At 46.8% G+C, this 63,018-nt stretch overlaps 1 protein-coding gene across 1 annotated transcript; it reads left to right on the top strand.

Moving 5' to 3' along the window:
- The first annotated feature begins 20,810 nt into the window (after window positions 1–20,810).
- LOC122369580 (serine/threonine-protein kinase/endoribonuclease IRE1-like) lies at window positions 20,811–40,764 on the top strand. Its single transcript, XM_043344424.1, has 6 exons — window positions 20,811–20,869; window positions 34,890–34,978; window positions 35,202–35,293; window positions 37,770–37,901; window positions 40,253–40,446; window positions 40,760–40,764. The coding sequence occupies exons 2-6, from the start codon at window positions 34,922–34,924 to the stop codon at window positions 40,762–40,764; spliced, it is 480 nt and encodes a 159-aa protein (XP_043200359.1). The 5' UTR covers window positions 20,811–20,869; window positions 34,890–34,921.
- Window positions 40,765–63,018: the final 22,254 nt, after the last annotated feature.

Genomic DNA, 63,018 nt, shown 5'->3' with positions numbered 1-63,018 from the left:
TCACCATACTTGACCCGTTTTCGAGATGTATTCCGCTAGCCGCTTGTGGTCAGTAGTGGGAAACGTCCTCCCCCCCCCCAAACACACACATGCAATTATAACACCGACAGTACAGGGTGGATTAAGACTCGTAATACGTCACAAATCCATACACCCCTTAAGACCCTTAATTACACTTAAATAGCTGAATAGCTGAATCAAGACCAGAGTGAAACATTAGGACATGATGTGAATATCACATTTCAGGAAGTGTTATATGTTATGTAATGCTAAAGATCAATCAAATATACAGACTAAACAACGCAACATATAAATCATTAATAAAGTTTTTTTCCTGAAATGCGCTTAAATCGTCATTTTTTCCTTCATGCGCTTAAACACGCAATTTATTTGTCATTTTTTCGGCGCACTGCGCCGACAAGGGACAAATTTCTGGGACTTAAAAGCGCACATAGGCAAAAGTGCGCCAGAACTGAACCAGCCCAAAATATAAAACTTATTTTTTAGGAAAAGTATGACGAAGTTCTTATTTATTGAAGTGTTTTATGATGTTTTAAGATGAGACGAGTAATATCCAAACACTCGTTCTTCAATTTAACCGTTTTTTTGTTAAAACACTTTTCACAAATTCAGCTTAAAAATCGAGTGGGGCTGCATGAGTTTAACATTGTTCATACAGCCAGATGGGGTGCAATTTTCCTGAAGTGCGAATAGCTGCTAGCCGAGACCAAAATCTTGATCCGCGCATAAAACACTGCTAAATATGATGAAAAGCATCATATTGTGTACAGTAACGGGTAATTTATCAGCTATATATTAAGGAAATTCATATTTTAAAAATGTCCACAAGTATTGAGGGAAATTGCTGATTTTCCACTCACGGCGCATTTTGGTCAGTATAAGCGCACTTAAAAACATGAGCGAATTTCGACGCTGTGTTTGCTCAAATTTAATGCATTTAAGTCATATTATTACTTTGCCATGTTCCTGAGCATAATACATGCATATTTCATTCAGTGGCATCGAGCGTTTGAAGATTATGCGGCATTTTACTTTCTTTCCAGTCCAGGCGCATTTTCCTGTGCAAAAACGCAGGAAAAGCGCAGTCCAATCTAAGCGCACCGTGTACATCGGCGGCGCACTCGTTTCCTCGTAAAGCGCAATCCGATTCCCGGCCCTCTATCAGCTGATTTTGTTTTTGAGTCACGTGACGAACCGGTGCCTCGCTAAACCCGATCTGGATATACAGTACCTAGTGTGATTGGCTACGTTTTCATGGCACAAGTTAAGCCGATTTTGAAAAAATGGATTTGCTTCATCATAGCATTTAGGCATAATGTAAACATGTAAATATAGGATAAGGTGCTAGCTAAAACCATAAATACGCTCATTTTTGGCATAAGGTAAATAGTTTCCGTGAAAAATGCACGTGAAATTTCGCTAAATCGATTTAGACGTGTCATGGAAACGTAGTGATTATCAACATCGGCATTCGGCAAGAAGAAAAACAGCACCGAAGATGCTTCAAACACGTGAGGAAACACCTCACGCACCACCGTGCAGCGGCCTTGACTGGGGATGATCCTTCCATCTTCATCTCGTTGAAACATGATTTCGAACTGAAGAGCCGGGAATAGGGCATATAGAAGCGACACCGCCCACACGAGCGGTGTCGCTTCAGTTCGGAATCCCCAGAGATTCGAACTCAAGACCTATGGAACATGATGCGGGGACCCTAACCAGTGACCAGTACACTACGCTACCACCCTAGTCCTGAGAAGGTATGTTGAAGAAGGGGATGACAGATGGCGAGGTATCTCTCCACGGTGAAGGAGACGATGGTCAGAAATAGAAGGAGGCGTTGGTGGAGGTCTCAGCACACAGACGCAGAAGGCCTCTCCGAAGACATGTTGACCGTGAGGCCTCCAGAAGGAGTACAGCTCGAACGGCAGTCCCGTGACGAGCAGCAGGAGGTCGGAGATGGCCAGGTTGAAGAGGTAGTAGTTGGTCGTCGTCTGTATGGACCCGTTGTGTAAGATCGTGATCCAGGTGATGGTGTTGCCCAAGACGCTGACGAAGAAGATGACGCCGTGGAGCACCGTCATGCAGATGACGGTGTGAAGAGCGGCACGTTCAGGAGCGAGTAGTGTGATGTTGGAGGGGGTGAGGTTGGGAAAGGTGGAGAAGGTGGCGATGTCGTAGTCGTCGTACGCGGGGAGGGAGGTGGCGTCTGGGGACCGGAGGACATTGGTGGTTCGTGAGGTCGGATGGCCGGCTGTTGGTGCGTTTGTCTAGTGAATTTGGGTTTAGTCACTCCGGTCACACGGAGGTCGTAATCCGTCGGGGCGATGCGTTGTTCAGCAGCCAGCGTCTTTAGGCCAACATCTTCGGCAAATCACTCCCACCATCGCATGACAACGTCACGTGGTAAACTTCTCCAAACACCACTCTGAGAATATTCCTAAAACTGTCACACGTTGTTCAGTCACTAGGATCATTGATCACACTCCGTCCTAATGGAGAATCTTCAGCACAGCAAAAGAGCAGCCACGCCACTTTTAATCAGCTGGGCGCTGCACTTCCAAAATTGTCGATCCAGCAAAACTCCGGCACGAGACTGACTTGGTTTGAGCTTGGTTTCAGCGAGTTTCAATGCCAAGCGCGTGATAAGATCTGTTCCCGTCATTTGGATGCATGAGCGCGGGAGCCGGGGGGGGGGGGCAGTGGGGGCAGCTTGCCCCCCCCCCAACTCTGGGGCCGTGGGGGCGGTTCCCCCACAACTTCGAGACGGAATACCGCACTTTTTTGCAAATGAATTCTTTTTTTTTTAAAGCAAAGGGATCAGAAATAAGTGGCCTGGAACCGGTGAGAAAACCAGATTTGGGGGTACCCTAGGTTGATCTCTATTATCCCGCGAGTTGCTGGGGGGGGGGCGTTAAACGCCCCCACTTTTTTCGCCGGGCCATAGCATAAAAACGGCGCGCCGCAGGCGCGCCAAATTTTGGGTACCTGTAGGGAATTGATTGAAGTTTATTGTGACAAAGTTTCAAAAAAATCGGTCGGACAATTTTTGAGATATCGAGGTTTTAGTGACGTCATGATTTCTGAGTTTTCGACCAAAAACGGCATATGTTCAAAAAATCATATAAAACCACAGAATAGACATACAGACATGCCGTAAACGCCATTAGACCGCCAATACCATGATCAATCAAATGGCTATCTTCGATTATTGATTATCGCTCCGCATTTTCCATAATCTTGAACTGAATCTTGGCAATTTTTCGTGACTACTTCACGACCATGATACATGCATTTCTTAAATTGAACTTTTTGAGCCAAACACGTACACATATGATAAAATGAATGTCACCATCGTGCTCTACGCCCCAAATTACCTATAAAACATGTGTCACAGGCTGCGAATATCAGTTTTGATTTTCGGGGATATGTGCCTACCCGGTTGACCTGACCTTGAACCTGACCTATGCTTGACTGACCCCTACATGGAGCTGACACTCTTGTAGGCCTTATATGATGGATTGTGCACCGTTTGGACAGAGTTTATGACGAGAGGCGCCCATTGCGAAGTCCTGAAATCCATGCTACTGAAAGCCCGATTTCAGGTGTTTGACCTGACCTTACCCGACCTGTGACCTCAAAATTCAACTTTAAAGTACTCATCTGAAGCGTCTCGTCGCGCTCTTTCGTTTGCCGCCTCGTGCGTTTCGCTGCGCCTATTGGTTCTCGAGTTATCGGCTGGGGGCGTTTAACGCCCCCCCCCCCCAGCAAACGGTGGGTGGCGAAATACCCCAGCAACTGCCGGGTTATGGTGTGCCCTCCTAGTCTGAAAATAGTTCCCGCGCCCCTGTTTGGATGCAGTAGGAGCAAGATGAGATGGTTTCTGAGTAACTATATTGATAGTTCGATGGTGAAAGTGCGTTGTTGAGATTGATTCTAGTCTGATTTGTGTCTTGATGTACAACCTTGAATGCTTTGGATACAATCTCGTTCGATGAAAGACTGAGAGGTATACTTTGAAGGCTCTGTTGTGGCACGCTGTTTATCTGTAACAGGACAAGGACAGTAATTAACCCGCGCCGGGCGGGGGGGGTGTTTGAGCAACCCCCTGCGGTTTTTCGCAGATATCTAAAAAAAAAAACGTCGGCGCGGAGCGCCGCCGTTTTCGTCGCACCTGTTTGTGCATTTTTTCCACACATGTTGTAAAAATTTCAGGCCCAGGTCGCCTTAGGTCAGGTCACGAGGTCACGCCAAGTGACCTCACCTCAGAAAAATAAGAATGCTCGTCATAGCTACACCGATTGATCGATTACCTTGAAACTTTCAGCGATTGATAAGAGCAACATTATCTATGAAATGTTTATCTCGGAATTTTGATATCGCTGACCTAACGTCAGGTCAATTTTGCGGCCTCTCCATTTTAGGTAGGTAGGGGAGAGCGGGGCCAGTTGAACCACTTTTTGTATATTAACATGCACAGCGAGATCTAGTTGTCGTGAGTTGTCATATCGAAAAATGCACAATGCCATGAAAAAATATGCTCTTTTGGCTTTATTTTTAGATATGTAAAATTATCCCTCGCCCCGTTGGGGGGGCCATGTTGGCCCCCCCTGTGGTTTTTCTTGAATAGCAAGAAAACGGCGGCGCACAGCGCCGCCAAATTTTCAGTACCTTCCCGGGTATCAATTTGACACCTTCACACCAAATTTCAAGTCTTAGGTCACCTTAGGTCAGGAGTTATTGAGGTCGAACTGAGGTCATGTTCGAGCAAAAATGAGCAAAAAACATGCAATCTTGAAACGTTCACCAAATCTACAGTTATCAAGCAATTTCAAAGTTCATTATATGGTCTAGTAGACAAAAAGCGGCGCTACATAACTGCTATCTCGGATTTTCAAAATTTTGGGTTTTTGACCCAAAGAATTTCAAAAAATTGATTTCTTTAGAAAAACTAAAAAACAATCCAAAATTTTTCCGAATTTCGAAAAAACCGGATTATATGTGATATTCCCTGCGCTCTTCTATATACATACCAAATTTCAGATCGATATCTCGATTTTTGGCCAAGTTATAGCGAAAAAAACTGTTCAAAAACGATGACGCCAAATTTTTGAACTCAATTTTTAGCGATTTTAGACCTCGTACGGCAAAACAAAGACCACCATTGTACTCCCCGTGACGAGCTGCATCGATTCAATACCCATTTTATGCAAAAATATCAACTTTTAAATTTGACCTAATTTGACCTGACCTTGACCTGACCTTGACCTGACCTTGACCAAAACGTGACCTAAGCTGGCCCCAAAGGCTGCCTGACCCACATAATCGCATTTGTCATGTAAAATGGACCATAAAACATGTATCACACGACACTTTCATATTGTGACCCCCCAGTGACGTGACCTCTGTGACCTGACCTGGTATCAGTGACCTCAAATAGCAAAATATGTGTTTGAAGAGCATTTCCCCATCGATAATTTTCAATGAAATGCATTTTACTCGATTTTACAACGCATTTCTTGAAATGCCTGTAAACGGTGAAAATTGGACCTTTGACCTGACCTGTGACGTCATCGATTTGACCTAGGTCAATAAAATTGGGTCACAAGGTAGTTCCCTGATAGGGCTATCCAACACCGTTTGCCGCTTGTCGCTAGGTTGCGTGGTTCTCGAGATCTTAGGGGGGGCCAAAATGCCCCCCCCCCCAACGGGGCGTGTTGCTCGGCAGAGCCCAACGGGGCGCGGGTTATGTTTCAAACATATTTTGCTGCCAAACGCATGCTTATAAAACAGCTCTACGCCCGTTTCAAATGACCCCGATGCGAGGGTCAATTGAACCAGCCCATGGGGTCTGCACCTATCCTTAACAATGGGATGTTTTCCTCTTTAAGGCCACTTTCTTAACCCGCGCCCGGCTGGGGGTCCTGGATTTCCACGCCCTGCTGGGGGGGTGTTTGAACACCCCCCCCCCCCCCTTCTAACTCGGCTCCTGGGCCACGTAGCGATACGCGGAAGGCGGCGTTCGAAAGAGCGTCAAAAATAATGAGGAAATCACTTCGGTCAATTTTTTGGTCAGGTCAAAGGTCAGGTCACCAGAGGTCATTGAAGGCAAAATTTCGCCGATTTCCAGGTCGAATGTCGAAAATTTCCAAGAAGCCAACGCATAACTCGGGAACCAATAGAGCTACAGCGCCGCGGAAAAGCGCATTCGATAGCCCTATTAACGCCCTTTCTGAGTAATTTTCTCAGATTTGACCTAACGTCAACGGTTTTGCCTGCAGGGGGCAAAAACTGCAAAAATAGCCGATTTTTTTCGGAAACAGTTTTTCTGCAATAACTTTTGACCCAAGCATTCTACGAGCTTACTTTTACCGGCATCGTGTTCCTCTCGTCAAGACGCATCGAATGAACTATAACTTGACCTTGAAAGGTCAACTTGAAAATTTGACCTCAGGTCAAGGTCATGACCTGACCGGAAAGTGTCATGTTGCATATCAGTCGATCCGTATCGTCGAGCTGAACACATCTAAGGTGTTTTCATCGCTCTAGCATGCCTCTATCAAAAGTTATTTGCGAAAAACTGTTAGATACCATTCGTGACCTAAGATGACCTCAGGGCATAAACAGGGGTCACGGACACCATTTTCATGTTCAGTGTGTCTAAACCACTTGTAATTCAGTGTTTGGGAGTGTTTATAATGTCTTTCGTCCAAAACAGACGCATTTCAATTTTCTCCCATTGACTTATAATGGGGAGGTCGCAAAATTGACCTGACCTTAGGTCATCGATATCAAAATTCTGAGATATACATTTTGTACATGCTATTGCTCTTAGCAATCTCTGAAAGTTTCAAAGCGATCGGTCACTCGGTGTAGCTATGACAGACATTGAAACTTTTTATGAGGTGAGGTCACTTCAAGTGACCTGGTGACCTGACCTTGAATGACCTTGGTTTGAAATTTTCACAACATGTGTAGAATTGATGCATGATAAGGTGTACCAAAAACGGCGGCGCTCCGCGCCGCCGTTTTTGAGATATTCGCGAAAAACCACAAGGGGGGTGTTCAAACACCCCCCCAGCAGGGCGCGGGTTAAGGAGATATTTTGTCCGGTTTACTTTTCCAAATGCTACATTCAATAGGTCGTTGGAAAGCTAAAAGTGCAAAGTTCCTCATAATAGGTGAGATAAAGTACATAGACTATGGTAAAATGGGCGGATGAGAAAAATGAGAAATATCTCAGGCTATAGTGTGCTTTCAAGCAAAAGGCTGGAGAAAAAAGGGGTCAAAAATTGAGCTCTATTAAACTACTATTTCAGTTTAAAAGCTCATTTCAAAGGTGGACTATTCCCTTTAATGTTTACAGCCCCTGAACAATAACCATTGCAAAGGTCGCCGGGGTCCATTGAAACGGCCTGTGGCCCTGTTTCAACTGACCCTCAGAGAAGCGTTTCAATTGACCCCATCCGCTACCGCCATCTCGCACGCGCCGTAAAGCACATGTCAAACGAGCTGGAGGGACGGCATCATGCTGAATGAAGGGCCAAATAAGGTGTTATTCCGGAGCCAGGAGTTCTTCTTTCAGCAAACAAAGGTATATGATATATCACAAAATATTCATAAGAACGATTTCTCCCAAACGCCCCTCAAAAACACAAAAACAAGTGTCAAATCAAAATTACCGTCCGTTTGCCGCCCAAACGCCGTTGACAAAGGAAGTGGTCGAGCGCGGATGCGCAGTGGTGTCGGCAACGCCATATCTTGCATACTGTTGAAAATAAAGCCATGTTTCATCTGACCCCGTGTTTCAACTGGCCCCGCTCTCCCCTACTACGTATGTCAATGGGAGAAAATTGAAAAGCGTCTGTTTTGCACGAACGCTATTCTAGACACTCTCAAACATCGAGATGTAGGTAAAATTGACACACTGAACCGGAAAATGGCAACTGAGATCCCTTGTTATGTCCCCGAGGTCATCTCAGGTCACGAACAGAATCTAACAGTTTTTCGCTAATAACTTCTGGTAGAGGCGTGCTAGAGCGCTGAAAACGCCTTAGATGTGTTTGGCTCGACGTTGCGGATCGACTGATATGCAACATGACCTTTTCCGGTCAGGTCATGACCTTGACCTGAGGTCAAATTTTCAAGTTGACCTTTCAAGGTCAAAGTATAATTCATTTGACGCGTCTCGACGAGAGGAACACGATTCTGGCAAGATTAATGTCATGGCTCCTTTGAGTCAAAAGTTATTGCCGAAAAAAACGCTTTTCGTAAAAACGGCTATTTTTGGAGTTTTTGCCCTCTGGATTTTAAACCGTTGACCTGAGGTCAAATCTGAGAGCATTACTCAGAAAGGTCTGTAAAAGGCCTATCAAATGCGTTTTTCCGCGGCGCTGTAGCTCTATCGGTTCCCGAGATAGCCGTCGGCAGTCGCTAAAATGTTGAAATAGTCAACATTTTACCTTTGGTGACCTCTGGTGACCTAACCTCTGACCTGACCCAAAAAAATGACCGAAGTGTTTTCGTCCTTACTTTGGACGTTCTTTCAATTGCCGCTTACCGCGTGTCGCTATGTGGCCCAGGAGCCGAGTTAGAAGGGGGGTGTTCAGACACCCCCCGGCCCGGCGCGGAATCTGAGAGCACCGGCCCGGCGCGGGTTAAAACAAAAAAATGCCGTTTTTGACGATGGCGAAACGCTATAAGAACCTTATATGCTAGAAACGATCTTTTGTTTACAGTTGTTTTTAGACTTAGTGCCGGCATGTAGGAGATCATTAGTAAAAAGTAGGGGAGAGTGGGGTAATTTGGCCGCTTTTATTAGAAAACGATGTAACTAAAAATCGTCAACACATTTCTGCATTTTCTCAACGCTGCCAGGTGTGGCATACATTTTACTTTCCTGGACAGTAAACTTGAAATGATAGAGTAACTACTTATATTGAAATTGTGACGTATTACAAAGGTCTGCAAAGCGGCCAAATTACCCCACTAGCAGGGTTATTTGGCCGGGGGTGTGGGGCAATTTGGCCGGTGTTAGTTTCAGGCCATGATTTTTGTTATAGGCGAGTCAGCTTCACATCCAGCAATGACGCGTGTCCTACGACGCATTTGAGGCATTTTGGAGGTTGACTCAGCCGTCACAGGGGTCGAAAATAGTCAAAATAGCGGCTCTAGATGCGATGACAGTTTTTTTACGAATAGCTTTTGAAGTAATCAAGCTAGACCAAAACTAAAAACACCATCGTAATTCTCTCGTCATTCCGCATCGAAACATGTATGTGTTGACCTCGAGAGGTCAAGGTCAAAGTTTGACTTCAGGTCACGTTACCTCAGGTCGCTTGACCTCAAGGTTACGTGAGTTCAAGGTCATCATGTATATCATTCGATGCGCCTTGACGAGCTGAACACAATGAGACCATTTGCGCGGCTGCATCTTTTTTCTGTAAGTATTTATTAGCAAAAAAGCGTTAGGTAACCTTTGATGACGTCACATGCCCCTACAGCTGTCCAATAGGAAATATGGCATCAAGGTAGTCAAAGTTGGTCATCAATTATGTTCTTTATGGTATAATTGACCATGACAACTTGGCCGTCCAAGCATAGTGACTCTGAGCGCACCGGCCAAGTTGCCCCGCTAGTCCCGGCCAAATAACCCCACATTGCCATTCTGAAAATTTTTGTCTATAAAGTCGTCATGGCTGTACAGAACTAGATGAAATTGCTCTTGGAACCGCTGAACACCCTCAAGAATTGCGCTATAATGTTGGAATTCGTTTACAGCCCAAATACTACATGTTATACAAATTTTTAAACGGAAGTAAAAGTTACCATTTTCTAACGAAATTCACGTTTTACTAATTTTGAATAAAACTAAGAGGGGGAAAGTTTTGACATTTGTTCTCGAGTTAGTTCTGCCGATGACAAATTAATAGAGACTAAAGTTATTTCATTCACTTTTATCAGCTTTCGTACAGGTGGGGGCGGCCAATTTACACCACCGGCCAAATTACCCCACTCTCCCCTACCAGAGCTGGTCGTTTTATTTTCCTTGGAAATGAATTATTTGTGTTCAACTAACGACTTGGAATCCAGAAGGGGACGTTAGATCAATGAAGGGAACAGTACATCAATGTTGTACTGTACTGTTGTACTGTAGATCAATGTTCGCTGTACCAGTTCTCGTTACAAAATCGTCAGACGGCTGAAATCGCTGAAACAAAATGCCTGGTGTTCCAACTTGCAAGAACACTAAACTATATGCAAAGTTGCGTCATATAATCCGTGCATAGCCCGTACTAAATGAAGCCAAGAACGTTCCTATAGGTGTAGGAACGTTTTCGAAAGTGTGTGTGTGTGGGGGGGGGGGCAGGTTCCCAGAGGCACAAAACCTCATCTACCCCCAAAATCCATTTTCTCCTCGGATTTCGGCCACTTTATTCTCGCAAGCATGCTCAAATTGGTTAAAAAAACGTGACAAAAAAATCGACCAAAATCTCGGGGAGACTCCCGTCCAGAAATTAAATCTCATGGACGCGTCCCCCTGGCCTCCGCAGCCGCGTTGGCACCAGGAGCGGATCCAGGAAAACTCCAAGGGGAGGGTCATGAATCGAAGTACATAGTGCCCCTACCTAAAACCAAAATTAAAACCTCAACTGATTTCGGCCACTTAACTTTGGTGGTGCCCTATTTTCATTTTTTACTCTTTTTTTTTGCCCTGGCAGGCCTGTGGTGCCCCTGGCGAGCCTGTGGTGCCCCTGTTAGGCCGCAGGTGCCCCTGGCAGGTTTGTGGTGCCCCTGGAAGGACTGTGGTGCTCCTTACGAGCCTGAAGTGCCAGCGACAGGCCCATGGTGCCTCTGCGAGGCCGGTGGTACCCCTGCGAGGCCGGTGGTGCCCCTGCGAGGCCGTGGTGCCCCTGCTAGGCCGCTGGTGCCCCTGGGCCCTGACAGGACTGTGGTGCTCCTGACAAGCCTGAAGTGTCCCCGACAGGCACGTGATGCCCCTGACAGTCCCAAGGTGCCCCTGCGAGGTCAGTGGGTGCCCCTGGCAAGCCTGTGGTGCCCCTGGCAGGTCTGTGGCGTCCCTGACAGACCTGTGGTGCCCCTGACAGGCCTGTGGTGCTCCTGAAAGGACTAAGGTGCCCCTGGGCCCTGACAAGCCTGAGGTGCCCCTGACAGGTCCGTGGTGCCCTTGACAGGCCAAATTGCCCCTGCGAGGCCGGTGGTGCGCCTGCGAGGCCGGTGGTGCCCCTGGAAGGGCCTTTGGTGCCCCTGGAAGACCTGTGGTGCCCCTGACAGGTCTGTGGTGCCCCTGGCAGACCAGTGGTGCTCTTGCTAGGCCAATGGTGCTCCTGACAGGCCGATGGTGCCCCTGTCAGGTCTGTGGTGCCGTGCCCCTGATAGGTCGGTGGTGCCCCTGGTAGGCCTGTGGTGCCCCCGGGCCCCAAGGGGGCATGACCCATGTGACCCCACCTTGGATCCGCCACTGGTTGGCACCCATGCGAATTCCAGAAGCCTGAAGCATCCAAAAACATTTTTTATTACGAGCGAGCGTGAAATGTGAGAAGTGAAAAGCCAGCAAAAGGTGTGTGGGGTGGGGGGCAGTTAACATTGCTGACCCCCTTTCGAAAGTGGGGGACCATTGCCCCCTGCCCCTGTTCCTACGCCTATGCCAGTAACCGATCAACTAAACTAATGCAAGGCCGCCTAACATAAATTGTTAGTTTACGCCGTTTACGCATTCTGCTGCGCCAGTATTGTCTCTCTTTGCAGCGCGCGCTGCTCCTAAGCTGCCACTTATTGCTTCTGACAAAGTTACTTTTCATTGGGTGGAGGAAAATTGCACTTAATAACGATGAAGCACAAATGGAAATCTTCATGGAAGGGCGGGCCAGAGAACCGTCAAGTTTGTTCTTCGGGGTGATGCCTACAAATACATTAAAAGGTTCGGCAAAAAGTGGGGGGGGGGGCAGTTAACATTACTGCCCCCCCCACTATGAAAAGTTGGGGGCCACCAGTCTACCCCCCCTGTTCCTACACCTATGGGAATGAAACACCACACCTGCGGCCTGCTTCTGGTTTTGCTAGAAATACTTCCGGTTTAGTGCAGCATGCTTCCAGATTTGAAGAATGTTTCCGGCTTTGTGCGTTCAAGTTCCCAGTTTGAGTCTAGTAGTTTTAACCCGCGCGGGGCTGGGGGGGGGGGGTAAATTTTACCCCCTCGCAAATTTTTGCAATATCTCAAAAACAGCGGCGCGCAGCGCCGCCAAACTTTCAGTACCTTTTCTTACATCAATTTGCCACGTTCCCTGAAAATTTGAGCGAAATCCGTCGGAACATTTTTGAGAAATTGACGTTTTAGTGACGTCATGTTCGCCATTTTCGCCTCAAAAACAGCAAAATTTCAAACGCCACTAACATCTTCATTTTTAAAGGAATCAAGACGTAACAAAAAAGGTTATACGCAATTCTAGTTTGTCTATCAAATGGGTATCTCGATTTTTGAAAATTTTGGATTTTGGCCCAAATTTAAAAAAAAAACTGACTTTTTTGGGAAAATGATTATAAAATCCAAAATTTTGAGTCTTTCGAAAAAACGGAATATATGTCAGAGAAGTGGTCTATGTGCACCTACATACCAATTTTTAGAAGAATCGGTTAAAAAATGTGGGAGTTATTCAAAATTGTATGACGTCACGACACACAAAAATTTTGAAAAATGATTTTTTGGAAGTTCTAGACCTCGTACGGAAACAAAAATAGCACCATTCGATTCGCCGTGAAAAAACTGCATCAGATAGACACGTTTTTAGGCCTTAACAACCAACTTCAAAATTTGACCTCACTTGACCTGACCTTGACCTGACCTCGACCTGAAATTCATCGAGAGTGGTCTATATCACTTATTGAGTGTGTCTATTGAATTCTATGAGTAAAATGACCCATAAAACATGTGTCACACATGCCCTTTTCTATATTTTGTTTTTTGGTGACCTGACCTGCCCTGACCTGACCTTGACCTTGACCTCTGAATGATATTGTATGCAACGAATATTGTCTTGGTAGCCTAAGAACACGTTTTGGGCGATCAGTCTCAGTCCATGACTCCATTCTTCGGCAACTACGGTGCAAGGCCGATACTGTAGAAACTTGCAATTTGTACCCTTGACCTGACCTTGACCTTGACCTCAAACTTTAAATTAAGTACATGTTTTTAGTTGTTCGTGATGAGAGCTTTCGATTGGCGTTTGAATTTTCCAAATCGGACCATTAGTTCGGGAGATAACGGGGGGGGGGGGTAAAATTTACCCCCCCCCCCCAGCCCCGCCCGTTCGGCTGGAGACCCCAGCCCCGCGCGGGTTAATGTTAAGTGAACACCATCCGCTGTTATCAGTCTTAGTGGATGGTGTTAGAAAAGCTGAGGAATCGATGGAATTTTGCTTACTCGGAGTCCGACTCCTACTCCGTCTTAAAAAATTCAACTCCATGTAGAACCCAGACCGGCCTAGCACTAACCCATACTGACCTAACCCATGCTGGTCCCAATGGTCGCCTAACCTACACCATTGAATTCAAGATGTAAAATTAATCATAAAACATACATCACGGGTACCCTAGAATAGTTAGATTCTTATTGTGAACCTTAGTGACCTGACCTCCGTGACCTGATCTGGTATCAGTGATCTAATTCAGCAACATACGCATTAGGCAGCCAACGCCCTATTGATGATTTTCGATGAAATGTCTTTTACTTGATGTAATAACTCATTCGGTAGAAGGCCTGTAAACGGTGAAAAATGAGAAATCTGACCTGACCCGTGATGTCATCAGTTGCACCTAATTGAAGCTCAATGAAATTGAGTCAAATAATAGATTTTGGTGTCGGCACAGTACTTTGCCCGTAAGGCTTTTCCCTGTAACTTAAAACCACAGTAACCAACCTTTACCCTCGCCGGCATAGGGGGGGGGTTGATGCAACACCCCCCCCTAAGGTTTTTCGCGAATAACTCGCGTAAAAAGCGGCCGATCGCAACGAAACTTTCAGTACCCTCGCATTGATCAATTTTACACCTACCCTGAAAATTTCATGACCCTGACCCCAATGACCTTTGACCTGTGACCTCTTTTCTGTGACCATGTTTGGCCGAAATCGCGGTTCGGCGCATGTCGGATCGCATTAGCCGCGCGTTTGCAAGCTTTTCGTGGTTTCAAACGTTCAAACATGTGATTTGATGTTACTCCCATGCATTAGGGTGGGTGTCAAGGTCACCTGAAGGTCAGGTCAGGTCATTGACCTTTGGTGACCTCGGGTGACCTCGGTTCACTTTTTCGAGTTTTACATGTTTCTAGGCTAGTTTTTGGAGCTGAATTCGAATTTAGCAACCATTTGAACATTTACGAAGTAGTTTTTGTGCCTTCGTAACATGTTACGAAGCTGTCCGAGGCGGTTGACACGTATTACGAATACCCGTCACAACCCCTACCGGTTGACCTGACCTGACCTGACCCGACCTGGTCTAAATGCTTAAAGACATCATCTCTGATCAAAACTAACACGATATTCGTGATCAGCACCCCGGAAAACCACATATCAGCCACACTTTACGACTTTCTAACAGGTCCCGATTTTCCCAGTTTTCGGGTCATTGACCTGACCTGGAAGGTCACCCGATGACCTAGGACCTTAAAATTGGGTATCATCGGCTTCGTCTCGTGACGGGCAACACGCTCGTTTTTTCCGCGAAGCTCTAGCTCGATCAGGGGCCAAACGCGAGGGGGGGTCGTACCAACCCCCCCCCCCTTGTGCCGTCGAAGGACTCAAAATGGCCTGTGCCGGCGAGGGTTTATGATCATCGACTCGGCTGTCATACAGTCAGTTGCACTTTACTTCTAGCACATTACTGTTCGATCTTTCTCATAAAAAGAATAAAGTACACTAATCCAAAAGACACAATTGTAATTTTACCAACTCTAAAAAGGTGTCATTACTTCAGCTGTAAATCATACCTACTCACTGTGGATCGGTCCGGCTCTGTTCTAACCACACCGCAATTGTTCCAAAGCCGACACCGTCCCGTTCTGACTCTGACTCTACATAAACTGTCGGTGGGAGAACGTGCCCGAGGCTATCCCCCCCTCTCCCCCACTCACCCACTCCCTGCGCATGCGCGTTGGTGAGTTGACGCCCAGCGATGGCAGGATGGGGGCGCATGAGCGGAGTGAATACACATTCCTACAACATAGCGGGTCAGGATCCAGTGTTGTCAGGACATCGAAGTACTTCACGCTTGTCAATACTTTCAAAAACGAAGTATATATTTATTGGTTGTTTATCGGTAATAGCTATTTTGTTATTAAACTAATACCAGTAATGCTTAACTTGTCAGCCAGTGGGAAAGGGGGGGGGCAATGGGCATAAAGTTGACCCCCTTTACGTTTGATATCTCCGAAACCAAATTACGAAGCTGAAACTTAACCCGCGCGGGGCTGGGGGGGGTAAATTTTACCCCCCTCGCGAATTTTGGCTATATCTCAAAAACGGCGGCGCGCAGCGCCACCAAACTTTCAGTACCTTTTCTTACATCAATTTGACACGTTCCCTGAAAATTTGAGCGAAATCCGTCGGAAAATTTTTGAGAAATTGACGTTTTAGTGACGTCATGTTCGCCATTTTCGCCTCAAAAACGGCAAAACTTCAAACGCCGCTAACATCTTTATTTTTAAAGGAATCAAGACGTAACAAAAAAGGTTATGCGTCTTTCTACTTTGTCTATCAAATGGCTATCTCGGTTTTTTGAAAATTTTGGATTTTGGCCCAAATTTTTTTCAAAAAACCGACTTTTTTGGGAAAATAGTTATAAAATCCAAAATTTTGAGTGTATCGAAAAAAACGGAATATATGTCAGAGAACTGGTCTATGTGCACCTACATACCAATTTTTAGAAGAATTGGTTCAAAAATGTGGGAGTTATTCAAAATTTAATGACGTCACGACACACACAAAAATTGAAAAATGAATTTTTTGGAAGTTCTAGACCTCTTACGGAAACAAAAATAGCACCATTCGATTCGCCGTGAAAAACTGCATCAGATAGACACCTTTTTAGGCCTTAACAACCAACTTCAAAATTTGACCTCACTTGACCTGACCTTGACCTGACCTCGACCTGAAATTCATCCAGAGGTGGTCCATATTACTTATTGAGTGTGCCTATTGAATTCTATGAGTAAAATGACCCATAAAACATGTGTCGCACATGCCCTTTTCTATATTTTGTTTTTGGTGACCTGACCTGACCTGACCTGACCTTGACCTTGACCTCTGAATGATATTGTATGCAACGAATATTGTCTTGGTAGCCTAAGTACACGTTTTGGGCAATCAGTCTCAGTCCATGACTCCATTCTTCGGCAACTACGGTGCAAGGCCGATACTGTAGAAACTTGCAATTTGTACCCTTGACCTGACCTTGACCTTGACCTCAAATTTTAAATAAAGTACATGTTTTTAGTTGTTCGTGATGAGATCTTTCGATTGGCGTTCGAATTTTCCAAATCGGACCATTAGTTCGGGAGATAACAGGGGGGGGGGTAAAATTTACCCCCCCCCCCAGCCCCGCGCGTTCGGCTGGAGACCCCAGCCCCGCGCGGGTTACGTCATAGTTTCAAATATTTTTTTTATTTTTGTAGGGTTAGAATACCTAGACATATTTGAGGAAAGCTCGGTGGTTGTAACACCTATGATGACAACACAGTGACGTCATAAAGTTTTATCCTTTTCCGATATGGAGCGTTTGTGATGTCGCTGAGCATGAAACGCAACGGTAAACACTGAGAAAAATCATGACTCCGCATGACACCCCCAGGGGGAGTTCACCAAAACGACACCCCAAAACTCCCAGGTGGTACTTCTCATTACATATTGGGTGCCGTTGCGTGAGCATTGATAAGAGGGGAAAGTGCACTACGATTTGACGATGAGGGGTTGTGTTGTTGTTGTGTTACTGTTACCATCACATTGTGTGTTATGCAAAAAAAAACTATGTGTTATGTATGCAGGGGCGCGGGAACTACTTTCCGACTGGGGGGGCACACCATAATAGAGGTCAACCTAGGGTACCCCCAAATCTAGTTTTCTCACCGGTTTTAGGCCACTTATTTTTCACCCCTCGGCTTAAAAAAAAACATTTGCAAAAAAAGTGTGGTATTCCGTCTCAAAGCTGTGGGGGCACCGCCCCCACGGCCCCAGAGTTGGGGGGGGGGGCAAGCTGCCCCCACTGCCCCCCGGCTCCCGCGCCTATGCATGTATGCAGGTCTTTGTCTATGATTCCGGGATAACCCGTCGACCGGCCCTAGCGGTGTTGCAGGGCCGGTTGGCCGGCCGGGCCTGCGGCGCGCCGCTCAAACGAGCTGGCGCGTCGCAGGCCGGCCGGTGACAGGGGCGCCGCCCCGTGGCAGGTGTATCACGGGGCGGCGCGGGTGGGGGCGGCGGCCCGTCCGGACCTCTGGGCGGTGTTTCACGGGACGCTGCTACCACGCTGCTATCAAATTGCGCGAACTGACGTCACACTTGTGGTAGTGTTGGAGCAATGGGCCTGTTGATGTTTCCATGGAAACCCAATTTGCCACGTGTAAAAGCAGCGTGCTGCTATCACCGGTGAAACAGGGCCCTGGAGAGGTAATCTATAGCACTCCCCAGACGGGGAGGTAACCAACAGATCTCCCCGGGGCCGGGACGGTCCGAGCCGATGTTACCGGCGCCGTCCTCCGCCCGGCCGGATGGGCCACAGTCACACACGCCAGCCGATGAAGGCCAGGACAAGTAATGTGTCGAATGATAGATGTATGTTCGTATGTGGAATAAATGTCCCTCAATCTGAAACAAACTTAACCCGCGACCTGGTGGGGGGGGGGCTATTTTTTGCCCCCCCCCCCTCCAGACTTTTCGATATATCTCCAGAACCGCTGCGCCGATCGTCACCAAACTTTCAGTACCCTCCCGGACATCAATTTTACACATTGTGACCAAAAATTTTCCCAAAGGCTATGATAGGTTGGCCGGAAATGACGTCAGAGTGACGTCATGTATTGCCGTTTTCGACCCAAAAAAGGGTTTCGCAGGAAGAGCTGTCAGGCCTATAGCTTTGCAAATACAGAAAAATGATAAACACATAAAAGCTGTAGATTGGACAGGGCTACAAAACTGCTATCTCGGATTTTGAAATTTTTGGATTTTGACCCCCAAAAATAAAAAAAATAGATTTTTTGGATATAATAATCGAAAAATCCAAAAAGTTTTTTGAATTTCGCAAAAACCGGAATACATGTGATAGTCCTTACCACCTTCCATCCACATACCAAATTTGAGATTGATACCTCTTTTTTTTGGCGAAGTTATAGCGAAAAAACTGTTCAAAATTGATGACGTCAAATTTTCAAACTCAATTTTTAGCAATTCTAGACCCCGTAGCGCAAAACAAAAACCAACATTAGACTCCCCGTGACAAGCTGCATCGAATCAATACCCATTTTATGCAACACTATCAACTTTAAAATTTGACCTTTTTTGGCCTGACCTTGACCTGACCTTGACCTGAACTTCACCAGAAAGTGACCTAAGCCGTACCTGATAGTCTTATAACCAACACCATTGAGTTGGAAATGAAAAATTGGCCATAAAACATGTATCACACAACCTCAGTAAAGTTGGGCTCATGTGACCTGACCTGTGACCCTTGGTGACCTGACATGTGACCTGACCTGGTATTGCCAGTGACCTCTAATAGCAACATATCTACTAGGCAACTGACGCCCTACCGCTGATTCTCGACAAAAGGCGTTTTCCTCGGTGTTATAGCGCATTTTTTAGAAGACCCGTGAACGGTGAAACATTTCATCTTTGACCTGACCTGTGACGTCATCGGTGACCCCGAGGTCAATGAAATTTGGTTTCGTTCGACAAATTTGACAGGCCTTTCGAACGCCGTTTGAATTTTGATGATCCATCCAGTAGTTTCGGAGATACGAGGGGGGGGGGGGCAAAAAATAGCCCCCCCCACCAGGTCGCGTTATAAACAGACCCCACCAGGGCGCGGGTTAATCGGAATATTGCACCCGTCACCCCTCTGTATGAAACTGAGGTCATCTCTGGTCATGAAAGGTCACCAGCCGTTTTTTGACGAATTTTTGGGAGACGTGCTAGAGCGGTGAAAACACGTCGGATGTGTTAAGCTCGACGATACGGATCGAATGATATGAAACAAGGCCCTTTCCGGTCAGGTCATGACATTGACCTGAGGTCAAATTTTCAAAATGACCTTTTAACCCTATTAGTGGCAGGCTCCTGGCTAACCCATATTAGTGGCAGGGGGGGGGGCTGTTTACGACCCCCCCTTGATATCTCGAGATCTAACCGGCCGATTTTCAAAATTCAAACGGCATTCGATTTGGCTTAACGAGATCTACATTTCTAAAAAAAATAAAATTAAAAAATGTCAATAGGGGGGTAGAGGGGGGTAAAAACGGGCAAATTGCAGATACATTTTAGACTGTTTATCACGGCCAGGTTTCTGAACCAATCTTAACGCAACTTTTGCCGATCGATAGAGAATGAACCAGGAATTCACATGGATCCTAAAAGTATGCATTTTCAAAAATCATAGGCGGATACAGATCATTGAGATTGGGGGTACACAAAAAGTATAGTAAATAAGGTTTTTGTTGGGACTGTTTCTAAAAAGGGTGGCAATGGTCTTGTTATGTTACAATTTTCTTATGAGAGAACGACTAAAATTGTATTGGTCATGCATAGGCGGTGTCAGGGCACCTATGTTGGGAGGTAAAAAATAACCCCCCTTTTTGGACGCCTGGATCCGCCTATTATAGCAAAAACGTGTCAAAAGAGGATGCACAATAACTTTGTATATGCTATCACATGATACCTTTCATTCACTGTTCGTAAAACTGGTGCAGCATCGTGATCTTCGCCCAAATGACTCGCTTCACGAATAGGACCCCCAATTCCCAGTGCTCTGGAGCCGCCCCTGGTAAAGTTATGAACTTGAAATTTTTAGGGAATGTGCCCAATTTAGTTTTGGGAAAAGTCAGAAAAATTCAGCATCGTAGCTTCAGCGGTTTCGGAGATATTCCCGAAAAACCTGAGGGGTGGATAAAAACAACCCCCCCTGCCACTAATAGGGTTAAGGTCAACTTATGGTTTATTTGACGCGTCTCGACGAGAGGAACACGATACTGGTAAGATAAATGACGGATATGTTTTGTGCGCGGCAAACTGCCCCCCCCCCCCGGGGACGCATTTCAAAACTGGGGGGCATGAATAGCCTCCCCTCAGTAGGGGGCGCGGATTAATATCGCAATCAGCATGTGCCGTAAAACGCAAGTGGTCGAAAACGAGCTTAGCATATTTTGAGTAACAGACAATACTATTACTTTATGCTTAGCAGCCTCGACTCCTACTCCGTCTTGTGCCGGAAACGTCGTTCGATCCGACTCTGACTCCGACTCTGACTCCAAATCACTGACCCGTAGTCTACAGTATGTTCTTTACCAAGATATTCGACTTGCCACAGGTTCTCGAGACCACGACACAGGCTCTATCATGATCATGGCACCGGCGTCGGGACCTTGCACGGAGCTGATAGATTGACCATGGTACGATAGTGCTATCAAAGGTGACTGCGATAACAGAGTAGAACATCGGCGGACAGGAAGGGTCTCCCGGGTGGGGCACTTCTCCTCAGACGCTGTGACTGTATCCATCGAGGGAATCTTTCTTACCTACTGGTCTGCTGGAGACTGAATCAACTATCTTCTGCTTCGTGCCGGAGGCTCGGTAAGTAATTCATTATATCATTTTTTATAAGGTAATGATTAGCAATTGAGTTACCATCAACAATATCATCGTGAATCCGTGTTAACTCAGTTAAATATGTGAATTTAGTTAGTTATCATTGGATAAAACTAGATAGATCTCGAGGCAGTTCTACACATTAAAATCAGGATTCTTTTTTTACTTATCTACTTAGCTTTTCTCTACACTTGCAGTAAGTTCTTTGCGGAAAACCTCCAACTAAAATAGTCCCAGTAATTTTCACCAACACACACGGAATAAGATCTGAGCCTTGACCGGGAGCAAGTGTAGTTTTTTTTTATGGAAAAGTACACTTCAAGTATAAGTTTTAACTCGCCCAAACTGTGTTTTTTTAGTATTGATGATAACTGTACGCTAACTTTGGCATCACTCAATAGTGGGCTTATTGACTCCTGTCTTATGCCTCTCAGAACTCTCAGGCTGAATTCAAAGCAGGTCCAATGGCCCTACGTCGGCCTCTAAGAACCCCACGCCAGTCTCTAAGGGCTATACGACGACCTCTGAGGACCCCACACCAGTCTTGAAGGACCCTCAGTCGTCCTTTGAGGGAACACATAAGGCCCAAAAAGCTTAACCCGGCAGGGGCGATGGGCCTCCCGGCCACCTTCCGCGCGGTGGCCGGTGGGGGCATTTTTTGCCCCCTTGTATCTCCGAAACTACTGGACGGATCCGTAAAGTTCGAACAGCGTTCGAAAGCCCTGTCAAATTTGTCGAACGAAACCTAATTTCGTTGATCTCGGGGTCACCGATGGCGTCACAGGTCAGGTCAAAGATAAAATGTTTGACCGTCCGCGGGTATTCTACGGAATGCGCTACAACATTGAGTCATAAAACGCATTTTGTCGAAAATCAGCGATAAGGCGTAAGTTGCCTATTACATATGTTGCTATTGAAGGTCACTGATGATACAAGGTCAGGTCACAGGTCAGGTCACCAAGGGTCAGCACATGAACCTAACTTTACTAGGGTTGTGCGATGCATGTTTTATGGCCAATTTTTCATTTCCAGCTCAATGGTGTTATACGACCATCAAGCACGGTTTAGGTCACTTTCTGGTGGAGGTCAATGTCAGGTAAAAAAGGTCAAATTTCGAAGTTGATAGTTTTGAATAAAAAGGGTATCGATTCGATGCAGCTTGTCACGGCGAGTCTAATTGTGATCTTTGTTTTGCGCTACGTGGTCTAGAATTGCTAAAAATTGAGTTTGAAAATTTGACATGATCAATTTTGAACAGTTTGTTCGTTATAACTTGGTCAAAAAAAGAGGTATCGATCTAAAATTTAGTATGTGAAATGTGAATAGAAGTCACTAGGGGCTATTACATATATTCCGGTTTTTCCGAAAATCGAAAAACTTTTGGTTTTTTTTGGCCATTATATCAACAAAAAAAAAATTGGGCGGGGTCAAATTCCAAAATTTTCAAATTTTCGAGATAGCAGTATCGTAGCGCTGGTAATTCTACACCTTTTATGTTTTTTTACATTTTTTCTGTATAATCAAAGCTGTAGGCCTGACAGCTCTTCCCGCGAAACCTTTTGTTGTTCGAAAATGACAAAAATGACGTCACTCTGTCGTCATTTGCAGCCAACCTATCATAGCTTTGGGAAAATTGTTTGGTCACAATGTGCATTAGCTACTCCCGGGAGGGAACTGAAAGTTTGGTGACGATCGGCGCAGCGGTTCTGGAGATATATCGAAAAAACTAAAGGGGGGAATGCCCCCCACCGCCTGGAAGGTTAACCCGCGACCGCCTGTGGGGTCGAATCCGACCCCCCCCCCGTTTTTCACGAATAACTCACGAACCGCTTACGCCTCACGCTATCAACTTGAAACTTCGTATGCCTTCTCCTTCATCAATTTGACGGCTTTTGTCAAATTTTTATGCAAATTTTTCAAACACTTTTTTGAGATATATCGATTTTATTGATGTAACTACATGGCTTTTTTATCAAAAAATGGTAAATGTTTGAAAAATCGCGAAAAATCAATGATTTAAGCAAATTGCAAATTAAAGACATGAAAAGACGCAGCTCAATGAGTTCTTTAAAAAGGCTATCTTGCTTTTCCCATAAAGTGCGTTTTTGACCCCTAAAAACTACTAAAGACTATTTTTTTTAAGCAGCTAATAAAATCAAAATTTTTAAAAACCTTCAAAAAAACGGAATCTATGTTATAGAGCTCTATTAGAACCTTACATGTTTCAAATTTGGACTTTTTATCTTGATTTTTTACCCCCAAATTGTAAAAAATAGCTCCAACATGTAGGTATAGGGCATGGTGACGTCATGCGCATTTTCGTGAGTTTGAGCCATTTCTGAACATCGCATGTGAAAACAAATGGCAGCATTAGATTCCTGGGACAAACCTCGTCTAGAAAAGTGCATTTTTATGTCAAAATAAAAAAATAAAAATTGATTTTTTTCTTGATGTATAATATAAACGACTTTTTATGCTTGCTGATGACCAGAACAGTGACTTTGGGTTACATATAACCATGACCATCGGATTCGGCGTGAAAAATAAGCCATTGTCGCCGACCTTGTCGTGCCTCTGGCATTACCTCACCACTCTGGTCAAAGCGGTTTTGTAAAGTCCTGAGGGCTTGGTTGTACAGGGCTCCGTCATACAGCATGCCCGCGATCGCCCGCCTCGCCTTTCCCGCCACAGCTGCCTGTAGATGGGCCGTTCGCTCGGCATCACTGAGCGACGGTTGAATGTGGACGAGCGCGTGGAACAGGCCGATCCACCGCGGCCATTCTGAGGAGTCTCCTGTGTACACCGGAAGCTGGAGTTTCGGTATACTTTTCGCAAACGCAGATGCGTGCACCGATGGTCGCATTGCGGGCTGCGCTGGTGTCTGGTGATTTGGGAGTTCATCGATCCATGACTGCCTGCTCCGTTGGGGGCTAGCTGGGACGGGGTCATTGAATGATAGTTGATGTTGTAGGAATCTCGCCACTGTCTGCTGTCTCCCCCGCTCGTCTTCTACGTCTTGTGGTGGATCGGTGTTGATATTCTCTCCCAAAAAGTCATCCCTTCTTTCGGCGTTCAGCTGATCAGCTGCGATCTGACTTCGAAGTTGTGCCTCCAGCTCAGCTTGTTCCGCTTCATGCTTTGGCGATTTGCAGCTCACGTCGTCTTCTTACTTCATCTTCTTGGCGCCTCATCTCCTCTTGCTGCCGCATTAACGTCTCTTGCTGCCGCATCAACTCGTCTTCTTGTTGCTGCTTCAGCTCCGCTTCCTGTCGCTCAATCTCCAGTCGTTTTTCCAACCGTTTCACATGCAGAGCCTTTTTTCGCGCCGTGATCTGAGCCTCAGCGGATGCGCCGGAGGCTGACGAACTGGAGCTCACCCGAGACGACGCGCGGCGGGCTGGGCCGTGACCCAGCTGTGAGTCAGGGCGCGGCTGCTGCAGCGTCGAAGTCTCCATGGTTTCTTCCCTTTCTTTCGTGACAGGAACTCCGCCGATAGCGCCTTCACTTTGCAGTTTTGTTTTTCCATTTTCGATGAAGTATCCTCCGCTTCTGTTTTCTTCTGGCCTGATCCGGCCCGGAGGACCATTAACCCTTGCCCGCACATGGGGGGGGGGTTGCCACCCCCAGGCAGTCTTTCTGCTCTGCACTCAACATTTTTAGAGCTAGAAAGCTGATTTTTCGTATAGCTGCTCGTCTATCCTTTCTTGATGTTCACTGAAAATTTCAAGTTTCTGTGATTTTTGGTTTCGGAGATATGACCTTGTTTTTCAGGTCATGTCATGACCCAAATGGCCAATTCTCAACATCTTGCGTTTGCCATGGGCCTTGTGAGCTTTTGACACCCTGATTCCGGCCTTTTTTGCCAGTCTTACCTCCCACCTATCATGGAACATGTTGTTCGACGATGTACAGGGGTCAAGGTCAGGGTCAAGGTCAACCTAGGTCATCTAAGATAATTGAGTTTTAGGCAAGCTGAATTTACTTTTTGTGAAGTTTTTTGACTGCATTTTTGGTAAAAGCTTCTCAGATCATGATTTCATGTGATATGGACCCAAAAACAATCGGTGCACACATCAGTATACACACAGACACACACAGACATAGAAACACATATAATTGACCTTGACCTAACTTGACCTGAAATGACCTCAGCAGCAAATTTCTGGTCGGATAGTGTGACAAAGAGGTTCTAGCTGGCTTGGCACCAGAAAACAGCATCGTCATCGGTATTTGATAAGCAGCGCACTTGATATCCAACGGTGACTCAAAACAGCAACATTTTTTAATTTGACCTGACCTGGAAGGTCAATGACTGACCTGAGAAGGTAAAACTGGGTATCATTGGATTTGTCTCTTCCCAAAGAATCTTTTTAGTCTTTACTGCTAAGCTCTATCTCCAACAGGAACGAAATGGCGCGGGGGGGGGTGGCAGCCCCCCCCCATGTGCGTTCTAGGATGGGAAAATGGCATGTGCGGGCGAGGGTTAAAGGGACTATCCCACCTTCTAAAATGTTGTTAAAACCAGTTAAATTGTGCCCGACTTTATAGATTGGATGACCAGGAACACGGTTCTGGCATTTATTTTTCATTAAACATCTTAGGCTTCCCATATTCCAAACACAAACTTTCAAATATGTGACGTCACAGCCCAAAATTACCTCCTTCCCCAGGCCACATTACTGTCATAAAGCTGATTCTTTTTGCTCTGTAGGCACCACAACAAAGTTCAGACCAAGTTTTAAGCGATTTTTCAACGAACAAACCCATTTAAATCAGAATGACTAAACGAGGTGACGTCACACTAACGGTCGCTCCATGTTGAAGATAGGGCCTTATACAAGGCCCATTTTCAAATGAAGGGAACGAATTTCTTCAACACCAAGAGGCCGCGGGGGTTGCAACCTAGATAGATAGTGGTTTCTGAACCTCGCCGCAAACTTGGCTATCTCAACTCAAACCCCATGTTAAAGGTGGGATAGTCCCTTTAAATGTCGCCGACCTTGTCGTGCCTCTGGTGGAGGCCGGGACATTTATTGTAGCGGAGGAAAAACGTAGATGAATTTTGATGAATGTATTGAAGAATTCCGAACGATAGATGATGTTGAACGGTAGACGAGGGTGAAATTGAAGAACGCAGAGTAGACAGGTAGACCAGAAAACACACTAGCACTGTCGATGGTCACTGTTGTCCGCCGAGGCGGACACACCGGCGCCGCCGCGGACGGGGGCGCCGTCGGATTCACGCGCCGGTCGGGGCGCCGGCGAAATCGCGCACTGCCACTGCGCTCAGTGGCGTTCAGTAGGCACCGCGAACGGAGGATGCCGTCGGAATCGTGCTCGGTGGCACGATTCCGTCACTGTTCACTGTTCACAGCACCGGCGCACCTCGGGGCGGAATCACTGAAAGAAAAAAATACCACCCTAGTTAGTTTTTGGGTGGTGGTCATATTTTGAACAGCCTTTTACTTATGGTAAACCAGTTTACGATCCAAATACTAGGCCCAATATCAAAGGAATACTATGCAACTACCAATGCTCATCAAAATACCATGGTCTTAGTACGGTAATATTTTTTCATCATACTACCTTGAAACTAAAGCATAACTAATAAGAAACCAAAGCTCTACTAACGCTAGTATTATCCTGGTACCGCCTACTAAGAAAAATACCACCCTAGTTAGTTTTCGAGTGGTGGTCATATTTTGAACAGCCTCTTACCTATGGTAAACTAACTTACGACCCAAATACTAGGCCTAATATGAATGTAAAACCATGTGAATACCAATGCCAGTAAAAATTACCATGGTATTAACACGGTAACTATATGTCGTCATACCATGCCCAAAAACCCACGTGATACTAGCACGAAACTAGGACTTTACTATCGTTAGCTACTCCCTGGTAATGCTTACTAATGACTTATCATGGTAAAACCATCCTTTTGTCATCTGGATACCAGCTTTGCTTTGCTGGCCAACCATCGTAAAACAATAGTTTACTATGTGACATTTATTGTGATATTACCAGTCGGTTAACAGGATCTTACTAGTCATCAACCAGCATGCTTCATATGCTGTGCTTTAGCCTATCCATGCCAAATTTGTTTATCATTACGACAGCCACTTACTGATGCACAACAGCATGCATGACAGTATCTACCTAGCAGTCGACAAAGCAGCTCTTCACTTTTCCAAAGCATCTACCTAGTAACCTACATGAAATATTTCACACATAAAAAGCATTTGGCCACAAACAAAGTTACGTCTGCACATAACCAAACAACGCGCATGAACAACAATTATTACAGTTCACTTTATCATCACAATGCAATCGGTCTCTTTTCACACAATCGTTGAATGTCGCCCTTCCAGCGATTTATCACGCAACACCTTCTCCAAGGGCATTGGTAGCCATATACCGAAGGTTCGAACTTCGAAAGCCAGCTCTGGAAAAGAGCAGGCATTGATATAAGATAAACCAATGGAAAGATTGATTGTGTGTGCTGCAGTGACACTCTATCTCCTACCCCTCCCACCTTGACTCGCAGTGTCCCGTGACCTAGCTCCCAGTTTGATGAAACAAGGATTTAAGATAAGTTGTTTTAAAAAAATGGCAGCATCTAATAGAACAGGGGATTTGTAGGGTGAGGAATTTAGCAAATTTGGGACATTAGGCCAGAGGCTGGTTCAGGTAAAATGCCCTATAATGAATTAATTGCCATGAGGTGCAGTGTTGAGTGTTGGCAATAATTCAAAAATTCTACTCTTAACCAGCGCCCCACTGGGGTATGTTCTGTAACGCACTCCACTGGGGGAGGCGGGGGCTATTTATAGAACCCCCCCCCCCCGCTCCAACTCCGAAACTACTGGGCCGATTGTCAAAACTGAAACGGCGTCTGATAGCCCTGGAAAAACTGTCGAGCAAAACCTAATTTTATTGACCTCGAGATCACCGTTGACGTCACAGGTCAGATCAAAATAAAAATTAGCAACGTTTTGGCTTGTTAACCCTCCCCCGTATAGGGGGGGGGGTCGAACGGACTCCCCCTCGGTTTTTCGCGAATACCTCGCGTAAAAAGCGGCCGACCGCAACGAAGCTTTCAGTACCCTCGAGTTATAATCAATTTTACACCTACCCTAAAAAATGTAATGGCCCTGACTAATGACCTTTGACCTGTGACCTACTTTTCGAGACCATGTTTGGCCGGAATCGCGATTCGGCGTATGTCGGCTCGCATTTGCCGCGCGTTTGCAGTCCTTTCGTGGTTTCAAGCGTTCAAACATGGGATATGATGCTGCTCCCATGCATTAGGGTGGATGTCAAGGTCACCAGAAGGTCAGGTCAGTTCATTGACCTTTGATGACCTCGGTTTACTTTTTCGAGTTTTATCAGCATCTTTCTAGGCTAGTTTTTTTAGCTGATTTCGAATTTAACAACCATATATGAACATTTACGAAGTAGTTTTGGTGCCTTCGTAACATGTTACGAAGCTGTCAGAGGCGGTTGCCACCTAGTGCACCTACTACGAATACCCGGCAAAACCCTTACTGGTTGACCTGACCTGACCTGACCCGACCTGGCCTAAATGCATGAAGACATCATCTATGATCATAGCTAACATGATATTCGTGATCAGTTCCCTAAAAAACCCAATAGCAGCCACGTTTTACGACGTTCTAACAGGTCCCAGTTTTCCCCACTTTTGGGTCATTGACCTGACCTGGAAGGTCAACCGATGACCTAGGACCGACGACCTAGGATAAAATTGGGTACCATCGGCTTTCTCTCGTCACGGGCAGCACGCTCGTTTTTTCCGCGAAGCTCTAGCTCAATCAGGGGCGAAACGGCAAGGAGGGGGTTCAACGGACCCCCCCCTTAAACGTTCGTGGCTGGAAAAACACCAATACGGGCGAGGGTTAACCCCCACCCTACTGTGGGGAGGGCTATTCATAGCCCCTCTCGTGTTTACGCAATATCTTTAAAACCGCTGGACGTATCAAAACAAAGCTTTTAGGACCTTCGGCTGCATCAATTTATTTGACACCTTGTGCACTAATAAAATTTTCGTAGCTACTATAGATCGGCCGGAAATGACGCCAGAGTGACATCATGTTCGGCCGATTTTGATGCAAAGCATTGAACAACGGTAATCGCTCTCAAGATCTGAGTTTTAACCCGGCAAGCGGTGGGCCTCCCGGCTACCTTCCGCGCGGTGGGAGGGGGGGGGGGATTTTTGACCCCCCCCCCGAATCTCCGAAGCTACTATGACGGATCGGTAAAATTTAAATGGCGTTCGATAGCCTTGTTAAATTTGTCGAGGGAACTTCAATTTCATTGACCTCGGGGTCACCGATGACATCACAGGCCAAGTCAAAGATAAAATGTTTCACCGTTCACGGGTCTTTTAAGGAATGCGCTGCAACATCGAGTAAAGGGCATTTTGTCAAAAATCAGCGATAGGGCGTGAGTTGCCTATTATACGAGCATATGTTGCTATTGGAGGTCACTGATAATACCAGGTCCGATCACCAAGGGTCAGCACATGAACCTATCTTTACTAAGTAGGGTTGTGCGATGCATGTTTTATGGCCAATTTTTCATATTCGCCTCAATGGTGTTGGTTATAAGACCATCAGGGACGGTTTTTTTGGTCACTTTCTGGTGGAGGTCAGGTCAATGTCAGGTCAAAAAGGTCAAATTTCAGGTCAAAGTTGATAGTTTCGCATAAAATTGGTATTGATTCGATGCCACTCGTCACGGCGAGTCTAATGGTGGTCTTTGTTTTGCGCTTTGTGGTCTAGAATTGCCAAAATCGAGTTTGAAAATTTGACGTCATTAATTTTGAACAGTTTTTTTTTTTGTTATAACTTGGCAAAAAGGAGTTATCGATCTAATACTTGGAATGTGAATAGAAGTCCATAGTGGCTATTACATATATTCCGTTTGTTTCGAAAATCGAAAAACTTTTGGGATTTTTTGGCTATTATATCTATTTCTTTTTATTTTTGGGGTCAACTTCAAAAACAAAATCGAGAGAACAGTATAGTAGCCCTGGTAATTCTACACATTTCATGTCTTGAACATTTTTATGCATAATCAAATTTATAGACCTGACAGCTCTTCCCGCGAAGCTTTTTTTTTTGGTCGACAATGGCAGAAATGACGTCACTCCGACGTAGCGGCCAACTTATCATAGCCTTTGGAAAAAAAATTTGGTCACAATGTGCAAAAGGGTACTGAAAGTTTGGTGAAGATCGGCGCAGCGGTTCTGGAGATATATCGAAAAAAAACTAAAGATGGATGCAAAAAATGCCCCCCCCCCCCACCGCCTTGAGGGTTAAGCTAGATCCTTTTTTTTGCATGGGTGGACTCTACAGGGCTACCAAACTGATTTCGGACTTTCGAAATGTTGAATATTTTGAAAATTATAAATATAAAAACTCAGAAATTGTATTTTTTATTTTTTTACATATACGTTTCTGAATGAAAAAAAAGCAGAATATGACCACGTTTCCATGGGCATCACTGATCCGGATCAGTAAAAATGGATTAGCTAATCCAGTATAGTTAGACAATATATGAAAATGAAAATAAGGGATTAACTGATTATATAAGCCTAATCCACTTGGAATTATATCATGTAACGAAGAGTTCGAGAAATATAATACGATTTAAGTTTGCTGATCCGGATCAGTGATGCCCATGGAAACGGGGTCTATATGTGTTTGAACACATATGCGTTGAATATATGTGAACTTCATCTGACAAACACCTTTTTTGTTGAAAAATGTCAACTTCAAAATTTGACCATTTTTGACCTAAAGTGACCTGACCTGACCTCAGCTATATTCAGCTAAAATGGCCTAAACTGACACATACAACACTGATTTCGATATATATGGCCTACATGAACCATAAAACATGTCTCACGTCACCGATGCACGATATAAAGCTTTCGTGACCTGGGATGAGATGGCCTTGACCTGAAAAATTCGAAGTACAAGTTCGGTACCCTCAGGTTATGTTACGCATATATTCACGAGTGTGCAAACAAAAAATGAGCCTGATCTGATTTGTTGGCCGGCACCCAGAGTGCCAAGACGCTGATATTTTTACTTTGACCTGACCTGTGACGTCATCGATGACCTCGAGGTCAATGACATTAGGCTTCGCTCAACAATATTTCCAGGGCTACCAGGGGCCGTTTGAATTTTGACAATCGGCCCAGTAGTTTCGGAGTTAGGAGCCCCCCCCCCCCCCCCACTGTAACGTGCTGTAACGTGCTGTGGGGCGCGTTAGAGCACATACCCCAGTGAGGCGTGGGTTAACAAATAAAAAAACACGTTGATTTCCGACGCTGGGAAATGCCCGCAATGATACCCACCCCACCACCCTCCCCCTACCCGGTCCAACAGGGTCTCAAGGAAATTCAACAACATGAACCGAAACAAAGGCTGCGATCTTTGCTGGAAATGGCACTCGTGAGATAAGTATTATTATGCTGAAGATACAACGACTTACTTGTTATTTCCGAGTATCCTCCACCGTCAGCTACGCTAACCACCCACACAATCACCGTTCAAATATTTAAAACCACGGAGCACCTTCACAACGCCGGCGCGCGGCCGGAACTGACATGGCGGCGCCGCTGCAGCAGAGTCAGACGCACGTGGATTGTTAGTAAGGGTGTAGTGTTGTCATGGTGTTGCCATGGTATACCTTACCATAGCAGCAGAAGCACACCCAGGGAACTGTTGCAAGAAATTTCTGGCCTTTCGTCCATAAAACTATTAATTGCTCAGGGTCTCAGCTAGTCCTTGGATGACGCTCCTTCCAACATATCAAAAATTGGCAAACACCTCTATGGAAAGGAGGAGACTTGATCGCCGAATTCACCTGCTGGATCCGCCCGTGGAAAGGTTGATTTTACTATGGTAGGGAATATTAGCTTACGAGGGTATCTACTAGCCTCAGGTGGTTACCACCTTGTAAACTGGGGTACAAAACCACCCCTGATAAACGTAACCATGGTAATATCAACATGTCAAGGCAGGATAGTATTCAGCACCATAGTAGGCTGGTAGTAATATGATGGTAGGCTGATGGTAAAATTTACCAAAGCTAGTAACTTAGTAAATTGATGGTAAAAACTTTTTTCAGTGATCGCGCACCGCCACCGAGAACTGCACTCGGTGGCGTTCAAGAGACGACTGCCCGCAGCGACTCGAGGAGCCGCCGCGGGCACAAAGAGAACAATTTTAAGGCCGTGTTACACTGCCGAATTTTGGCCACGACCCTGTCGCCGAACCACGTCGTGTAGGAAATCGGCGAACAGTTCACCGACAGAGGCGAACAGTTCGCCGACAGAGTCCGATTTGCAGAAAACGGGTGGGGGCCCCCCTAATCGTGCGCGGGCCAAAGCTGATCCATGATTCGGCGACCATCGCGAATGAATGGCGAATCTGTTGCGAATAGTCGGCGATACCTTGGCAACAAGTCGACGCACGCAGCGACATGTCGGCGGCGACTCGGCGACTGTTTGGCGATCATGTTCGTTTATCATAAGTTCGGCGAACGGCCACGAAATTTTCATTTTTCATGAAATATTCGTGGCGGTCGTGACGAACCGTAAAAGTCGCGCGGTGGACACCGGCTGGTCTGCGAAATGCCAAGACCGTGGAAGAAAGATGCCGAATCGGTCCGCGACATATGATGACTTGCATATTCGTGCACATTCGTGTACCAAAATTCGGCAGTGTAACAAGGGCTTTAGGTTGTACAACTAAAAGCACTCAGAAAGGGAAACTAGAAAGTGGTGTCAAATGTCATATTGTATTGAAAAAAAAAACTAGAAAGTGGTGAGAAAAGTCAGAGCAGGCTCGCGCGGCACGCTCGGTTATACGATACGGTGCGCGGCGAGCACGAACAGCCGTCAAGTGAGAAGCGATAGCGCGAGTGACAAATTGTAGGCAATTAGAACATGAGACGAGAAACTAACACAAGAGTTGGTCCAGGCCCACGGGGCACGATCAGTACTGCGATAGTTCACGCGTGGCTGTCAAATGTAAAACGAAAGAGAAGAACAACAGGGCAGTTCATTTCGTCGGTGACGGCCATAAAACATGTGTCGCATGCCCATGTAGTAGAAAGTGAAAACCGTGACCTTTCGTGACCTGACCTGAGCTTGACCTGTGCTTAGTTGGACCCCTTTACGCACATGGTATCTTCACTAGGCCTTTGAAGTCATTTTTGGTGAGTTTCGAGCAGGAGCTATCGATTCCGCTGTCCGTAAGCCTCATCATGCAAAACCCCAAAATTTGACCTTTGACCTGACCTTGACCCGAAAGTTGACCTCAATCTTAAAATCTTAACCCGCGCCGGGCCGGTGCTCTGAGATTCCGCGCCGGGCCGGGGGGGGGTGTCTGAACACCCCCCTTCTAACTCGGCTCCTGGGCCACGTAGCGACACGCGGTAAGCGGCAATCGAAAGAACGTCCAAAATAAGGACGAAAACACTTCGGTCATTTTTTGGGTCAGGTCAAAGGTCAGGTCACCAGAGGTCACCAAAGGTAAAATGTTGACTATTTCAACATTTTGGAAACTGCCAACGGCTATCTCGGGAACCGATAGAGCTACAGCGCCGCGGAAAAGCGCATTCGATAGCCCTTTTACAGGCCTTTCTGAGTAATGTTCTCAGATTTGACCTCAGGTCAACGGTTTAGCCTCCAGAGGACAAAAACTCCAAAAATAGCCGTTTTTACGAAAATTGGTTTTTCGGCGATAACTTTTGACTCAAAAGAGCCATGACATTACTTTTGCCAGCATCGTGTTCCTCTCGTCGAGACGCGTCGAATGAACTATAAGTTGACCTTAAAAGGTCAACTTGAAAATTTGACCTCAGGTCAAGGTCATGACCTGACCGGAAAAGGTCATGTTGCATATCAGTCGATCCGCAACGTCCAGCCGAACACTTATAAGACGTTTTCAGCGCTCTAGGACGCCTCTATCAGAAGTTATTAGCGAAAAACTGTTAGATTCTGTTCGTGACCTGAGATGACCTCGGGGACATAACGAGGGGTCACAGTTGCCATTTTCTGGTTCAGTGTGTCAATTTTACCTACATCTCGATGTTTGAGAGTGTCTAGAATGGCGTTCGTGCAAAACAGACGCTTTTCAATTTTCTTCCATTGACTTATAATGGAGAGGCCGCAAAATTGACCTGACCTTAGGTCACCGATATCAAAATTCCGAGATATACATTTTGTAGATACTGTTGCTCTAATCAATCGCTGAAAGTTTCAAGGCAATCGATCAATCGGTGTAGCTATGACGAGCATTCTTATTTTTTCTGAGGTGAGGTCACTTGGCGTGACCTGGTGACCTGACCTTAGGCGACCTGGGTCTGAAATTTTAACAACATGTGCGGAAAAGATGTACGAACAGGTGTGCCAAAAACGGCGGCGCTCCGCGCCGCCGTTTTTGAGATATCTGCGAAAAACCGCAGGGGGGGGGTGTTCAAACACCCCCCCGGCCCGGCGCGGGTTAAGAGTGCTTTGGGAAGGTCTCGTAGAGACCTTCGAACGCCGCCTCGCGGGGATCGATACGACCATTGGCTTTCGAGATAATGGTGCCGGGCTTAGCACTAAGCAGGTATCTGAGGCATAACCACGTGGAGCTCTGAGAATGAGTGCCGGCCACTGATGGCCCCACATCGGTCGTTGAGGACTCAATTTAGGACCATAGTGGTCCCTTGAGAACTATTTTATCAATACTCCTTACATTATGCAGTACCAATTAAAAAGAAACTACCGCAGAAGAAAAAAATCAAGGTCCAGCATTCACTTTATAGCTTGTCTGTGACACACATAATATGATTTGGTATAGAGTAGGTGTGCATATTCACTTGGTCTATTTAAAAGAATCCTGCATTACAACAGCAAATGTGTATGTATACTAGTAATTATATGTAAGCTCACAAATAATGTTTAAAAAAACTCATTTTGCAGGATCATACCTAAGTTCCTGGGAAGATTCTAGCATGGCAACAACTGGCCAACCTTCTTCAGAAAGGAACACCCTGCCTATCACTAGCAATGTAAGTGAATGGGTGCGTTGTGCTTGCGAGCAATGTGTGTAAAAACATAACATCCCTATTTGACGAACCTGGCATTGTTTTCATTCTTCCGTATAAAATACAAAATAATTGAAACATTAACAGAAAATGTAAATAGTTACATAAAAAACGGTCGACGTACATATTTAAATTGAATGAAAAATGGCCTATGTAAGACATTTCACCTCAATAAACATTTCGACAGGAAAAAATCGACGGAGACGTTACCACCATTGGGAGCATCACGTTCGCCCAAAGCGGCTTCTTGGGAAAGGGTGCCTTATCTACTGTCTTTCGGTAAGCAGTAATTTCCGTCATAGAGCTTCTTACAGCTTTGATGTCGACCGGCTAGGGGCATTGATGGCGCCGTTTCTTGTTCTAGGCCTACATGGTCTCGGCTCATATCAAGGCTATATAAGCCAGTTAACCCGCGCCCGGCTGGGGGTCCTGGATTTCCACGCCCTGCTGGGGGGGGGGTGTTTGAACACCCCCCCTTGTAACTCGGCTCCTGGGCCATGTAGCGATACGCGGAAGGCGGCGTTCGAAAGAGCGTCAAAAATAATGACGAAATCACTTCGGTCAATTTTTGGTCAGGTCAAAGGTCAGGTCACCAGAGGTCATTGAAGGCAAAATTTCGCCGATTTCCAGGTCGAATGTCGAAAATTTCCAAGAAGCCAACGCATAACTCGAGAACCAATAGAGCTACAGCGCCGCGGAAAAGCGCATTCGATAGCCCTATTAAAGCCCTTTCTGAGTAATTCTCTCAGATTCGACCTAACGTCAACGGTTTTGCCTGCAGGGGGTAAAAATTGCAAAATTAGCCGATTTTTTCGGAAACAGTTTTTCTGCAATAACTTTTGACCCAAGCCTTGTACGAGCTTACTTTTACCGGCATTGTGTTCCTCTCGTCAAGACGCATCGAATGAACTATAACTTGACCTTGAAAGGTCAACTTGAAAATTTGACCTCAGGTCAAGGTCATGACCTGACCGGAAAGGGTCATGTTGCATATCAGTCGATCCGTATCGTCGAGCTGAACACATCTAAGGCGTTTTCATCGCTCTAGCATGCCTCTATCAAAAGTTATTTGCGAAAAACTGTCAGATACCATTCGTGACCTAAGATGACCTCAGGGCATAAACAAGGGTTAAGGACACCATTTTCATGTTCAGTGTGTCTAAACCACTTGTAATTTGGTGTTTGGGAGTGTTTATAATGTTTTTTGTCCAAAAGAGGCGCATTTCAATTTTCTCCCATTGACTTATAATGGGGAGGTCGCAAAATTGACCTGACCTTAGGTCATCGATATCAAAATTCTGAGATATACATTTTGTACATGCTATTGCTCTTAGCAATCGCTGAAAGTTTCAAAGCGATCGGTCTCTCGGTGTAGCTATGACAGACATTGAAACTTTTTATGAGGTGAGGTCATTTCAAGTGACCTGGTGACCTGACCTTGAATGACCTTGGTCTGAAATTTTCACAACATGTGTAGAATTGATGTACGATAAGGTATACAAAACACGGCGGCGCGGAGCGCCGCCGTTTTTGAGATATTCGCGAAAAACCACAAGGGGGGTGTTCAAACACCCCCCCCCCCCCAGCAGGGCGCGGGTTAACCCTCGCCCGTAAACGGCGATCTGCCACCTTCGCCCATGCAGGGGGGGGGGTTGGTGCGACCCCCCCCTTGGCGTTTGAAAACGGAGCGTCGTAGAGCTTAGCGGAAAAGACCAACGGATTGCTCTCGCCGAGATCTCGCGATTGGTGGTATATTTTTTGGTCCTAGGTCAACATTTGACCTACTTTTGACCGGTCAAAGGTCAAATTTTCGGAAAAATAGACTTTTTTCAACTTTCCGCGGCGATTGCGGCAAAAACGGTGGGAGATATCGACTTGAAAACTTCACTATCGTGTTCCTTGATCAATTCTCTATCGTTTGGTATGTATTTCGTTTCCCTAGCTCTAAAAATGGCGCGTTGGGAGCGCCGGAAGTCGGCAAGGTCACAGTCGGCGGAAGAAATTCGAAAAATCAAAAATTAAATTTTTGAAATCTGATTGTATTTTTGGATTTGGGAGGTCTATTTGCTCCCTATAGAAGCTAATATTGCTGCATATTCTCATTGAGGTGACAAGAATTAGCAAAATAGTGGTTCGGGCGCTTTTCAAAAATAGTACCGGACGCTGTTCCTCTTATGACGTCATAGCTCCGTGACCTGACCTGACCCGGTCAAGTTTCTTATACCATATGATAGCCAATACTTGCCCCAACATGCATGGGAAGTTTCATCACGATCCATCAACCGATGTCCGTACCACCGGCAGGAAACCTCGGGCGTTGGCACTCAGTTTGTGAAAATCCGGCTGGAGGCTGTTCCCTTTGTGACGTCATAACTCCGTGACCTGACATGACCCGGTCAAATTTTTTTTATCAAAAGATGCGCAAGGTTTGCCCCATAAGGTACCCAAAATTTGGCGGCGCTGCGCGCCGCCGTTTTTGCACTATTTCCGAAAAACCTCAGGGGGGGGGTTGCACCAACCCCCCCCCTACATGGGCGAGGGTTAAGAGTTTTCCGGTTAAAAATAGGCGATTCTAATGTCGCTTTTGGAGATCACTCGCGAGTACTCGCATGGACCAGATTTGTGTTGAATGCTACATAAATGCAATGAACGCCTACACTGGTTTCATATCTGTTTTTGCTAAGTCCGCTGCTTTTCTCCACTGTTACCCTTGCTGGACACATATGACGCCGTATTACAACTCTTCCCTGTACAGAGGAAAATGCGACAAGCGGAAAGAAGTGGCAATAAAGCGCATCCATTACCGCACCGAAGAGGAGCGACTGCTGATAGAAAATGAAGTCGACAACCTGTTGAAAGTCGAGGACTATGATGTGAAGGTCATCAGGTAAATCTGCTGTAGCAAATACAATAAACTCAATTGACCTGCATCTGAAGGTTTGCATATTTATGCATGTACGTAAGTACATATCTGTGCACATATCTGCAATAAGTAAGTCTGTGCACACAAGCACATATCTGCAAAAAAAAATTGTAGAAGGTCAAATAAAATGTCAACGCAATGAGGGAGCCTGCTTGTATACTTATCTATTGTACTCGAGCTACTGACGACTTTTTTTTATTTGGATATCATGCGCATGTCCTCAACTTGCGAACAAAACAACGAGATTGTGATCAACGATCATTGTTAGGGAAGATACATCCTGAATTGGAGTGTCTTAGATTGATGATTGTTTATCCCTATGGGGAAAAATGAACCAATTAAAAAATACTCCAATTTAGAATGTATGTTCCCTGATAATGACACCTGACCACAGTCTTGTTGATGTCGCAAGTTGAGACCATGCGTATTATATCCATTATCCATCTCAAAAGAAGTAGCCAGTACCACCCGTACAAGAGATACAAGAGCGGCTCGCTCACTGCGTTTGCATTTATGTATTTGACTTTTGTAATAAAAAAATCGGGCACTGTAGGTATTTGCGGAAACCCACAAGGTGGTGTTTAAACACCCCGCCAACAGGACGAAGTTAAAGGGACATGTCCATGTCTAACATGGGAAATGAAGTTCAGATAGCAGTTTTGTTCGTTACTATTCTAAAACCACGTAATCCGGAGCCATTCGTCTCAAAAATATAATTTGACAACACTAGAGAGCAATTTCGATGGTTTTTACCAGATCGCCAAGGTCTTTACCAGATTCGACCAAATGTGTATGACGTTGCCACGAAAGGACTAGATTTCAAGTTAACCCTCGCCCTGGCAGGGCATTTTTCATAACACGGCTTGGCAGGGGGGGTCGATGCGACCCCCCCTCGCGATTGGCTCCTATGGCACCTAGAAACACCAAATTTGGTAGGTAGGTGGGCCCCCTGGAGTTCTCGCCCCTGTGCAAATTTGGTTGCTCTAGGTCAATATTTAGGGGGGTTTTGGGGGGTATAAATGTAAAAATTTCGCTAAAAACAGGTCAAAAGTTTTTCGCTTATAACTTTTGATCTAATTAAGATAGCGCAAAAAGAAAAGCACCAGTGAACCCAGCACGTCAAGGCGCGTCGAATGATATACTTTTTAGCCTGCTTAAGTGTACTTAAAATTTTTCTTCAATTTTAAGTAAACTTGAATTAATAAATTAAGTTCAAGTTAACCAAATTGCATCATATCGCATATCATTCGATTCGGCTGATCACTAGGAACACAATGATACCATTTTTTAAGCTCTAGCGTCATTATGTGCCAAGTTATTGGCAAAAACGTCATTTGACCTCAGTTGACCTCATTTGACCTGACCCATGGATAATTACACCAAACAAAGAAGCACCAAGTGACCTGCTGTTAAGTACTGCTGGTTTCCAAGCACAAAAGTGATAAACGAAGCGGATATCTCCAGTATTTTCCGAATTTAGTATTTTCCCATAGGCTTAACATTACGACGTAATGACCTCTAACTGACCTCAGGTCAGTGACCTCAAAAAACCCGAACTATATGTTATACAACTCGGTGAACTTGGTACATCCTGAAAGTTTGAAGGAAATCAGTCCAAAACTGTGAGTTGGACAGGAGCAAAAAGAAAATTGAAATTTGACCATGACCTTGTAACGGTTTTTCTGACCTGGTGACCTGACCCAAGGTCACCCGGACCTGAAATTTTAGGTCATATGTAAAAAGGTTGCCCCAAAGGCTGTGCCAAATTTGGCGGCGCTGCGCGCCGCCGTTTTTACGCTATCTTTGAAAAACCTTAGGGGGGGTCGCATCGACCCCCCCCCCTGCCAGGGCGAGGGTTAAGGTGAACCGTTCCGCCTAATAAATTCGCCACATGCTATTCAATTGTTAAGTCACTTTATCTTGTATCTTATGAGCTATTTAATATACAAAACTGTCAATTTACAGGGTAGGTAGATAACGAAACGAAATACACCTTCAAAACGCATGCGCAATTATCGAAACTCACGCGCCATAACTGTCTGTAGCACATGGTTCATCATAACTTGTAGCGACTTGTAGTTCGCTATATTCACACCAGGTGGCTTTGTGTTGTTTATGACGTCTTTGCGATAAATCACGTCATCATTTTGATTGTAGTTATTCGTTGTTTTCATCAAAATTCGGCTAATCAATGGCATGCAACCACCTATTCAGGTATTGTTATCCATTTTCAAGTGTTTTGGAATCATCCACTTTATTTTTTCAAGGTGAACATATCCCTTTAATCTGAAAGACCTTTTCTTCTCATTCTTTAGATACTTTACAACGCAAAGGACTGCCAACTTCTACTATATTGCGATGGAGTTGGCACTGGGTACAGTGGAAGACTACGTGGCGAGGAAACAGGACGTGTCCAAATCTGGTATGGACGAGCTTGATAATCTCGAGGCGATCAGCATTCTCCGAGATTCATCCAATGCACTTGACTGGCTGCACGAGAAAAGTATCGGTGAGTTTTTTAATCACTAGTTTGCAATTCAACTCCAGCCTTCGTAAAAAGTACAATAATGCATGACATGGTGGTTGCCCGACGCCCGTTGCAAGCGACGGAGGACGGTCAAATCTGAAAACATCCGGATCGTCTGACCATTGTTACTTAATACTTACTATTTGTAAAAATGTGATATGCAGTCAGGCTTGAGAGGTAATGATAATTTTAGCTATGTGCTAAAGCAGACAGTTTCAGCGAGCTCTTGAGCTCTTTTTGCACATCCACTTAACCCGCGACGTGCTGGTGGTCCGAGTTTCCCGTGTCGTGCTAGGGTGAGGGGGGGGGGGGGGCGTGAAAACGCCATGAAAACTCGGCTCCTTGGCCAAGTAGCGACACGCAGTAAGCGGCATGCCAAAGAGCATAAAAAATACTGACGGAAATACTTAACCCTCGCCCGTAAACGGTGTTTTGCCACCTTCGCCCATGCAGGGGGGGGTGTTGGTGCGACCCCCCCCTGGCGTTTGAAAACGGAGCGTCGTAGAGCTTAGCGGAAAAGACCAGCGGATTGCTCTCAACGAGATCTCGCGATTGGTGGTATATTTTTTGGTCCTAGGTCAACATTTGACCTACTTATGACCGGTCAAAGGTCAAATTTTCGGAAAAATCTAACTTTTTCAGATTTCCGCGCCGATTGCGGCAAAACGGTAAGAGATATCGACTTGAAACCTTCACTATCGTGATCCTTGATCAATTCTCTATCGTTTGGTGTGTATTTCGATGTCATAACTCTAAAAATGATGCGTTGGGAGCATCGGAAGTCTGCAAGGTCATTTGTGCATTGGGTCACGTCAGGCGTGTGACGTCACTGACCTGACTCTGACCCAAAATGAACTACAAGAAACAACCGATGATGCCTGAAATGGATAGCAAATTCGAATTCAGGGCATCAAAATACCCCGAAAAGGCATACAAGTGCAAGAAGTCATTACAGGTCAACCGAGGTCACTGACCTTACCTTGACCTTTAGTAACCTTCAAAATGTCAACGGACATTGTGCCAATGTCAAATCAGCCAGTTGTGATTCTAAAACAATCCATCAGTGTGTCAGGTCAGTCGGCATTTATACCAATGTGAAGCAATCTCCAATTTAGCGTAAATCTGGCTGGAGGTTGTTCCCTTTATGACGTCATAACTCCGTGACCTGACATGACCTTGACAAAAAAATACCAGAAGTTGCGCAAAGGATGCCCCATAGGGTACTGGAAATTTGAGCAGGCTATCTGAAACGGTTCGGCGTGTAGCTAAGAAAACCTCAGGGGGGGGGGGTTGCACCCCCCCCTACATGGGCGAGGGTTAAGTAATTTTTAGGTCAGGTCCCAAGAGGTCATCAAAGGTCAAATTTAGTATGTTTTAACAGTTTTCGAAACACCCGATGCATACAGGGTGTCTCAAAAGTTTTTAAACACTTTTTAACATCCAGTAAAGTCCATATAATAGTTTATTTGTTTATTTGCTTATTTTTTCAAAACATCCACGGGCATGAGCACCCATTGATGGACGTAGTCCAATATACCTACATATTACACACACACACACGCATACCTTACTTGACGCATACTTGACAAAAAAATACCAGAAGTTGCGCAAAGGATGCCCCATAGGGTACTGAAAATTTGAGCAGGCTATCTGAAACGGTTCGGCGTGTAGCTAAGAAAACCTCAGGGGGGGGGTTGCACCCCCCCCCCCTACATGGGCGAGGGTTAAGTAATTTTTAGGTCAGGTCCCAAGAGGTCATCAAAGGTCAAATTTAGTATGTTTTAACAGTTTTCGAAACACCCGATGCATACAGGGTGTCTCAAAAGTTTTTAAACACTTTTTAACATCCAGTAAAGTCCATATAATAGTTTATTTGTTTATTTGATTATTTTTTCAAAACATCCACGGGCATGAGCACCCATTGATGGACGTAGTCCAATATACCTACATATTACACACACACACACGCATAAACACACATTAACGGATGAAAAATATCAAGCACACCTAGGTTCGTTAAAGTATGAGGAAATGCTACAGCTCACATCTCTTCGTTCTATCTAAGGTGCACAGTAGGGTGTGTCATTTTGGGCACTTTTTTCGCAAAACATGGTGCTCCACTGATATTATCGTGCCCCAGACACGTAGAAACCGTGTGGCATTTTTCATTTCCCCCAAACTTTAACGCCCATGCGGCGCCGACCGCCGACACTTTGGCCTATCTCTCAGCATTAGCGACCTCAGCGCCCCTGGCGGCAATGTGTTGAACTAACACGCTCGCTATGCTTTGTGAGCTCACGGTCATCATTAAATGCATTCTACAGGACTGACGCCTTGTTGTTGGCTTGCCTAGCACTCAGAGTGCTGATGAAAATGTGATGTCATGCATCTTAAAGCACGAAATTGTCCTGTGTGAATGTATATTGTATAGTACTACCCCCGATCCCCGTCCTGGTCTGACGGGATACGTACGAGTACATATTTAATATAGTACCTACTACCTACTATTAGGTGTCAAATGTGTTTTTTTGTAGCGTCGTTCACTGCATAGACCCCGGGAACAGGGGGCGGGGGCGCTTACCCCCCCCCCCTCCAACTTGAGAGCCGAGTGGGCGCCGCCCCCTCAACATTGATGCAACGATTAAGGATCTCTGCTCCCTTTTATGGACCTACATGTCTGTTTTATACAAACATCAGCACACGGTATTTCTCTTGCATGTGAATGGTTTCTGCTGATTCCGCATCGATTTAAGAACACCTGCTATTGTCATCCCACCTTGATTTTATCTGAACTTGATCATAACCCTCCAGGCGGTGGGGGGGGCATTTTTTTGCCCCCCCTTTAGTTTTTTCGATATATCTCGAGAACCGCTGCGCCGATCGTCACCAAACTTTCAGTACCCTCCCGGGAGCAGCTAGCGCACATGGTGACCAAAATTTTTTCCAAAGGCTATGATAGGTTGGCCGCTAATGACGTCAGAGTGACGTCATTTTTGCCATTTTCGACCCAAACAAAGGTTTCGCGGGAAGAGCTGTCAGGCCTACAGCTTTAGAGATACAGAAAAATGTGTCAAACATAAAAGGTGTAAAATTAAAAGGGCTACAAAACTGCTATTTCGGTTTTTCGATTTTTTTGGATTTTGACCCCCAAAAACCAAAAAATAGATTTTTTGAATATAATAGCCGAAAAATCCAGAAAGTTTTTTGAATTTCGAAAAAACCGGAATATATGTGATATTTCCTACCACCTTCTATCTACATACCAAATTTGAGATCGATACCTCTTTTTTTGGCCAAGTTATAGCGAAAAAACTGTTCAAAATTGATGACGTCAAATTTTCAAACTCAATTTTAAGCAATTCTAGACCTCGTAGCGCAAAACAAAGACCACCATTAGACTCCCCGTGACGAGCTGCATCGAATCAATACCCATTTTATGCAAAAATATCAACTTTGAAATTTGACCTTTTTTGACCTGACCTTGACCTGACCTCCACCAGAAAGTGACCTAAACCGTACCTGATGGTCTTATAACCAACACCATTGAGTTGGAAATGAAAAACTGGCCATAAAACATGCATCGCATAACCTTAGTAAAGTTGGGCTCATGTGGTGACCCTTGGTGACCTTTGGTGACCTGACCTGTGACCTGACCTGGTACGACCAGTGACCTCTAATAGCAACATATGTACTAGACAACTGACGCCTTATCGCTGATTTTCGACAAAATGCGTTTTACTCGGTGTTATAGCGCTTTCCCTAGAAGCCCCGTGAACGGTGAAACATTTTGTCTTTGACCTGACCTGTGACGTCATCGGTGACCCCGAGGTCAATGAAATTTGGTTTCTCTCGACAAATTTGACAGGACTATCGAACGCCGTTTGAATTTTCCGGATCCGTCCAGTAGTTTCGGAGATACGGGGGGGGGGCAAAAAAGTGCCCCCCCCCCCCACCGCGCGGAAGGTGGCTGGTAGGCCCACCGCCTGCCGGGATAACTTTGGTAGGCCAGATTTTATGCTGCACCATTTTGGTCCCGGATGGTTTTTTATTTGGCGACTGGCGTGATGAGAACATTATGACGGACAACGGTGGTAAAGTCGTTGATTGATACAGGTTTACTCGCTCCGGTGGGAGGGCGGGGTGTGGGATTCAGAAGGAGACTAATGGCTTGTGTTGTGCCTTTGGTAGGACTCTCAGTATCACCGAGTCCGATGCACAGGGCTCAAATAAAGCTCCGTCCTGCCGATGAGGTCGGCGACCACGAATGCATAACATTTCCCAATGGTGCGACCAAAAACGCGAAATATGAAACAATAAATTTTGAAGAATATCTTTGAAAAGCTATATAAATATTGGTAAGAATATTGACATAGCCTCAGCATCACTTATGCGCATCATCTAGTCAATTGTCATGGTTATTTCCACGGTACAACCTGGACACTGGACGGTGGGCTAACATACCACTGTTGTAGGATAAACTACCACCTTCCGTACACGGGAATACTACCACGCTTCCCCATCGGCGCTCGTCGGCGTTTTCTGTGCGACCACCCGTGTTAAACCAATGGGGAAGAGTGGTTGTCAAAATCGCCGACGAGCGCCGTTCATTGGTCGCCCAGATGGTCTCCTACTACGTAGTAGGTACGCGGCGTGGCGGGACGGGACGCTCACCCACCGCGCCGGCGCGCGGCCGGCCGGCCGGCCGGCCGCCAGCTGACTGCCGCCTTGGGGGAAGGGACGCCGAGGGGAGGGGTGGCGTCCGTCGGGTCAGCGAGGGGAGGGGTAGGGATAGGGATTCGGGCGCAAAATTTCACTCTTGTTTGTTATGGTGTATTTAGGCTGCGTTCGGACAGCCCGGTCACTGCGTGGAACTTCCACGCCGAGGAATTCAGTTCGGTCAGTGCGAAACGCTATGGCCAAACGGCCGAAAGGCGTTTTCGTGGGGAGCTCATCGGCGTAGAAACTCCACGTGGAAACTGGGCTGTCCGAACGCAGCGTTAGCGATCAAACCACTGCTTTTAATCCATGTTGTACTTAATTGCAGATTCGTGTACATTGGTGGCGCTTGATACGGGCTACGGGGCTGGGAATAGCAGCATTAGAAGGCTTAAACGTTCCTTTGCGTGTCCGACAACAAGAGCCATGGGCAGTTGGCACTGGGCAGCCGGTGCTGCGACCACAATATGAATAAAACTTTTGGTCGGCGACCACCAAACATCTTTTTTGAGCCCTGCCGATGCAGGACCTTCAGAGCCTCCAATTAGGGACCTTTAGAGGCACTGGTGTGGGGTCCTCACAGACGCCCGTGTGGCCCCTCAGAAGTAATAGTGTGAAGCCCTCATAAGCGTCGGTGAGGGTCCTCACAGAATACAGATGCCGTTGTAAGCCCTCAGAGACACTGGTGTGGGTCCGTTACATGTGGGTGTGTGGCCCTTAGAGCTGCTGGTGCGAACCATTTAGAAGTCGGCAGGGGGCTCTCAACGACCGGCGGGGGGCCCATAGAGGCCGGCGGCATTTTCAGAAGCCCTGTGGGGTCCTTAGATACCGACAAGGTACTCTGAGACGCCAGTGCGGCCCTCAGAAACTCCGGTGTAGGGCCTTCAGAGTTGCAGGTAGGTGGCCGTCAGATATGTTTTTGTGGAACCCTCACAGGCGCAGGTGTGGGTACCTCAGAGCCACCGATATAGGGTTGCATAAATGGTGTGGCACTGGCGTGGGGGAACCTCAGTGGTGTCCCTGTGGGCCCTTAGAACCACTGGTGTGGGGCTCTCAGAGGTGCCGGTTGTGAACCCTCAGAGGCACTGCTGTGGGCCCTCAAGGTTTCCGTTATGGGATCCTCAGAAGCCGGCGTAGACCCTGACGGAGATCTTAGTGTGGCTATTTAGGGGTCCATGAGGTGCTCTTATGAGACCTGTGTGGTCTTTCTCAGTCGAAATATAGTCAGTGTGGACCCTCAGAGGCCAATTGGTGCCGCAGGGCCCTTTGTGGCCGGGTGGGCTCTCAGAAGCACTAGTGAGGGCCCTCAGTCTCACAGTCGTCGTAATGGGGCCGTCAGAGAAATTGGTGTGAGGTCATTACAGGCTGGTGTAAGGCCCTAGATATGGCCCCTCTTGGGCCGGTAAGGACTCTCAGAGGCAGGCGAAGGGGCCACCAGAGGCCGGTAAAGGGCCTTCAGCGCCTTCAGAAGCCGGCGTTTAACCCCATGGACAATTTAGTAGTTATGGCTTATTTGGACCCCCGAGGTGCTCTACGAGCCCTATGGGGCCTTTCTGAAACGAAATATATAAATCCACAGAGCCCCTCCGACCCGAGGGGTCCTCTGAATCCGATGGGGGGGGGGGGACTGGAGGGCACGTGCCTCCTGGGACCCCTTGACTACGCTACTATTTCATATGCGCCATGTCAGGTATTTTGGGCTTGCACCCCAACTTCAAAAATGTTCCTGAGCCCCTGTGACAATACATTGTATTAATTATAGGTATTTGTCATTAGCTTGCACTCTCTGCAATCTGCCCATAGTACTTTTTGTCCCTAGACGCGCTTACAGAGAGCAGAGATAAGCCCATACAGTCAGCGGCCTGTTAGTTTCGCAAACAGCCGCTAGTGGCGCTAGGGTCGCCTATGTTGTGAGATAGGGTGAACTTCTCTCGCTGGGCGCCGCCTGGGGGTTAAAATTTGCGGGAAATAAACAATGCCACGCCCTTTAGACATGAGTGGAGCACAATAAAATCGATGGAGCACCTTGCATTGCGATTAGTGACACACCCTAGTGCACAGGGCTGCCTCGAGCGGACATACGCTGCTACTGGTTTCTTATACTGTAGCTGGCTATGTTGCCACACATCGACGTCACGGTTTGCGTCCAGAAACATATTGCTGAGCATTGGTATGCGATTGAAGGGACTGTTTTTGACGGTGTTCACCCTAGCGTAAGTCACGTGAAAAGTGCTCCAGCTGCGAAGCAACCGAGTAGGAGCAGCCAAAGGAAATTGAGCCAGAAGAAACGGGGAGTCGATGACGTGGCGGTGAATGTTACGAATGAACATTGCATCGTGCTGCTCGCGCCTTGCTGCCAGCGTGCTTATGCCGAAAAACTGAATCAAGTCGTTGTACTCAAGCGCTGTATCTGTGACACGGCACCGTGTGTTCAGTATTGTTCTGACAAATCTCTCAAAATCTCATTCCTCATCGCTGCGAGGCCGTAACAACTCTTGGCCATAACGCACAAATCTTCTCATCGGTCTTTGGCACACTTTATTTGCCACATCAACCACAAACAACCATCCAGCTACGAGATCAAGGCAAGTAAGTTAAAAATCATATGAAATCAACGTTGAAACGCGAAGTAATGCATATATGACGCGGCTGCGTCAAACAAAGTGAAAATTCGGCAAAGTTCCCGGATGTTGGACTAAACCGCTGCATCTGCTAAACAGCTGCAAATTCTAGAGGAGATACAGCGGCACTAATTTAAATCCTCAACATCCTCCCCACCTTTGAACGTAGACATACTTCAAACACAACTCAATCACAGGTTAGCAATTAACACACATGTTCTTCTGCAACGGCGGTTATCTTAACCTAGAGAGGCAGTGAGGTGAGTAGAGCCAACACTGCACAGACCGTACTTAAACACTAGAAGGGTCGGGTTCCAGCTCCAGGTCGTGGAGACGCTGGATCGCACGAGTCCGGAGGCCCCTGCTGGTGCGGATCTCTGCCGATCTGACCGACCCGTCTCGGCCTGGATACAACTTGGTGACAACACCAGTCACCCACTTCATTCTCGGGGTGTTGTCCTCACGCACGAGAACCACAGAACCGATCCGGAGCCTGCCGCGCGGGGAGAACTTCCTCACCGACGGCGGAAGGCTCCGAAGATACTCAGTTGTCCAAACGGACCAGAAACGGTTCATCCGCCTCTCACACAGCCTGGCCCTCTCGGGCAACAGCTTTGCAGTCACAGCATCCGGATCTTCCAAGACCCGCGCCTGGACTCCCGCACCTCTGCCGATCAAGAAGTGACTCGGCGTTAGCGGGTTTTCATAATCTACTCCGTCACCTACAAAGGTAAGTGGGCGGGAGTTGACGCACGCCTCTACATCAAAAAGAACCGTTTCCAGCTCGGTCCGCGTGAGAGCGCGCGCACCCAGCGACTTCCGAAGGCCGGATTTCACAGATCTGATCAACCGTTCCCACCAGCCTCCCCACCATGGGGAACGAGGCACAATCCGCTTCCAGCGCGGAGCCAGATGCCCGTAGCAGTTCTGAAGCAGCTCACCTGCGCTCAGAAACGTCTTGGCGTTGTCGGAATATATGACGGACGGCATTCCTCTCCTAGCCGCAAACCTTCTAAACGCCAACATAAACTGCTCCTGCGACAAAGAATCAACCAACTCTACGTGAATGGCGCGGGTGACCGCGCACGTGAACAAAGTAATGTAAAACTTCTTGCCCGGAAAGTCTACACAAAAGACTGGTCCGGCGTGGTCCACTCCCGTCACAGAAAAGGGCGGCGCTCGAGTGACCCTGCTCTCAGGTAGCGGAGCTGCCGACTCGTTACAGCTGGGAGCGTCCTGGCGCCTACAACTCACACAGCTGCGCTTCACTCTCTTTGCTAAACAGCGCAAGCCCACTATCCAAAACGACGACCTGATGGCACTGATGAGCGTCGAGACACCAGCATGGCTCATCAGCCGGTGCTGCTCCCTCACCAACAACTCTGCCACACGGCCCTTCGGAAGCAAAACAGGATGCTTAGCCTCATACGATAACTCTGACATCTGCAGCCGACCTCTCATCCGAAGGAGCCCGTCATCACCCAAAACGGGCGTCAGCTGATGGATAGGCGAGGACTTGGGCACCGGCCTGTCTCCTCTCAGCGCCCTCAACTCATCCTGGAACGCGACCCGCTGCACGTCCTTCAACAGGTCAGTCCGGGCGTCAATCAGTTCATCACCGGACAACTCAGTCTGCAGCTCGCGGACCCGTGAACGACAGTTCCGGATGAACCGGCGAACCCACGCCATCACGCGCACCACCTTACCGAAAGAACTGCAGCGTTCGGCGTCAACTAGTGGTGTCACGGGCTGGCTCGGAGCGATCAGCACTCCGGTCTCCTCCACTGGAGACTCATCCTCGGCCAGCTCCTCGCTGGTGACAAACAGTCCGCAATCCGCCGGCCGCTCTAGCGGCGACCGCAACCACACAGGCCCTCGAGTCCACAACTCCGAGGCGAGCAGATCCTCCGCGAACAGACCCCTGGACGCTGCATCCGAGGGGTTGTCCACGCCTCTGGTGTGGTGCCAGTCGGACGGGTTCGTCAGGCTCTGGATTTCAGCAACCCTATTTCTGACGAACGGCTTCCACTTCAAGGGCGAGCTCTGAACCCATGCCAAGGCGACGGTGGAATCCGTCCAACAAAAGACAGGCACATCATCAGACAACATCAGAGCCCTCCGCACATGGCCCACCAGGCGAGCTGCTATCAAGCAGCCCATCAACTCAAGCCGAGGGAGGGTCACCGGCTTCACAGGCGCAACACGAGCACGTGCCAGAACGAATGACACAGCAAAGTCACCACTGGGCTGCTCAAATCGCAGATACACCACACTGCCATAGCCCCTGGTGCTCGCGTCACCGAACACATGGATCTCCAGTCCCGTCATCTGGGACCAAGTCACTCCAGACACAGTGTAGCAGCGAGGGATTGTCAACTGCTGCAGCTGCGGAACCCCAGCCAACCACCTCTGGATCACGCCAGCGAGCTCACTGGGAATGGAGTCATCCCAGTCTAAGCCAAGCAGCCACAGCTGCTGAAAGAGAATCCTGAGCACCATCACAAATGGTACGAGAAAGCCCACTGGGTCAAACACTCTCGCCAGGAGGCTCAGGACAACCCGCTTGGTGGGAACAATGTCTGAGGGAAGACTGACACCGTCATATCTCAGTACATCATCGTCTGGGTCCCAACCAACACCTAGAACCTTCAGAGTCTCTTCACGGTCCTCCCGAGGCGAACTAGCACGGTCCAGCACCAGCGTGCTGTTGGAGTGGCACTTGCTCAGCACCATCCCTGCCTCGGACAGGATTTCTCTCCCCTCAAGAAACATCTCGCTGGCCTCCTGCTCCGTGTCAGCACCGGTCAACCAATCATCAACATACAAGTTGCTCTGTAGCTCAGTCACGACCTTGGACTGCGGATACTGACTGAGGTGGTGTCTGACAGTAGCATTCAAAAGAAATGGCGACGAGGTGACCCCAAACGGAACTCTACAAAAGCGCATCTGACGCACCCTGCCGTTGAGTTCCCACAAAAATCGGAGGAAGTCCCTGTCCTCCTCTCGCACAGAGATCTGTAGGAAGGCCTTACAGATGTCCCCAGTCACCGCATACCTGTGACGGCGAAACCGCAGCAAGACGTCAGTCAGGTTGGGGATCAGAGACGGTCCAGCCTCCAAACAATCGTTCAATGATACCCCGTTGGGGCCACACGCCGAGGCGTCGAACACAGGACGGACCTTCGTAGACGCACTCCCAGGACGCACAACAGGCCTGTGGGGCATGTAGAACGCATCATCAGAACCTTCAGCCACAGGCACCTCCTCAATCACACCAGACTTCTCCCAATCCAGGAGAACAGAGTCATAACTCTCTTTGAGCTGAGTGTCACGTTCTAACTTACGCATCAGCCCAGACAATCTGGCTTCAGCAGAACCACAGTTGTTCCTCAACTCAGGGAGATCCTTCTTCCATGGAAGTGCTAACTCATAGCGACCTTCCTTCTTACAAACAGATGCATTGAAATCCGTGAGGATAGGATTCTGACTGTCATCATCATCATGCTGAACACCAATGATTTCCAGATCCCACAAGTCACGGAATGTTTGGTCTGGCAAATCGTTCAGCAACAGGAGCTGGCAAGACGTGGTCAGAGCAGCCACCTTACCGGTCACCGATCCCGAGACAATCCATCCGAAGACAGTCTCCTGAGCCACCAGTCCAGTCGGGGTGCGAATCATCCCGTCTCTGACTAGCTGCCAATACTGGTCCAGTCCCACCAGCAGATCCACGGTCAGACGGTGGTCGGAGCCGAACCTCCCATCAGCAAGGTCTACACCAGCAAAGCAGCGGAGGGCCTCCGAACAGACCTGGGGACGCTGTAGGGGGGCACAAATCACTGGCACCTCGATAGCTCGCAGGGAAAACAAACCAGGCCTAGCAGTGTTAGCTCCTGTCATCTCAGCCTTGTACACATTTCGGTCACATGTGGAGGACTTTCCTCCAAACACACAGTAAGTAGTACGTTCAGCGCCCACCCACTCTGGGCCTACCTTCTCTACCAGAGCTTGGGCAACGATTCGAGTTAACAAAAATCGCCGCCTCTTAATCGGTGCCGCCTATAGAGTACCGAAGAACACGGTCCAGCAGGTCACCGCAGACCTGGATGATTTTGAGTCCCAAAAAACGAACTCCTCTCCGATCAGCGGCATCACCGCGGACGCGCTGAACGACTTCTACGTCTCGGTAGCCGCTGAGCTGGCTGCCACTGTACCAGCGCCGTCCCGAGCAGTCCACGTAAGGCTACCGAGAGTTTGTTCCGGTGGGCTGAAGGTCCAACCAATAAGCATGGAAACACTTTGGGCCATAGTTCAGGGAATGAAATCGTCCAGTTTTGAAAGCAGTGATGGACTAAGTGCCAAAGTCATTCAAGATTTCTTCCCAGGACTCGGACACATCGTGCTGGACGTGGTGAATGCCAGTCTGGAGACCGGTAGAGTCCCGGTATCGTGGAAACACGCCATCATAACCCCGATTCCCAAGGGAAAGCGTGTCACGTCAGACCCGTCCAGTACGCGGCCTATCTCAATGCTGCCGGCAATCACCAAAATCACCGAGAGGGCCGTTCAACTCCAGCTCACGGAGTACATGGAGACTCACCACCTGCTCAGTGAGGCACAGCACGGATACCGGCGAAAACACTCGTGCGAGACTGCCCTTCATGTTGTTACTGACGATGTACTGCGAGCAATGGACTGTGGCGAAATTACCCTCTGGGCAATGGTTGACCTTTCGAAATGTTTTGATATGGTGCCGCACGACAGACTGATCGAAAAATTGTGTTTGTATGGTATTGATCCTTTTTGGATAGAGGATTATTTACAAGGTCACACGCAACAGGTGCAGATTAACAACCATAGTGGATGTTCGATGCGATCGTCTTCAAAACGGAACTCTATAGGCGTCTACCAGGGGGGATCTCTGAGCTGTATTTTATGGTGCATTTTTGCTAACGACCTATGTCTTCACGTGCCAGAATTCGTAAAAGTGGTTCAATTCGCCGATGACACCCAAATCTGGACTACCGGTGCAAAGCAGGATTTACCGGAGCTAGTGAACCGAATTGAAACTGCTTTACAATGCATGTTTGATTGGTTTTGCGATCATGGTATGAGAGTAAATGAGGCAAAAACAGAGTTCTTGGTGATAGGCACGAAACAAATGCTTAGGAATGTTGGCAATGTAAGTGTTAAATTTAACCATGCAACGATCAGATCCACAAGCCAGGTTCGCAATCTTGGTGTGATTTTCGACCGCAACTTAGATTTTCAGCCACATGTCGATCACTTGATTCCAAAATGTACTGCAATGCTGCTCGCGCTGAACCATGCCAAACATGTTATTCCCATCGCGACTGTGAAGTACCTTGTGCAAGCTCTAGTCTTTCCCACAATGCGGTACTGCATGTCTATCTATGGAATTTGCAACAAAACCCAGGTGCGTTGTATCCAAAAATTAGTCAACTTTGCCGCACGTGTTGTGACCGGACGCCGGAAAACTGATCACATTTCAGATGCAGTACGAGCGCTGGGCTGGTTTACTGCTGAAGAGCTCATAACTTACCACCGAGTTCTAGTCATTCACCGACTGTTAGACTACCATGTGCCGTCACCTATAGCGCAGACTATCTGCCCTCCCGCTCACCATCAGCACGATCACAATACACGGACTGCGGGTCTCCTCTCTGTGCCGCGCATCCGCACCGAGGCAGGGCGCAGTCGTTTGTGCTACAGTGCTGTGAAGGCGTACAACGACGTACCGAGACCACCCGGAATGTCTTTTAAAACCGCTACCAAGCGGCATCTGTTTAGCCGCCGCGATTGACGCCTATGTACTCGTATCGTTCGCAGACGTTATTCGGGCATGAGTGGTGTGTCGTGTCTGATTTGCAGTGAGCTGTGAGACTGTGAACGAGTGCCCCCCATCAACGATGTTTGTTTACTTCTGTGACGTGCAATGACGAAAAGCCACTGATTGCAGTGGACTCGTTGTGAATAAATAAGTTTCAAGTTTCAAGTTTTGGCTGACATAACTACGATCACTGCCAGTATCAAATACCACTGTAGCTTCCACCTCTCCTTTGCTACCCTTCACGAGAACTCTAGCAGTGGGTAGCACACTGCACTGCCTTGGAGGCACACATGACAAAGAAGCACCAACTGACCCCCCAACCCCAGTGTGTTCTCCCTCTGCACCCTGAGCCTCATGACCATTGGAGTCACCTTTGTTAGCAGAGTCAATCACATGTTTATAGCAGCACAGAATATGATGCTTGCACTTACAGTGAGCACACTTTTGAAGGCAGTACCTGGCTCTATGTCCACTACGGAGGCAAACAAAACAGAGTCCTGACTCACGCACTCGCTGCTGCCGAGCACTAACATCTAACTTCAGAAAACTGCTGCACTTGGCTGCCTGATGGGCACCAGAGCAAAACCCACACCTGTCTGCTGTAGATGATGACTGAAGAGCGGCTCCAGAGGGCACAGGAGCACCTCTTGGAGCGTCCCACCTTGCTGGAGCATGTCCTGGTCGACCATCTCGGGCTGCGCCAGAGGGAGCAGGTGCCCTCTGCGAAGATCTCTGAGACTGAGACGACCGCAAGTGGCGGCCATCACCACCACCTCCCGATCCGCCCTGGCGACGGAGCTCAGGAGCGCACAGTTCAGTTTGAGCACCAAGCACAGTCGACCTGTCCTTTCTCTCAATCTCTGTTTTGAGACATGAGAGCAGATGTTGAAGATCACTTTCTTTGTCCGCACTGTTTCTCGCCCACTCCATTCGAAACGAGTCTGGCAGACGGCTCAAGATGAGTGGAGTAAGAATGACTCCATATGTCTCACCTCCAATCCCCAGTCTCTCCAGGCTCCTCACGTGAAGTTGGAGGGCATCTTGGACCACCCTTAGATCATCACCGTCTTTCAGACCCAACTGTAAGAGCTGATTGACATGAGCAAAAATGATCTTTGACGGCTTGGCAAATCTTTCCTTCAGTAGCTTGCAGGCTGTTTCATAGTTCCCATGCACCACAGCCAGCCCTTCTATGACCTTCTTCGCATCTCCGTATAGGACAGAGCGCAAGAACACAAACTTTGACACCTCTGGGAGATCTGAACTGTCCACTGCTGCCTGGAATTGGTCCCAGAAAGTAGACCACTCCAACACGTCTCCCCCAAACTTGGGTAACTCAATTTTTGGCAGGTTCACTGTTTTGATTCCACAAGAATCACTGTCACCATGGACTTCCGCAGCCTGATCAAGGAGAGCTTTACGAGCACGCAATGCTAGTATCTTACATTGGTGCGCCCGCTCCCTCACTTCTGCTGCCTTACTGATATCTTCATCGAGCTCAGCACTGTCGATTAACATCTCAATGTTTTCCTGCAGCAGGGGCGGATCCAGAAAATCTCCAAGGGAGGGGCCATTAGAAACCAGGAGGCCCCCATAATCCCACCTGTTGGAGGCCCCATCTTCCCACTTGTTGGGCCCCCCCCAAAAAAAACTGCGTCTATTGAGCTTATCTAGCTGTTCAGGCAACATCTCAACATGAATAGCCACTTTATTTTCAGGAGGCCCCCTTTTCAGCTTTTTAACTTTTTATTTAATTTTTGAAAAAAATCGGCCAAGGGGGGGGGGGGGGCCATGGCCCCCATGGCCCCCCTTGTATCCGCGCCTGTCCTGCAGTGAGTCAACCTTCAAGAGACGTGCTTCAAACTCTGCATATGCACAGTCTAACTCCACTAGATCACCTTTACCTTCGATGACCTGCTCAAGTTTTATAATTGCCCGCTTGAGCCAACCTCGGGCGGCAATTCTGGCGCGCACCAGTTCATCCAGGCCCGCCATCCCGGGTTTCGGCACCAAATTGTTCAGTATTGTTCTGACAAATCTCTCAAAATCTCATTCCTCATCGCTGCGAGGCCGTAACAACTCTTGGCCATAACGCACAAATCTTCTCATCGGTCTTTGGCACACTTTATTTGCCACATCAACCACAAACAACCATCCAGCCACGAGATCAAGGCAAGTAAGTTAAAAATCATATGAAATCAACGTTGAAACGCGAAGTAATGCATATATGACGCGGCTGCGTCAAACAAAGTGAAAATTCGGCAAAGTTCCCGGATGTTGGACTAAACCGCTGCATCTGCTAAACAGCTGCAAATTCTAGAGGAGATACAGCGGCACTAATTTAAATCCTCAACACCGTGCGCACAGCCAAATGAGGAATTTGTGTTGGATGCGCTCTGTCCTCTTCATGTGAGTTTCGGCTGCGCCTCCCCAAATCACGCTGCAAAACTATAGTATAGAGCGTACGTTTGCACAGAAGGTGCCTATGATTGGTTTTCTCATTGACTTGTCAAATGTATGGCCGCACTTTCCGGTCTGAAATGTTCGAATAAGAAGCCCTAGAGCTCTGTTAGCACGGTGCACCACGGCGTCAACATGTTCAGCGAACGTCAGCTTCTCATCTATGAGCACGCCAAGATCGCGCATGACTCTCACTCGCTCCAGCTCGACTCCGTCTATCGTGTAGGCGCCGGTGACCGGCTGACGCCTCAATGTCAGGGTGAGCACCTTGCATTTAGCCGCATTGAGCATCAGGCCACATTTTGCAGACTACCGGCACAAAGAGTCGAGCTGGCGCTGTATGAACTGTACATCTGCGTCGCTGTCTACCCTCCCGTACATCTTCACGTCATCCGCAAACATGCGTGCGTTCGCGTCTACGTACTCCGGTAGGTCTTTAACCCTCGCCCGCACATGGGGGGGGGCTGGTTGCCACCCCCCCCCAGGTAGTCTTTCTGCTCTGCACTCAACATTTTGAGAGCTAGAACGCTGATTTTTAGTATAGCTGCTCCTCTATCCTTTCTTGATGTCCACTGAAAATTTTCAAGTTTCTGTGATTTTTGGTTTCGGAGATATGACCTTGTTTTTCAGGTCATGTCATGACCCAAATGGCCAATTCTCAACATCTTGCGTTTGCCATGGGCCTTGTGAGCTTTTGACACCTTGATTTCGGCCTTTTTTGCCAGTCTTACCTCCCACCTATCATGGAACATGTTGTTCGACGATGTACAGGTGTCAAGGTCAGGGTCAAGGTCAACCTAGGTCATCTATGATAATTGCGTTTTAGGCAAGCTGAATTGTTAAGTTTTTTGTTAAGTTTTTTGACTGCATTTTTGGTAAAAGCTTCTCAGATCATGATTTCATGTAATATGGACACAAAAACAATCGGTGCACACATCAGTATACACACAGACACACACAGACATACAAACACATATAATTGACCTTGACCTGAATTGACCTGAAATGACCTCAGCAGCAAAAATCTGGTCGGGTAGTGTGACAAAGAGGTTCTAGCTGGCTTGGCACCAGAAAACAGCATCATCATCGGTATATGATAAGCAGCGCACTTGATATCCAACGGTGACCCAAAACAGCAACATTTTTTAGTTTGACCTGACCTGGAAGGTCAGTGACTGACCTGAGAAGGTAAAACTGGGTATTATTGGATTCGTCTCTTCCCAAAGAATCTTTTTGGTCTTTACCGCTAAGCTCTATCTCCAACAGGAACGAAATGGCGCGGGGGGTGGCAACTAGTGATGTCAATTACGGAAAATCGTGATACCGATACCAAACCAAATACCAACAATATCCATGGAAAAAAATACCGAAACCAAACCGACTTGGGAATATGAGGAAAATACCAACTTTTTACCAAATTCTCAGGCTCTTTGACATTAGTGAGGATTCATAATACCAACAAAATACCAAATGCACTCGCCTTGAAATACCAAATACCAAGTTGGTATCGGTTTGGTATCGGTATACCAAAAAGTTGGTATCCGATTGACATCTCTAGTGGCAACCCCCCCCCCCCCCATGTGCGTTCTAGGATGGGAAAATGGCATGTGCGGGCGAGGGTTAATGAAACACGCAAAGAGCAATGGTGAGAGAATCCCGCCTTCGGGTGTTCCCGACGGTATCGGCGCCCACTCCGAGCACTTGCCCTTCACAACCACCCGCTGCCGCCTCCCGGACAGATGCGATTCACACCAATCGCAAGCTTTGTCCGAAATATGGAAAGAGTGCTTTAGTTTGTGAAGAAGCAGCTTATGATTAACGCTTTGGAAGGCCGCGGAAAAATCGGTGTAAATCACATCTGTCTGAGAGCCAGCAGAGATATTGCTCCAGGCAGCGTGCAGCATCGTAGCTAAGTTGGTGACGCATGAACGATGAGGCATGAATCCGTGCTGTTTCTCCGAGAGAACGGGGCCGTCTATGCGGAACGGAACGGAACGGGGCAAGTGTACTGAGTCTATTTACACCTCACAAGAACCGCCGTTCAATTTAGCATATGTACAATCAAACACAAAAGGATATGTTTTCCTAAAAAACACTGGAGCCAATTAACGGAAATGTGCGAAGATGTTCATTTTATCCACACCGAAAGCTCAGTCAGGCTAAGCGCCGGGTCTCAGATAATTCGGGCCGTATTCCAATCTAAATCGGAAATTTGAATGGGTTTTTAATTGTGTTAGTCCTTAAACCATCTATTCGTCCTAGTAACCAGGAAAGTGGCATTTGTGCCAGTTTCGGATACATTTTAAAGAGTGCCTGATGACGCCCAGTGCTGCGAAACAGGGCCTCTGACCTGCTCTCGAGCATTTTCTTCACGGTAATACGCATGTTTTCTGGGAAGCGGTTAACCGCTGCAATTAGTGACCTTCACAGTATTTGAGGGGCGCTCTTTTGGGCCTTCTCAACCTGTTTTATTGACATTCTATGAAGTTCTGTCAACGTATCGGTGTATATTGCTCCCCAGACCATCCCCATTGCTCAGTTCGTTCCTCACTGCATGGACGGAAGACATGTAATAGCATTATTTGGTCTAAATACCACTGGATTAACCAGTGTGGTTAATGGTGGTCTTTGAATACGGATTCATCATTCCAAATACTTATTTTCATTCATAAAAAGTCTACGTTTACCTATATTGCAAAGCCTGCAATCTGCAAATACTGCTGATTTTCTGTTATTTTTGGTTGATGGAACCATATGTGCAGTTCCAAAATCAATAAATATCATAAAAACCTGTATGTGTATAGCTTTAATGCTTGTGATCCCTTTCCTGATCATCGCGTTGTAAATTTTTGCACACTGTGTCACCGCTTGCCCTTGGCCTCTGAACAAACAATTTTCACGATATTCACCACTACAGATGGCCGGCCGGACCACCATTTTCTTTTCAAGTTTAATTGTGCAGAAATATAGTTTCCACCAATAATAACTGTCGTTCGGGGTACATCACACAACTTTGCAACTACCATCTGTCTTTTACCACCCTCAATTAACCCGTTTTCACGTAGTCGGCATACTTCTCCTGATGTGACCTTCCTCGGCACCTTCATGTTTACGATTAAAAATGGGTGTGGGATCGACCACCCTGGACCGCCTCTTAAATAGATTAGGGAGTTGAAAAGGGTTGCCTCTGATACGAGACATGCTAATTGCTAAGCGTCATGGGCAATAGCAACATCATGTTTCTCGACGTTCTCAAAGTGGCAGTAATGACCATTAATGTGAAAACAATAGGTGTTAAAGGTAGTGTGCCACCTTTGAAAGATTTCCCATTTTATTTTTCCTAGGATAAGAAGCTTCTGTTTTTACGTAATATCGCAAAAAAAAATCAAAAATGGGCCTGGAATAGTGCCTTTTTCGCCTAAAAGTTTATCGGTTTTTAGATATGTATAACAACTGTAGTGGGCTCACCTGCAAACAGGCGTCGGGCAACAATCGCGAATGCGGCGCACTTGTGACAATAAGCAAAGGTCATTATAGTGTTACGACCATACGACGTACGGGAATGAGTTATCAGCTGTCTAATCGTAGACAACACAATGTCGAGCCTTAAACTGTAAGCCCGTATTGGTATTGTTTCTTTTATTTGGTTGTCGAACATTATTTATGGTTTGAAATATGAATTTATGTAAAATAATTGATATGAAAAAGCCGTCTTCTAAGTTATGACCCCATTTCACCACACGCCAGTGGCAGAAATGACAATGATCAGCTGACGCATTTTTCTTGGCCGAAGTCAGAGCGCGCAGCCCGACGCACCACCACCGCACCACAAAGTATGAGCAGAAGCCGCGCCCAAAGCCAGGGCCCCGGTAACGTGAGGTAGCCGAGTCGGGGCAGCGTGCGCTGACCCAAGCCGGGGCCGCAGCTTTGGGCGCGGTCTACCGCATCCCCGCGGGCAGCCCCGGGCTATCACATGACACCGGGAGGACGCGCGGCTCCGGCTTGGGTCAGCGCACGCTGCCCTGACTCGGCTACCTCACGTTACCGGGGCCCTGGCTTTGGGCGTGGTCTACCGCACCACCTAACAGGCGTGTTCGAAACCGCAGGAGCTGATGATGAACGGGTTTATCGAAACTTGATTGGATGAGCATATCGGTAATAACGATTTCAGTGTGTGCATTTATTGTTCATAGTGGTGTGAAATGTGGTTGGGGTACGACCGACAACCCGTCGGGGCGAATTTCGCACTGGGGTACTCAAAATTTGAAGAATTTAAGACGTTTCCATGAGTTTTGAAGGTATGGATAAGTTCTAAAAATCCGGTTCTCCTTATCTGGGCCATTAACTCCATACGGTCCAAGAAAGCTGGCACACTACCTTTAAGAAACTTTTGGTACACCCTGTAAGTCGGGAGCCAATAGATTTACAGCGCCAAGAAAAAGCGCATTCGACAGCTGTTTCACGGGCCTTTCTGATAATTTCATCATATTTGACTTCCGGTGAACGGTATAACCTTCAGAGGGAAAAAACTAAACAATAGTCGTTTTTACGAAGCAGTTTTTTTGGTAATAACTGCTAACAAAAAAACGACATTTATTTTGCCAGCAACGTGTTCGTCTTGTCAAAATGCGTCGACTGAATTATAAGTTGACCTTGAAAGGTCATTTTAAAAATTTGACATCAGGTCAAGGTAATTGACCTAAACGAGAAGGGTCATGCTGCATATCAATCAATCTGTATCGTCGAGCATAATGTAACTGACGTGTTTTCACCGCTCTAGCACGTCTCTATTAACCCGCGACCGCCTGGGGGGGTCGGATCCGACCCCCCCTCCGTTTTTCTTGAATAACTCATGAACCGCTTGCGCTATCAACTTGAAACTTCGCATACCTTCTCCCCCATCAATTTGACGTCTCCTGTGCAATTTTTAAGAAAAAAAAATCAAAAAATCTTCAGATATATCGATTTTAGTGATGTAACTACATGACGTTTTTAGTCAAAAAATGGTAAATGTTTAAAAAATCGCCAAAAATCGAGGTTTTAGGCAAATTGCAAATTAAGGACATGAAAAGACGCAGCTCAACGAGTTCTTTAAAATGGCTATCTCGGATTTTCCATAAAATGCGTTTTTCACCCCTAAAAAATCAAAAAACTATATTTTTTGGAAAACAGCTAATAAAATCCAAAATTTTGAGAATTTCCAAAAAAAACGGAATATATGTTATAGAGCTCTATTAGAACATTTGATGTCCCAAATTTCAACTTTCTATCTTGATTTTTGACCCCCAAATTGTAAAAAATAGCTCCAACATGCATAGCGCATGGTGACGTCATAAGCATTTTCGCGAATTAGAGGCATTCTGAACATCGCATGTGAAAACAAATGGCACCACTACATTCCTGGGACAAAGCTCGTCTAGAAAAGTGCATTTTTATGTCAAAAATAAAAAGTTGAAAAATTGTTTTTTTTTTCTTAGCCCTCGTTTAGTTATGTATGGTATAAACGATTTTTTATGCTTTCAATGCACACTTATCACCAGCACAGTGACTTGGGGTCACATATAACCATTACCATCGGAATTGGCGTGAAAAATAAGCCATAAAACATGTGTCGCACGCCCATGTAGCAGAAAGTGAAAACCGTGACCTTTCGTGACCTGACCTGACCTTGACCCGTACTTAGTATGACCCCTATACGCACATGGTACCTTCACTAGGTCTTTGAGGTCATTTGTGGTGAGTTTCGAGCAGCAGCTATCGATTCCGCTGTCCGTAAGCCTAATCATGCAAAACCCCTGAATTTGACCTTTGACCTGACCTTGACCCGAAAGTTGACCTCAATCTTAACCCGCGCACCGACGGGGGTCTGCGCCAACTTCGCACCGACGGGGGGGGGGCGGATGACCGCCCCCCCCTGAGATCTCGAGAACAAAGCAAGATAGCGACAAGCGGTAAACGGCATCGGATACGCACGGTCAAGATCTACAATTTTTACAAAGGTCATTTTCAGGTCAGGTCAAAGATGACGTCACAGGGGTCGAAAAATTCAAAATGGCGGCGCTAGATATGGAGAGAGTTTTTCTCGAATAACTTTCGAATTAGTCAAGATAGGAGCAAACTAAGGGCATCATCGTGATCCTCTCGTCAATCTGCATCGAATGATATATATGTTGACCTCGAAAGGTCAAGGGCAAAGGTTGACCTCAGGTCACGTGACCTCGAGGTCATCATGTATATCATTCGATGCGTCTTGACGAGCTGAACACAATGAGACCATCCACGCGGCTGTATCTTGTTCCTGTACGGAGTTATTGGCCAAAAACCTTTGGTGACCTTTGATGACGTCACATGACCTCACAGCTGCCCAACAGCAAAACAGACCTCAAGGTAGTGAAGGTTGATCGTATATGAAGTCATGTATGGTATATGGGGCCATTCCGACCCGTTTTAGTGGTAAAAATAGGGAGTTGATTTTTCCCCCATTGACTTATAATGGGGAGGTCGCGAAATTGACCTGACCTTAGGTCACCGATATCAAAATTCCGAGATATACAAATTGTAGCTACTAATGACCTTATAACATCCTGCGACTTTCAAAGGCCTCCGACATCTACTGTAGCTCTGGCACGGTGACAAAGTTGCAAAAAAGTGACTTGAGGTTGGGTCATTCAAAGTGACCTGGTGACCTGACCTTAAAAGGTAGGAGGTTCAAACTTGCACATCATGTGTAAAATTGATGTGGGAATAGTCGTACCAAATTTCGCGGCGCTACGCGCCGCGGTTTTCCCGCTATTCGCGAAAAACCTCAGGGGGGGGGCGGATATCCGCCCCCCCCGTCGGTGCGCGGGTTAAAATCTTAAGAGTGCTTTGGGAAGGTCTCGTAGAGACCTTTCGAACGCCGCCTCG

This window comes from Amphibalanus amphitrite, unplaced genomic scaffold (assembly GCF_019059575.1).
Source record: "Amphibalanus amphitrite isolate SeventyFive unplaced genomic scaffold, NRLGWU_Aamphi_draft 001051F_arrow, whole genome shotgun sequence".
Lineage (NCBI taxonomy): Eukaryota > Metazoa > Arthropoda > Thecostraca > Balanomorpha > Balanidae > Amphibalanus > Amphibalanus amphitrite.
This window is presented reverse-complemented; position numbering and strand designations above follow the sequence as displayed.

Coding starts and splice junctions, on each gene's coding strand:
- LOC122369580 (XM_043344424.1), top strand. CDS start 34,922: ATGGCAACAACTGGCCAACCTTCTTCAGAAAGGAACACCCTGCCTATC. Junction 34,979..35,201: donor CCCTGCCTATCACTAGCAAT/GTAAGTGAATGG, acceptor ACATTTCGACAG/GAAAAAATCGACGGAGACGT. Junction 35,294..37,769: donor GCCTTATCTACTGTCTTTCG/GTAAGCAGTAAT, acceptor TTCCCTGTACAG/AGGAAAATGCGACAAGCGGA.